The 72089-nt window shown below is 40.5% G+C and overlaps 2 protein-coding genes across 2 annotated transcripts; one reads left to right on the top strand and one right to left on the bottom strand.

The window, feature by feature from the left end:
- Positions 1–44384: 44384 nt before the first annotated feature.
- Positions 44385–45819, top strand: nrsn1 (neurensin 1). Its single transcript, XM_029503759.1, has 5 exons — positions 44385–44483; positions 44743–44835; positions 44994–45112; positions 45431–45618; positions 45701–45819. Exons 1-5 carry the CDS (start codon positions 44385–44387, stop codon positions 45817–45819), a joined length of 618 nt encoding a protein of 205 aa, XP_029359619.1.
- A 5900-nt stretch (positions 45820–51719) lies between these two features.
- On the bottom strand, positions 51720–70870 carry LOC115044625 (doublecortin domain-containing protein 2-like). Its single transcript, XM_029503757.1, has 9 exons — positions 70584–70870; positions 69934–69982; positions 67076–67152; positions 66792–66926; positions 66320–66469; positions 65845–65899; positions 64156–64333; positions 53236–53306; positions 51720–52691 (listed from the first exon to the last, which is right to left on the bottom strand). Exons 1-9 carry the CDS (start codon positions 70868–70870, stop codon positions 51720–51722), a joined length of 1974 nt encoding a protein of 657 aa, XP_029359617.1.
- Between the last annotated feature and the right edge of the window lie 1219 nt (positions 70871–72089).

Here is a 72089-nt window from a genome sequence, read left to right as displayed (position 1 = left end):
TAGATGTGCCTTATCAATGATCATGGTGGTTATTGTGTATCATTTTCACATGTTCAATAAATCAAGGGACTGAACGCAGCCCTATCTTGAATATCATGGATCAGATCAATGTCAGAAAGCATCGATGGAAATGAATGAGAGAGGATCGTTATTATTGTTGTTATTTTCTAATTGACTTTTTTGGTCAAAAACTAAAAGAGAGGTATAAATTACACTTCCTCTGCATCCACCATAGAAGTGCTGGAATGATCCTTTTCAATGCCGCCTGCTTCTGCAGGTCTTGTCTGCCCCCCTCAGGCGGCCAGAAAAATAACGGGCCTGTAAAGTTATGAAGTCAGTCCATTGTCTGGCCTCTTTGCCACCATGATATCATTGCAAATGAGTAGAGACAGAGGACATTATTAAATTAGTGTCAATAAAGATGCTATGATCATTCCTCCTGGGGCTATGTGGTAAATCAGAGAAGACAGAGAATTGCAGGAAAAATAACACCAGAGAAGAGACATCTCTCTCATTTCCTCTTCACAGATTAACTGCAGAATGGATTATTAGAGTTTAGGAAGGTCATGCTCTCACACATTCGTATTAATCAAGGGCCTCAAAATCTCTGTGCCCCATTCACTTCCCTGCAACTCACCATGACTTTGTGAATCGGGATATTCGGGGTAACACTCACATCTCACATTTTTAACATCCGTGTCAGTGGTCACCTCCTGGGAGACACATTCAAGTGTTTTTTCCTTTATTTTCTATCTAAGACTGAACTGTCCATGTGTTGACTTGACACATTTTAGAAGTGTCAAACAAAGGTATTTCAGCAGTTTCAGGTCTTTTCAGGTGAAGGATTCTTTGAAAATGCATAAGTATCACTACTTAAGCGTGTGAATATGAATTGCTCACAAAAATCACCCCTGTTCGATTCATCTGCATAGATGGAGGATATTTTTGTGAATTCTTTCTTTCATCTGTTCTTTGAGTCTGCTTAGATGAATTTTAGCAGCTAATAATTAGGAGACAAGGATAAACTGAAAGAAAAGCCTTATTTAGAAAAGCAATATTTACAGATTAGTTTGTTTTTTTTTTATTGTATGCTACATTGCATTTTTGACGAGGGCTTGAGTGCTATCAGTGGTACTGTGCAAAAATGCAGGGAGGGGGAAATGAGTGGAAACAGCAATCACATTAATCGTTTATACACGGTAATTTCCAAAGAGCCACTCTTCTCTCCGTTGGCCTTTTGGTATTTATAACCAAATCCATCATTGACCAAATAATGAGCTGCCTTTAAACACAATCTTACACCATAAACAAGCATAATAAGGTCAGATACACAACTCAAAAAACAGACATGAGCAGCACATTGTGAATAGAGACAACTGTTTCTGCTGCCAAGCTTAATGTCCTTCAGCTGAAAAGTACCTGCAAAGTGATGTCAAAGTTATCATAGATTTATATTCTGTGCCTCGACTAAAGCCCAGGAGTGTAACGAAAAAATAATGCTTGCTAAGGAAGAAGGGTGTGTTACATTATGCAAATCAGTCTCTGAGCCATTAATGGGCATAGTATTTTTTAATAAATTGGGGGGTATCTTTATTTTCCTTTTCCTGCTTATTAAGGCCATTTGGCAACAGGTCTTGAATCTATAGGGGAGGTGTATTTAAGTTAATTGCCCCTCTCGCTTTCTCATCGTGGCATGTTTTTGGCCTTTATGAGAGATACATTATTGCAAATCTCTTGGAATGATATTAGCATTTAATAGGGGGACAATAAAATACAACGGGGACACAAAATCTGACGTGACAAAGCAATTAGCACCATGTTTTATGAGTGTTTTGCTGTTTTGAAGTGTGGTCTACACTGTAGAGGTTTGCTAATTTGCTACAGGGCTCAAATGTCCAGGGCCATATCATGGGCTGTGGGGCTCTTGAGAACTGTACATGAAAGGCTACCCGTACTCTTGGGCTGCTTCACTTTGTGGGTAATAGATTTTTAACAGTCTAGGGGAAAAAAAAGAGAAAAGAATTTTAGGGCAAATGTTGTCGTGTCTTGTAAATAATGTTTCAAAGATTAAGCAACTCCAGCAGAACAATGTTTCACGTCCTGCTGCGCTCTGGCTTTCTTATTTTTGTACTCAGTGTATAATTAAGTTATTGGCTAATGCGATGTCATGTATATGTAAATAATGAACTAGAACATTTTCATTACTGCTTCAATGATCTTACTATAATATGCCGAACAGTTTTCAGCTTTTGGATGTTGCTTTGCTCATTTATATTTTTCTACATGTGAATCTGCAAATACACCAGACGGTGCAATGTATGCCTGTTTTATATGTGTGACTGTATGTGTGCATATCCTTAGAACTGTTGTCAATACACTTCTTCTTAAGCTGCTTATGGGCTTTGTGAATGTATGCGAGTGCATGTGCATCCACGCGTTTTCTTGAAAAGTGTCAATATGTGTGCTTTCAGTTTTGTGCAGTGTGTGAACATTCATGTGTGCGTGTCCTTACCCAGTCACATCTTCTGCTGAGGTGTCATGTGGGTGCTTTTAACACAGGGAAACTGGTGATACATGATACATGAGATTTAGCTCCATAATCTAGCCATGGCAGAACAAACCCAATCTGTATTCTTCCTCCCAATGGACTATCAATCCCTCCACTGGCCCCTGGATGACTCCATTGGGTGCCCAGACTCACCTCTATGTGAGACGGTTTCTTCAAATGTGCTTTGTGTTTCTGGATCATCTTTTTGACGAAGGGAGGGGCATTTTAAGGTATAAGGAATTAATCGCTTATTTTAAAAAGGTATTAAATGTATTTGCAAGTTATTAGACAGTGTAGTGCTGCTCAAACTAAATCTGCGACTTGCCAAATTCCAGGAAGCATTTGACAGCTGGGACATGAATGGAGGATGTAGGCTGTAAAGTATATAAATCATTAAAGTGTGAATGCAAAAGGCAGCCCAAGAAAAAGCCTGTCAAACCAAAATACCTCTAGTGCTGCCTCGCAAGAAGACTCAGTCAAAGAAGGGTTTTGATCTCAGGAGGAATTTCAGATTCAATAAAAAGGTTTAAAATTTCTTCCAAGGACTTGCAAGTTAATTTCAACGTGCCCTCGCTAGTCTGACCAGACCTTTGGATGCTGTCCTCTGCACACAGTATGGTTTGTGCGATCGAAATCTCCAGGTGTTTTTTTTGAATAACCAACAAATAACCTGTTTAATAACAGCACGGCATGTTCATATCGATGGGTCAAGTTATTTAGAGTATTTGTAATCTCTGATGTACACAACCCATGTGGTCCCTCCATTTTTCGTCTCATAATACAGCCCGCTTGGAAACCTTCATACAAGCTGCCAATTGAGGCTGTTGTCGAAAAACATCTGGTGAGGCTGTTGGTTGGCTGACTGATAGGAATACCAGGTAGGTGAACCAGGTATTAGGAGTATATAGCACTTAGCTATAACAACACACGAAGGGGAATCACATCCAGGGAAATATGAATTTTAATTTCAGCTATAAAACATCATCCTCAGTAACGGCACCAGAAATTCTTAATTGGGGGAGCTGGGCGGTTTGCGGCTGTCGGTCACACACAGACATGAACGCTAGCTCTCTCGTATGTGCGTAACTTTTTTGTCATGTGTGATTTGATTGGTTTGATACATGTTACAGCTTTGACAGCTCTCCCAGCAACGGCATAGCAATGCAGCAGTTGATTGTGGATGCTGCTTACAGTATTTTTATTTTTGCTTGGGGGGGGGCTTAGGAGGGTCCCCCCGACTGTCAGTGATCATCCTACATCTAATTGACAAAATATAAACCAATTGCTTGTATTTCAAATGAGCTACTATCAACAGAACAAAATAACTTGCCGACTCATTAGTTTAGCCCAGTTGCTAGAAAGACAATGCGTTCTAACAGTTTATTCAAAAAACAGGTTTGTACCATCAAATTGGCCTAAAAACTGTGTAGAAAAGCCCACAGCTCTACAGAGCAGCCAACAGTCGAGGGCTAAATAAAAGTGAAAGGTGCAACGGCCTTATCCATTCTGGGCTTTCCCACTTTTCTTCTTCCATTTCCTACTCTCTTGCTTTTCATCTACTTATCGGTTAATTGGTCAATAGCACAAATGAATGGGTGTGGTTAAATTTGCCAGCAAAAATATTTACTTCATAATCTTGTGAAAATTTCAAAGCTCTAAATACCAATGCATTCATTTGGATTGCTAACTTTTCCATTGCTCGATCCTTGTTCGTTTCGCATGTTGGCATAGTTGCATCCCATTTTCTTTCCTTGGGATCGGCAACACCGTCACTTACAGATGTTTTAAAACCATGTTTGGGGGAAAAAAAAAAATAAAGTCAAAGACGAGATGCAGAAGCTTGCTTTGCTTGCTCTCTCACTGGTATCTTCTTTTCTATTGATTTCTTCTACCCTGGGCAAAGTAAATTCCTTGGCTGTGAAATTAGTAATGCGCATCGTCACGCAACCCTCACAATCATCAGGAGATTGGGATATGTGCTGCCTGTACCTCCAAGCGTAGCGCATTTGCATGAGCCCTCATGAGTTTAATAAAAGGCAAAGTATAAGATGAACTGCACTGGAGAAGTACATTGTGCAATTTGGAGGAAGTGTGATGTACTGTGCAGAGCTTATGTGGTGGAGGTTTTGCTTTGAGATAAACATTTGGGATTATTCTTTCCGTCTCTGCTCTTAATTTTGTAGCATCACTTACTCTGAAACACCTCCCCCTCCAAAAAAAAAAAAAAAAAAAAAAAAAAAACGACCATTAAAACAACAAAGTGCCGACCTGGCAAGCTCCCAGAAATGAGCCTCTCAGTGATTTGATTATGTCTGTGCAATCTTCACTGGTCCTTAAACCAATACTAAATGATTCAACCTCATTAGGTGTGTGGATATGTTTGGGATCTTCATGATGAGGCTTTATAACAATGAGATAACAATTGGCATTTCAGTAACGATCAGGCTGGGGGCTTACAACCTCAACATGACTTACAGTCTGATTTCCACTTCAAGAAAAAAAGCACAGACAGAAGGGGGAAAAAAAAAAAAAAAAAAAAAAAGAAAGACACCATGACTCTGTCTTTGATCTGGCTCATTGACAAGACTCTGGGAGGGCAATTCCCACAGACAGACCAGACTTGCTCTATAGGTTTCCTCAAAACGAAGCCATGAAGCCAAAGCTAAATGAAAACTTCGAAATATGTTTTTTTCTCCACACCAAGCACACAAATATTTTGTGTCTGAGCCTAACTCAGTGTATTCTTTTAAAAATAAAGCTCAATGCAAAAGTGGTTTGGTTGGGATGCTATAGCAACAGTGTTGAAGTGAAGTTACCTGTTTCCCTCTGTCACTGCGGCATTAAGAAACTCAAACAGACACTGTTGTTATTCACAGGGCATCATTGGTAAATGATTTATTTGTCTTTTGATCAAATTAGGCCAAGAACTAATTGACTGTAATCGAAATGAGTTGACCACTATTGTCATAAGCTGCCATTGCTGCATGGCCCCAATCTTGCTGTCTTTACGCTGATGGCTAATTGTTGGTCTGATTGCTTGGCCTTCCAGTGCTGTGGTTTCCATGCTAATAAGTTAATTATTGAACAACAATGTAGGCTCAGATAATTCAATCACTGTAGACACTAATGAACACAGGGTCCAATAACGTTCGCTTGATATTTCAATTCTACTTGCTTCTGTTCTTGACAGTCAGGGTCTCTGTTCACTGCTCAGTGTGCTGTAGATGTGATTTCATTGCAAATGGTGAGGTTAGAGAAGCATGGCCTGTCGTCAAACATACATTCATTAATTTCAGAGGACAGTAGCTTGGAAAAAGAGCTTTGGCTTTTATCCATGCATTGTGTGCCATGCATGTTTTATTTATTTACAGCTTATCACGCTGGTCCGACTGGCTTAAGGTAAATGTGCAAATGTGTATTGAGCTGCAACATTTACACTGTAACGTTGAAAGATTGCCCACATTTTATTTAACCGAGACCGTAGCTTTTAAACATTCAATTCTCTTGTCACTTAGATTATTATCACTTTAAAAGGATTTCCTCCTTCCTGAGCAGAAGTCATAATTAACCAAAAAGAAATGTTTTTCAGATTATATCAGGGCATGAAAAGTGCTCGCATTTAATGTAATTTTGAGATTCTCAAAATGGAACCATACTATAGTCTTTGCATGAAAAATCGCATGGTTTTTGCACCCTACATTATTATATATTTCATTGGGACTGCCTCGGACAACAAAGAGCCTCAGATGCTGTCAAATAAGACAGATAATAGCCAAGCACCCAATCAGTATTTACCACTGATGTATTAGATGTAATTGAACTTATGCAAATATATTGTGAACTTGATCTTCACAGAACCTACACTAGAGAGCCTTCCTCGTCCGCCTCATAATGAGGCGGATGAGGCCGAAGGAGAGTTTAAATGGGATAAAGATTTTGTCCCTATCAAAAAAGAAACATCTTCTGATTTTACAAAGCTGAACACTCCAAAGTGAACAAAAAAAGGGGAAAGAAGATGTGGGGATGCAATATAAAAGCAGTTAATATTAAATAAACTTTGTTCCTATTTCCTGGCACAGAGAGATTTGGTGTCACAGAGGTTCATTTCATTGGCCTTTTGACATGACTAAATCAAATGCAGAGGGATTCATTTTACTATTATTTGATAGGAAGACAGGATTTTCAAGGCTGGGAGCTGCTGGCAATGGCCAGTCAAAGCTTTATCCCTTATTTACTGTCTGCCAGTTGATACTAGGCAGAGGGAAAAGACAGAAAGATAAATAAAAGAAAGTAAGAAAGTTTGAAACTAGAGAACGAGAAAGAACTGCAAGGATATAGGCCAAACCAACGAACAAGACCTATAGCATGACATATTAATAATGAAAGCAAAGAAAAGAGATTCTTCTGCATTAAATGATGCCCCACCTCGCTGCTGGAAACCAAATGAACGTTCAGGGTTTTTTTTCTTTTTTCTTCCAGCCATAAAACTGACGATTCTGAAGCTTTACTCTGACACAGGGAGAATTAAGCTGGTTTGACTGAGCTTAGGCTCAGTTATCACATCCCCCAGCCGGACACTACACACACTACACACACACACTACACACACACACTACACACACACACACACACACACACACACACACACACACACACACACACACACAGGCTGAGCCCAGCAGAGAGGACAGAGGGAGAGGACTTGAAAGCAGGTGTGTGATTCCTATGGCATAATGCTGACTTGAAAAAGACTAGCTGTCTGTACTTTAGGCTTTTTTGGTCTCCGTCATACAAAGCACAGCCAGGGGCCGTGTATCAGAGGTGGGCGTGGGGGCGGGGGTGGGTGGTAGCAGTACTTACTGTAAGGTAGTCTGGAAGTTCTAAGTTGGAATCCGTGATCCTCCATAAACTGCACACACTTTGTCCTTAATGCAGTTCGTTAGTCCATTTTAACCTTGTCATTATAACTGCAATGTCTAATTACACCTTTGGTGGACTTTATCTATTTAGACGTATACTGTAAATATTTTAAGCTGTTCACATGTGGGAGTGTTGTATTGGTCATTTTCTATACCACCACAACAAACATTAACTGAGGATGACAATCCCATTTTCCAACCATTAATTGCTCTCTCAGTGGCTCTTCTGGGTCTCACAGCTGAGGTCCCAGATTTTAGCCAGAGGCTAAACAATATCTCTGGGTAGGGCACACTTTTATTTCATTCATTTCTAAGTTCATTAATTTCTCTTTGGAATTGTGATGAACGGTGTCTCCAAGCAGGCGTCCATGTATGTGCACCATTCATTCACCAATTCACATGTTGCAATGTATGCATGAGCAAAACTAAAAAACACAAGCATACGCTCCAGCGAGGAGCAGGCTAGTATGAATGTGATGGGTGGTAAACACTTCTGCTAGTCTTGTTAGCGTCTCTTCCGGAGAGCTATTCAAGGTCAAAGATCTCAGGCCGCTGATTTGGGCTTCTTATATGAAAAGCTACAGTGAGACGTGCACACATGCACACACCCACACGCTGTGGTTTGTGAGGCAGAAGCCATAAGCATGATCCATTTACGTATGAAACCTGTGCTTTTCTTTGCTTTTATCTCCACAGTGCTGGGGCTGAGCCAAGATGAAATTTTCTATACCTACAACACCCACATCTCCATGCTCTGTGCTTCATAAATCAAGGCCTCTATCATTCTCACCGGCCCGACACATTTTTTTCCTTGGAAATGAAGACATAGTAGAATCATTTAGGTTTGATGGACCTGACGCTGCTGTGGTCTTTCATGTGAGCTGCAGTTTAAATTCTGTTATTGCTGCGAGAGCAAAAAGGAAAGTTTTATTATCACCGGAGTGTTCCATAATGTAATATTTGAGGACACCCTGTTCTCCTGTAAATGCCTGCTTCACTGCAAGTCAGTGTCTTCAACCATCAACTTTACACACATCAAAAATAGCTCAGTGAAATGTATGGGAGCAGAGTGCACCTTAAGTTCCTATTTGGACCAATTTACCTTTCCTCCTCTCATTCTCTCATGATTGTGTTTTTGTGTGTGGAGAAAGCTCCTTCATCCAACAAGAAGGATATTCATGTCCTGTGGGGGAGCTGCATCAGAGCGCCACTCTATATTTTGGCCAATGCCCGCTGATTCATGGTAATGGAAATATCACTTGACCATGGAAATGTACGAACCACAGCCATATTTAATGCTATCACTGTATGTCAGCTGAAAGCTGCGGAGGATGGGCCTGCAAATCAAAGTGTCATGGAGAATCAAAAACAGCCTTTACGATCTAAAAGTTCCTAATGCGTCCATTCACGTCATCTTCTCTGCTGATAGATGCATGGGCAATCACTGATGTGACATACAGTGTTCACTATGAGTCAATGATCCAGAAAAAGGACACGTTTCGATTCAATTTCAATTGATGGACTCAGAATTAAATCCAAAGTCTATTCCCTAATTCAAACATGAATTGTAGTTCAGTTTGTTAGCACTAGTACCAGACGGCATCTGTGACATGTGCTTGTGCATCTGGAAATGACAAGCTGCTAAACTGCTAAAGCTTCCTTTATTTTGCCAGAAGCTGTCACACCATAATGCCTGAAGATAACATGGGTCTAGTTAAAAAAAACTCAACGAACATGTGGAAAGTACATGTTTTCCTTTGCATTTTCAATTGCCCACACAACACTTCCTGTTTGCTCGGGCCAATGACAAGCATTTGGGCAGAAACTCTCATGGTGAGCAAAACACGTGTCAGAAATTGAATGAATTAAAGTAATTTCACCATGCATCAAATGTGTTGGGTTTTTTTTGTTTATATTGGTGCTTTAGTAATTAATTGCATTTATAACATTTTCACTTTTTACAGTTCGATTCTTTCAAATGTTTCACCAACCCCTTCTTCTGGAGGTTTGCAGAAAGTGAAACCAAGTTTACAGTCAGACCTAAACAGGTGATATTAGATCGTCAACAGGATACTGACATTAATCAGGATGCTGAATATTAATTTTGCATGAGGAGAAATTATGCTGTTTAAAGTTTACAGTAATACCATCAGCATGTTTGCTTAGAGATGAAGCCACCCTTTCACTATTCTTGCCTGGTCTCTCTTAAATTATCCAATAATCTACAGGCCAGCTTCAAAGCCACAGACACATTATTCATAGGCAAACCAGAAATTATGATTCCAAGTGTATGTCTCTTTAATATCATGCACTGGGGAAATTATGAATTTTTATTACAACCACAGTCATATATTTGATTAGGTCATAAACATTACTTCTTTGTCCTTCTAGATCTAAAAATGATTCACTTCCACTGGAGTGGCATTAATCATACAATTAAAACAGTAAAAATTTATCCTAAACAACAAGAAGAAAGGAATGGCAATTAATGGCATACAGTTTACAGTATCTGTTGTGAATCTCAAAGATCATTTGGTCACAATATACAACAAAGAAATATTTCCTAGTTGCGTCAGACAGAACAAAGGGCTGAGGAACTTTCGTGCAAAATAAAACCTGTATGCTAACTGAACATACTAAAGTTAAATTTGGCAAACGGTGATGAAATAACAATATCAACCTGGTAATGAAAACTCAAAATTTCTGTAGGTGGCCCATGCAAATTTCACTGTATGTATTTTCTCTATTCACTCCTCTTCATGCGCCGTCCAACCGCCAGAATATGCAACATATTCCTCCAACCGGAATGGTCCGGACTATACATTAAAGGTTTCCGCCAAATCACTCCACAGAGATCTATTCAATCACCCATTTCCTTTGATTCAAAAAAGCCTGATAATACTTGAATATGCCTTGGTGGCCTATAGTTAAGGATAGCCATCCATGTGAATCCTACCAATATTTAATAAGCTCCAGAGAGCAGGAGTTACACAGGCTAAGAAAAGGCGGTCTGAGAGAAAGGCAGAAATAGAAAAGAGAGATTGGGAGAGAGGAGGAAAAAAAGATAGCAAAAGCACAACAAAGCAGAAGGGGAGGGAGGAAAAAAGGAAAAGCAGCATATGAGGAGAGATCGACAGATAAACAGCAGACAGAGAGGGAGAGAGAGTGAGAGAGCGAGCACCACACACATGAATGATATTCTTGGGTGAAGAGCTTCTAGCCCAATCTATCATGATGAAATTCTCCTTTGCACCAGGAGCCCTCCACCTCTTTAAGGTCTTCAGGCTTTGATGGCTATCATTTTAAAAGGTCTAAACATCTTACTCTCAAAACATGTGTAAAAATGTGGCTGAGACCTTTCCCAGTTTTGATGTAGGGGATGATATATGGGAGAATCTGCTAAAAAGCCTGAAGCTGATGGAATTGTTTGGGCCTCGGACAGTGTCCGAACTTACTCAGTTTACAATGCTACACCTCCAGATTTTAATTTAATCTGTCTTTTTGGTTTCACGATTCTTATGATCGAATAACTTCTCAGCAGAAAAATCATTGTTTCATTAAACCCAAATCTCTTAGACTGTTTAGTAATGATGATGCTGTGCAAATATAGCCTGGCGGGACAGAACCAGCTGGTTAAACATGATCAAACAAGAGTCTTACAACTGCAAGTATTTGATTAACTTATTTGTCCTCTACATTTGTTTGTTTTTTTTTTTTGTGGCCACGACACAGTTTTTTCAAACAAAGTCAATTTCAACATTGTATCCTATTCCATTCTGCATCCGACCATGACCTCTGACCCCTGGTGGAGAAGGCCATGGATGAAACAAATGTATAACAAATGTCCGAAAAGAATCCAATAAAGTAACAGATGAATGCTTGAGTGTATCAGCAATCGTGTGTATGAGCGCAAGAGAGGGGTGACTGTATACAAGCCTGGAAATTGTTTTCTGTAGGGTTATTCTGAGCCATCACATCGTCCACACATACAGAATATTTTGTATTTTGCAATCAGCCCTCCTACATATGCTTACATGAACACACATACACACACACACACCTGTTATGTTACTGTTGAGGCCAAATGCTATTATTCTATTTTCAACTCAAGCAGTTTTGGACCACAAGAGGCAGTTATTGGATTGCCATACCCTTCATGTCAGTGATGTACAGTCTGCCTCTTGCAGATGTACACACACTTGCGGACACATGCATATACACCCCTTCTCATCCCATCTCCTCACCTTGCCCCCTAAACACCCTGAAACAAAATTTATTCATTCATTTATTCATTCATCCAATCATTTTGGCCTCTCCACTATTTGAGAGGAGGTGAATAGGCCCATTGTGCTGCAACCTGTGTACCTCAACCCCTCAAGCACTCTGGCCAATTTTTGCTCCCATGCTGTCCCCTTAAGAGGTGAGAGCTGAAATGAAAAGCCTTGTCCTTCTTTCTCCCTCCTACTCCCCCCCCCACAGCCCCCTCCTCCTCCCACTTGCCATCATCCTCCCATCCTCCTCTGCTCTCCAAAAACAACCCATAATGGGGGACTGGAGGCTGTCTATCTATTTTTCTGCCAAAAGAGGGGAGAGAGAAAGAGAGAGAGAGACCAGCAGTGAGCTCATCATCCTTGATTAGGCCTGTCACCACCAGGTAGGAGGCAGCAATTAGCCTTGGCCAGGCCTGTTCCACTGAGACACACACATGCACACATGCCCACATGTGTTCCCTCGCACACACATGCATAATTACAGAGACACAACAGACACTCATTCAGACACACACCCATACACTTGGGAGTCCAACTGAATGAGTGCGGCATCTGTTAGAGAGTGATTTGGCTGGTGAAGTGAAAGAAAGGATGGATGAATGTGCGGCAAGGAGGAAAGGAACAGGGGCACACTGGCATGGAGGGACAGAGAGCAGGAAGACAAGTCATAGTGAAGGACAGATGAGGGAAGAGAGATAGGGAGGAAAAGTAAAAAAAAAAAAAAAGAAAAGGTGTGAGTCAGGGTAGAGGAGAGGTGTGAAGGGACCATGCGTGGGAGAGAGAGGGGTGAAAAGACAATCAAGAAAAAGCTAAAAACAGACAGAGGAAACAAGAATTAAAGGAGACTTGTGTAATGGAAGCAATGAATAAAGGAAAGGAGAAGAGGAATCAAGAAACAGAAGGGCAATTAAAAATGATGAGCGTGGTATGGACTGATAGTTTGTGTTGGGACAAAAGAGGATAGGGTAAGGCATGGGGGGAGGTAAAGAAGGATGAGGATGTGGGGAATTGGTGAAAGCAGATGAAGAAAAGAAGGGTGGAGGGAGAGGAGGACAGATGGAGTTTGAGAAGGGAAAGTAAAGCAGGCACACGAGCAAAAGACAGGAGGAGGATGAGGAGGTGGGAGAGATTGGGGAAGAAAGAGTATGGTGCTGAGATGGACGGGAGAGGGGGGAGAGGAGATTGGCTGTTTGGTTTTGATAGCATGTGCCAAATCGATTGTGGCTGACTAATCCAGTTAGTTATGGCAGAGGCATGCAGAAGAGGCGCTTATGGGGGTGTTAGGTTATGGTGTAGGGGTGTTAGTGTGTGTGTGTGTTTTTGTGTGCACGTGTGTTGATCTGTCTGGAAACTGTGCATCTGGTGTACGTTTCCTGCCCTGTGTCTCTCTATGTGTGTGAAGCATGTCCAAAGCTGACATGAGGCAAAGCTACTGCCATCCTGTGAGACTTCACTCTTGGACAAAAAAAAAAACAAAAAACAAACAAACCAAAAACAACACAAAAAATAAATAAATAAATAAACACACAACACAACACAGCACACATTAGTCAATGTTCACTCACACAGACGCAGGATAAGCTAAATCTAATTTCTTATACCAGAAATTAAAGGACATTTATGGCAACAGCGAGACTAACTTTCATATGCTGTCAGGATTCTTCTCAGGAAATATAGTCTTAATTAGATAAGTTTCGAAGCCCACACAGATGAGGACAGATGGAGATTTCTGGCAAATAGAAGCAGTTGCGAAGGGTTCGCTTCATCTGAAAGTGGAGCTGTTTTCAGTCTCCATTTCCATGCCATCCAAGAAATATGGTACAGAATAAAAATTTCTTTTGTCACATTCCATTTAAGGACATTGTCAAAAATTATTGCAATGGCCACAGCCATAATAGCAGTGCTGCTGTAGGGTGCTTAGCATGCTTTGGCCCTTACCCTGCTCTTTACAATGAGCCACTTATGTAGAAAAGGAACGCTGGCATGTTAAATCACTTCATCTATAATTGCCTGCGTTTACTTCTCCTTAGAGGGCCAAACATGAGAAATTCTCCCAGGCCCAATAAATGCTGCTGCTGACCGTATTTCTGATTAGGGGCTGGGGGCGGAGGAAAGGATTTGACGCTCATTTTTCACAAACAATTTTTCCATTTTTCTTCACAGGCAGACAGTTGGCATTAGATTAGGGCAGGCCTAACAGAGGCAGGCCGCTAGCAAATTGTGCGGCTTGAAGGGCAAATGCCCCTCTGAATTTATCAACTTATGGCTCCAGTGAGCTGCGAGGGATGGTGATGACCTTAAGATACCCTCCTAAGGATGCCTTTTACCGTCACTCCATACTACACACAGGGGCTCTTTACAGGGCTATAGGCTACTAGTCAGAAGTTTCATTTTTAATAAATCTGTAAGTAAATTGGCTGTGGTTGTTTTATGTGTTTTTCTTTATGACCGTGTGACTAAATTGTAAACAGCAGTAGAAATATACAATGCCTTTACCATTACTCATATACAGATAAATCCAGGTTGTGATACAACTTTAGCTCACCTCGGTATGTGAGTTACATTTGTAATAAATATGTCTGCAGCTTAAACAACACCTCTTTACGCAAATCTTTTAATTTTAATTTGTATTCAAAAACTTTCCTATGTTAGAAAATAGTACGTGTTAGAATTTAGTACGTACATTACAGATATAAACGTGTGCCTGTTTGGCTCAGTTACTATCAGCACCATTAAAGTAAGTAATGATGATGCTCATGGGCCCACTTTTAAAATTGGATTAAGTTGGGGTGCAGAGCACGAGGGGGACTAAAGCATCTGAACGCACAACATGCACACAGTTGTGCAAGTGCGTGCTCTCGTGTGTAAAAGCAGGAGTGTGTTTTGCCCAAACACCATCACTCTCTTTCTGTGACAACTCCATACAAAGAACTGTTGTTCCATCAGGGTCGTAACTCAACAGGAGTAACAGATGTGGAAACGCACCCATTTCAACGCTGTTCCAAAATATACTCTACTGCAACGCTGCCGTCACTGTAAGAACTTTGTATATGGTTGAACGGAATCCAGTTAAATTAATAAATTGTGCCTTTCAAGCCTCCAGTAAATTAAACGGCGGACATGGGGCCATGAGAGTGGGCAGACGTAGAGAAACGCACACACGCACACTCAAACAACCAGACAGAGACTAAAAAAATTAAGCAGGAAACATGTTTCTTGCAATTCTGTACTTAAGGATCGACTTGAACTAAACACACCTGATTGCTTACTATATTCCAAGAGGCGCACTCTAATTCATTCTCATGTTGCAATTTCAATTCTTCAGGTCTGTATGTGTTCTAACGGCGTCACTAGTTTAACTTCTTGCTGATAAGTTTTACTAAACATTTTGCTCTGTTTTAGTGACTACACTTACTGGCTTGCTCTTGCCTCTGAAGCTAATTTTCCCTGCATGGCCATAACATCACGGCCAATACGTTTTACTTTTGACGATAAAAGACCATCATGACTGCTAATGGTGTTAGGAGCATAATACATATATTACTGTGGACATATTACATTGGTATGATTTAATGCTCTTACAGAGTCATCTATTTTTACTGTAATTATCATGCAATCTGGATAATCAAAACGCCCATTGGTAATTTAGAGTAAAAGGTCACCCTTGCTAATGCCTATTAAATGAAAAATGAAGTGTTTCAAATATATGCTAATCCCACAAATGGCGGCAGTCAGCTGCCAGTGTGAGGCACTGACCATGAACAACTTTGTCGTGATCTTTGTTGTTATCTCTCACCTGTCTAAAGATACACAGAACAGTGCTACCAACAATATAAAACGACAGAGAAGGGGAAAGTGAGTTAAAGCAGTAACAGATTTAAAGGGTTCACTTCAATAAAAAAATTCACCACTTATTTTTGATATGACAGTACAATGGCTTTGACCTGGTGGAGAAACATAATGATTCCTGAGGAAATTGGCTGAGTGTATGTGTTTTTCTCTGTGCACTTATTCTAGCTGTCCCCAGGCTCAATTTCTTGAGGGGAACCTGACTTAGAGCATGAAGGAGGGCCTCAATCAAGACAAGAAAATGACTGCAAAGACCTGCACTGCCAGCAGTGCACTGATACAGTATAACTGAGAATTTCATGTGCTCATAGTGATGACTCTTTTTTCTTACTCAACTTGTTTTTTCTCGAGCAGGGATTTGATTTTGACACCAAATTCTGGCAAAACTCTCCAAGGGCTTGTAAAAGTCAACTAACGTGATTATCCAATCACAATCTAATCTGGGAACAAATGCTGTACTCCAAGTAATAAATGTGCTAATGAAAAGATATTTGCTTGAATAACTGATTCCAGCAAATTAGTACTAACTTAAATTGAATGAAGCAACATGCATTATACACCAAACATATTTTAATTGATGTGTCTACACTTCCTTCCACAGTTTACACAATGGTAGTGATCTTCCAGGATCTGTATTTACAGATTATGAAAATTTTACTCCATATGTTAATGTTCACATGAATAATATCCCGAAGAATCAACTTAACCATTCATATATGCAGACCACCCATAAAGCATACCCTGAAGTCTCTCCTAAGAGGTGCGATCAGGTTGATCCTTGAGATCCTTTGTTGCCTATGGAAGTTTGAACTATTTTAACATTTGATGAATTAAAAACTGTCGCACATTTGAAAGTGCAAAATGCAGCCATGCATGGTAGGACTCACCATTTGGGACATGGAGACGAATGGAATTTGCCTCAAAGACTCTCCGTGTCAAATCAATGGAATTCCCTTTCAATAAAGCTTCTATAATGCCTCCAGAATCGAAATAGCTGTTTTTAAGTCTGTGCTATCCATCAAAAGCTTTAGATATTCAAGTCTAAAGATCTTTTGATGCAACTCTATAGCTCTGAAATGTATGTGTGTACTGGCAAGCATGTGTTTGTGTGTGTGTGTGTGTGTGTGTGTGTGTGCGCGCACATATTTGGATGCACATGTGAAAAAAGAAATCCCTTGAGAGTCCAATGTCACTGAACTCCAGCTCCGTTATTACTCGTTTCCCTTCATCTTAAAAGCAAAGTATCAGTCCTTCAGCCAAACTTCAGCTGTGTGAATATAACGGTGATGCAGATTCAGCCTAGATTTTCAATTTAACTTTTCCTCATGAATATCCATATGACGTGAAGATTTTTAGGCGTTTATCCCTGATTTGATCAATAAATGTAAATACTGAGAGATAAGGAAGCAACATGAGGGTGAAGCACTTAGTTAAAATTGAGTCGTCTGGATTTTGTGACCAGAGGTTTCTTGCGGGTTTATGAGTCCTTAACCTCCTGCTAAGAAATCCTGAGGGGTACTGCAGGCTACCTGTGCTTTCTGGTTCTCCCCCTGGGGTTTCCTTCAAGTTAGAACAGTTGGAGTTTGTCAGAGAATCATGCTGATCAAATGCCTGATCAGACGCTTCACCTTGTCTCTTGCAGTGAGAAATGGCTCTAGATTTTCGTTAAACTCTTTGAAAGGTCGCACCACTTTCCAGCATTTTCAACATTCATTTTCAACTAATGTGGTTAATTCTTTTCTGAATCAGTACCTTTAGTTCATGTTGTAAAAGACTGAGATTTACGATGCGAAATGGCAGTTAAATTTAGTAAGTAAACATTAGATTGTCCATTAAATTTGTGTTATTTCTCAGTCCAAGCTACTTTTGTATCTGTGCAGACATGGAAAAAAAAAGGACTAATTGGTCAATTTCAAGAACTGTCCTGCTGATCCAATATTAAATATTACTGTATTAATCTCACTAATGCCAATGAGGTACTTAAAAACTTTAGGAGCAACTCATCTTTATCCCAAATGGGCTATTATACAAATTCATTTGTACAAAGAAAAACTGAATAATTACCAACATCCCAATGAGGGCTCCATCATATTTACCCGAGGCTAGCTCCGAATCCTGTGCCCTAGAGATCAGACACGAAGAAAAGTAAAGGCTACAGAGCCGACATTTGAAAGAAGCCCTTTGGCCATCCCCAGAGCAGGAACCAGGGCAGATCAAAGTCTTGAGCCTGGTGCCCCGTTCACCAAGAGGACCACAACTACTGAAGATAATCAGCACCCACTGCTACACTGTGTGCTCATCAGCCATCTAATGAAACCATAGTCAATAATTACATTTTGGCAAGAGGTGATGGCACCTAAGTGGTCTGATTAAAAATTTCCTTATTTTCTGTCACAAAAGTACTCACATCAGAGTCTTGCCTTGATCCAAACACAGCTGATTCCCCAAAACAGTCAACTTCGGACGTATCATCAACATTAATGGACCACACTGGGTTTATTATAGCAGAATACCAATTCACTGGCAACATTAGTTTTTGTATTACCTGACAAGAAGACAGCGGATGTTTTCCACATCTGCAGTTTGGCTCATTTGCCACAAATATAACGATCAACAGTGGCATATTTTGAAAAATGTAAAGGGATTGTAGTTAAAAGAATAAATTCACCATGATCTCACATGCTAAGTAGGATATTAATCTACTTTAATGAAGACATCCTGCCAGGCCATCCTGCTGTTCTTGTGGTCCGCACTAATTTTCCAGATCAGATTTAGAATCGAACTCGTACAGATGGGTTTGAAAAGTTTCCATGTCCAATAAGTTGCACTCGTCTACTTAGTTTTAGCAACAAGATACTTGTGCTTTCAGAGTCTTTACACCGGAAAGACAAATGGTGCTCTCTAGCTGTAGTGCCTCTAACTACGTTTCTCCTGGGTCCATTAGTAAAAACCTGGCTTTTCAGTAAGCATATTTAAGATGTCTGGGTTAATACTGTCTGTTTTAGTGCAGTGGTTCAAAGTGGTTCAACTGAGGGGCTGTATAATCGGCAGTCTGAGATAAATAAGGACTGTGTTTTAACTGTGAGCCATGCAAAGGTGCGCTTGCGAAGTGAAGTATAAAACTACGGAGCAAAGAATGAGCATAATAGGCCCACTTTAACCATTCCAGGCTCACACATGATCATTACAGACAATTATGCCTCTGTCAGAAGGGCAATAAGAAAACATAATATGATTGGATATTCTTGTCCACCATTCAACTCCAGTTTTTTTCCTACTTCTTCACTTCCTCACTTCCTCATTGGCAATGTGAGCTCTGAAAGCTAACTGCAGAATTACTGTTGAGAATCCAGAGGTACTGTAGAGCATATCCTAAGACCCACCCCCCCCGACACACACACCACACATTAGCATTGAGGTGACCTTCTCACATTGGACGGGCTCCAATACTTGGAGCTCAGCTGGGGCCTTGTGAAGATCCACACCACCTGCTAGATGCCTCTCACCCTGAACAACTTCAGAAAGAGTCGACCTTTAACCAAGGTACCACCATGTGTAATTGGGCACATAGATGCCACTTACCACTTATTTAAACTGCTAGTTTTTAGGTCATTGAAGAGTTATGAAAGAGAGAAAGGGAACAAATTGGTTGGAGGTATACTGCATTCAACTGGATTGCATATCTGCCGCCTGTGCAGCCTATGCAGCCTGTTTCAAACCACAGCTCCTACATTAGCAGGTTTACATACAATCAATTATGAATACATGATCGTACGTGTTCTGTCTCGTTGAAAAGTTTTAATCATGTCATGAATACAAACAGCAGTCAACACAACACCCAGCCAAATTGTGTTGGCTCACGCCAAGAATATACATTGTTATGTTATACCTTAGAAAGATACCTCAAACTAATATCTTAATCTGTCCAAAAAGAGACATCCTGAACTGTTTTTAACACACAGTTTAAGACACACAAAGAGGTATATTGTGTATTTGCTAATATCTGCAAAAATTACATAGACATGAAATCAATGATATGAAGACAAACAGCATACATTGTCGTCAAGTTTAACCACTTCAAGAAAAAGTAATAGTTGTAAAAAAGTCTGTGTAGAGCTCAGATAGTTCTAAATGCAGATAGTTGTGTAATGTGCAATAATGACGCATGTGCAGTCCCGTCATTGTTCTTAAATGTACTAAATCCAATAAAAGCTACCTAAGTAGTAAAGAAAACAATGATCTGTTAGAAATCAGTGCAATTACTGTAATCAGCAAAATAAAGCTATTGCCATGGACCTCTGGGAACTGAGTGAGCTGAGCACAGAAGTTCAAACTACATGATTGCCTTTGCTTTTGCTGTCTGCGCCAATATAGCTCCATTAAATTATGAACTTGCTTTCATAACCACAGGTATTGCAAAGCTTAGCAAAGCTATGGCTGATTCAATTCGCCACGTAGAAAGACTTGGGCCAGGGGCCTGAAATCAATGGGTAATTTCCATGTTACATGTCCTGTGGACTTTCTGTGTGAAATGCAATCAAGTGTCAAAACGTGTAAAACTTCCCTTCACACTGAGCGTATGTGTGAGTGTGCATGCGCGCACTTCAACTTGCCACTCAATACCCACACTATCAATCACTGCTCTTTGAACAACTAATGGAACAAGCCAGGGTGGTGTGACTGAAATTTTCAACACCCAGTAGGTGTCATTGGGTGTCTTATGTCAATAAGATACTACTCTAATTAGCACATTTATTTCACTTGATTACATTCACTGGCAGAAATCATGCTTATTGATATCAGAAAACTGAGCATTTATCAGAGCATGTCAACTACGTTAATCCATTTTGAAATAATGTCAGAAATGAAAAGTTAATTTTGTATTTAAAAATTTTAATAAAAACATATCAATGTGAACCAGAGCAGTTTGCCTGCTTTATGCTCCCTTAACAAGGGAAATGCATTGAGAGTCATCATCATTATTATTAAAGCTAATTATAATTATTTTCTGTGCTCTAACATCTCTCAGAGCACCGATACAATATATATATACATACATATATATATATATATATATATATATATATATATACACACACACACACACACACCGTAATTAAATCACAAATGCTGAGATAGCCATGTATAAAGTCATTTTAAAGAACCTGCTTGTATTCGGCAACGTTGGTGTAAAAGTAGTAGTGTCAGAGTAGTGCTGTCACTTATTTTGACTCCTTTTTATATAATTTATCCAACTTTATAAGCTGTATAATGGTGCACCGACAAGGATGTCAACCTGTACGCAGATTTAATTACTGTCAACATAAACACAAGTTCTTTTCTTAACAGCGCCGTCTAATCTTTTAATATTGCCACAAATGTTATTCACAGCTACAGAACACTTATTTATGCATGTCACCACTAAAATTGATATTTTCTGTTGTTTATTATATTCAAATTTCTGAATAAAGTAGTAAGTCTGTGATTTATAGCAGTTTCAGTGTGCTTAGCAATTATTTACAACATCACTTTTAATACATATAATATATAAAAATAAAAATTATTCACAGCAATGCCAATTTTTAATGCTAGACATAAGGAAATATCACAGCCAGTTACAAAGTATATCTTAACCACAGTACTCTCTTAAGACATGACAATAAGAGAAATGATTAAATGTCTCTCCTTTTTTCGTGCTTGCTAATGGCATTACATCTCTTTGTTATGCCTCGCTGGTGCAGACAGCAGTCCCTCAGTAATTAAGTACAAATGCTAGAGAGAGAAAGAGATCGAGAGAAGGAGAGAAAGAGAAAGACGCAGGCTCAGCTGGTTCCCTGAACATAAAAACAGGTCTAATTAACAGCGTTGACTTCACACATGAGATTGACTCAAAGGGGAGTGAATTGCAGGCAATTACTCATACAGCAGAATATCATTTATAGACTATTCATTTTGAAACTTCTGCCAATTTATTCCATTTAGTGGCAAGCATTCTGCACAACGTAAAGTTGAGATGCATTAGTTTTTTTTTTTGTTTTATTTATTTATTTATTTATTTATTTTTTAACTTTGACAGCCGAGGTATAATCGTATTTAAATTTATATTAGTGTTGCGATATTTCCTCTGAACACATGCCAAGATTAGAACAAATGGTGACATGATTTGCTTACTGAACAGAATTGTTGTCAAATTATGTGTGATTTAGAGTGTAGGTTTTGTAAAATGAAGGGTCATTTAAATGGTAAATACTCCATCCATATTCTACATGCACATCTCTCCCTCATGCAATGAAATGTACTTGCTGCTATGAAGGCAAAGGAACCTCTATTCTGCTTAAAATGTAGGCCACCCCCCCAACCCCCCCGCTTATTTTGGCTTTGTATAAAGTTCTTCCAATTTCACAATGGGGAAGTTACCTGGTGTGTGTATAGTGCTTTGTCATCAGGTTTGTCTGACAAGAGATGGAAAAAATCCTCTGCTATCCTTCTCCCTACTCCTTTTCTTTTCACAGAGACGCGTGATAAATGGCGAGTCAGCGTCCCACCAGAAAATAATACAACTCCAGCCATAGCTGTCTGTCCGTGCCTTCTGTCTGTACCTCTGCGAGGATTTTCCATTTTTCTACCCCCCCGAACTTGCTGTCTCCATCAGGCCCTCCCCATCGAAACACACACACACACACACACACCTCCCACAAACACACACACACATGCCTCCCACCCTTCCCACCCATCTTAGCCCTATCTCTCTTTTGGTCTGGAACACTCTTCCCCCTCACATATACCTCCCCTTTTTCCTCTCTCTCCATCATCTCCCCTCCACCCCCGTCTCCCCCCAATAGAATAGAGAGAGAAGCCAACATTATTCTAGCAGAGGAGCAGGTGAGGGTTAAAAGGCGACCACGGCCTAGTCTTCCAGGAATTAAAGGGAAAGAGCTCAGGGAAGCAGGGGATAAAGCAGGGGCCTGTTTAAAATTCTGACACTTCTTCGCTATAAAGTAGGATTTCTGAGCCACTTGGGGCACAGGGAGGAGGAAAAGAGACTTAAGCAGATGCAGAGGGTAAATGCAGGGCTTTGTTATTTCTGACAAGCCCACAGAATGGAAATGTCATTAACTGACTGTAAATATTCAAACTCCATCTCTGTCGCCCTCACTCTCTGATGGAGGTTTTTACAATGTTGTTTTGTCTTTAGGCACATGCATAGATAATCCACACGGTGCCTGGGGAAGAAATTGTCTGTGACTTATATCAATAATTCAGGCGTATAGGTGAGAAGAAAGGAAGGGGTACGCAAGTCTTCCCACGTAGAATTATTCATTTTACATGCATTTTGTAAGTGAGAGTCTTTTAGAATGATAAAACTTTGAAATGGGAATAATGTCTCACATAGCATAGAAGGTGACGTTTATGAAAATGGTAGATTTTATGCGTGGAGGCAGCTGTATTACATTATGCTGAAAGTGTTTTAAAAAGGATTACATTTCTGGAGCACACTTTGACTTGAAGACTTCTCAAAAGTTTACAGCAGGCCTCTATATTCCACGGTGTATTCGCTGATTCTATTCAATAACTGCAGCACACATAAGTAAGTTCGGGTTATTAGTGGCAATGATTTGTTGATATTTGGGGACCTTATTTTACAACCTTGTACAGAAATGCATCTTTGCCTGTTAATCTTTGCATACTTATAGGCTAGAAGGGCCCACAGCAGAGAAGAAAATATCAGGACAATGAGGCGTAAAGATATTAGAGAAGATAGACATAGTCTCACGGACAGTTTAAGAAGTGAGAGTGACTTCCAAGAGAAGAGAGCTTCAGAGTAGGTGACTGTACGCACACAAACTAGGCACAAAAGACAACCCGAGCAGATGACAACATTCTCAGCCAGCATCTTCAAGGACAAATGGAATAGTGCTGGCAGCCACAGAGCACCTTAGGGCAGCCAGCAGAATCACTTTCTACCACCAACAACATATATTTGTCATTTAGCCCTTGGCGATTCAGTCCCCCTGAGACATTTGGAATGCCTCATCAAATGATGCCGATGTTCCCTTTCGCTGGTTTTGTGTTGTGTGCCCAAAAGCTGTAAGGCACATTCATCTTTGGAATAACCCAATCCCTTTCTTTCTTTCGCCCCTTGTGGCTGTGTTGAGAGGCTTGCTGATGTGGGTTATTTGTCCCCTCATGCTGAACACATGGAGTAAGTATATCTGAGCAGTTGTTGCAGTATATCCTACACCACTGCAGCAGATTGGAAGATGTCCGGCCAAAGAGAAATGCAAGATTGTTTTTGAGCTCCCTCCTGATATTTTTATACATGGTAACTAGTTAGATTCAGTCAGTCCAGCTCTCTGGTCAACACTAAAATATGTCAAAAAGCACAGAATGGACGGACGACACATTTTGCTGACACTCACAGTCAGATGAACACACTCATCTTCAACTAAAAGCACTGAGCAACTAAAATGCCTTTAATCTCTTAGTCTTGTTAGGATTTCACAGAACTTAGCAACAACTGACATGGTGTTTTTTTACTGTGTCAGGTAGATACTGGGTGGCTAATAACATGCTGAAAAGCCAAAATATTCTGTGTTTATTAAGACACAAAGGAACATGCTACAAGATATATATATATATATATATATATATATATATATATATATATATATATATATATATATATATATATATGTATGTATGACACGCACAACAAACAAATCAATAAACATAGAAAAATATAGAGGCTGACTATGATGATAGTTGCAACATCACAAACATAAATTGGTGCAATACTTTACTCAGACATGAGACACACAAGGCTTAAAATAATTCTCTATCTATAGCGGACAGATACACAATTGTAATGGAATAGTCATGCTCATTATCTGTCCATTTAAAGCCAGAGATATCCATTCTACACACTGCATTTCTGCGCAGGCAGCTCGTTATTAAGAATGGAAAGGTACTGAACATCAATAGCATGCATGACTTCTTTTATGAGCCTTGCACACAGTTAAATTGGTGACATTTGGCCTTTAATGGGCTGGCTGAAAACTCATATCCCTTCTAACTACTGAATGAGGACTTCTAATGAACACCCAACCAGCGAAGAGAGTTAGTGGCCAGTACTCACTGAACTGAAAACCAGAAAAGGCAATTACTAAGGTTCTAAAAACAGTGCTGAACGAGGGCTGCTGCCCAGAGCAATGTTTTTAACCTTGGTTTTAAAATCCTGGTTTTACTGCAGCAGCCCTGTAGCAGTTTTCATTATTACACAAATGCTATTACAGTATGTTTTTGGGACATACTTCTCCAAAGCTGATCCTCCAAAGCAGCTGTAAATCACAAATAAAAAAAAATTATTTCCAATATAGGCTTATCTAAAGTTCGCATGCAAGCACTCTTAAGGCCTTAATCACAGCCTAAGCAACCAAACCTCTCGATCAGCTTCTTCATGGTGATCCGAGAGGCCACACTGCACCAACTCACTGACCCTGCCAGTTGTAAAACTTGGTGAGGGGGGGAACATATACCACATGTTTTATACTTCGGCATCACTTTTCATGCCCTCATTTTTAGCACGGGACCGTGCTATTGATCTACGAGTGACGTGATTGGACGTTGCGATTAATGACCTCAGATGAAAGAAGTATTCCTCTGAGGTCCATTCCCTGAAATGCCACTAGATTACCTTCCACCGTCCACCTTCCACCAGAGCTTTATCATCGGTGTGAGTGATACAGGGGCAGTTGAACCGAACAAATGACGGCCCCTAAGTCACAAGAGAGCTGTGTAAGCGTAGAGGTAAGGTAATTTTTGTAAAGAGCAGAGTCTCCATCTCACACTTTCTGTCATTTATTTATTTTCTCATTCTCCCCCTTCCTTTTTGCCCTGTCCTGCATCCTCACTCCCTCGCTTTACTCACCCCTCCCTTTGCTAAAGCTCAAGTCCTCAATTATTTTCAGACTGCCAGGCAAGGCACTGGGGGGGGCACAGGGGACCATTTGGACTTAGTACATTAAAGAATTCATGATTTGAAACCACCACAGCCCACCCTGACGACTCTATGATATGACTTTTCAGTGCCTGAAGCTGCTTCCTTCTTTCCTTCTTTTTCCAGGAGACTAGCTTTCATTCCCCCTGACGACTGACATTGATCTATCCTTGAGTGTTTTAGCTCCAGGACTGCCATACCTTAAACTTCTGACTCCTGACCATTAAAAGAAACAGAGCAGCCGATATTTATGAATCTGTCTGTAATGATTTCCTTGTCCGTGTCTTGTGTCGCCATCTGTAAATTGGCCTGTTGGTATCAGGCACATATAGCGACAGACATGACAGCAGACAGCTGAAAAAGAGATGAAATGTCTCAGTGTTACACATGAAATCAATCTGTAAAGAAAGTGGGAGCGTTGTTAAGGAGAAAAAGCTACAAGGGCACAATAACGTACAATGTGTTTGGCTTTAAAAGGGAGGATACCACGGAAGATGTGAAAATTTGGGTTACGGATCAGAATGAAAAAGGGTTAGGATTAGTTAACCAATAATTTATAATTATTTTTAGTAAACAATACAATATGATTGCTAAGTTACTAAAGGCTGTGCTACCATAAATGTCGTTGGGTTTTGCTGTTCTGTCAATTTTAATTACCCCTAATCATTAATGTTGTATGTTCTTTGTGAGCAAAGAGAAACGAAAAGCAAGTTGCAGTTCCCAATAAGTCTATTATTGATGAAACTACTACAGCCTAATTCAACACATCTAGGGAGCTCTAAGGTCAGTCACAAAATACTGAATGAACAAAAAGTTATCATCAACAAAATTGCTTGTTAAGAGATGTAGTTCTTCCTGGCTACTGACTCACATTCATCAGCAAAATTTGAAAAAAGACACATCGGGTGGAGGCGTTGTCGATAAAGTGTAAATGGAACATGATATGCCGAGACATCACACTCGAGCCAGTGAGCACCTGTTTGCTCTTCACAGGAGAGGATGACATCACCGAGCTTCTACATAACAACAACAGAGGCCCCTTTCAGTGAGAGAAAGAAGACAGGGCAGACATCTACTGTAACTCCACTACTCGCAGTCTGTTCATTCACAAATTTTACATCAGCCACATGAGCAAGAGTGAAAACGGGAACAAAAGAAATGACCAGCAATTTTATTGTATGCTTGTCAATAGTGCGGCAAAGCAAGCAAACATGACATTACAGAAGCATCCTGCTTTGTGTTTTCCGCTCTTAAAATGATATTTTCAAATGTTGACGTTCACTAAGTGATTAAGTTCTACCCAAAAAAATAAATAAATAATAAAAAATCCCTCTGAAATGCAGCATCACCATCTGGAATTAGGTTCATTAGTCTCTTTAATTTGTTAATTGTTTTGACCTTTTAAAAACACAAACTTCACTAAAAAAAAATGCCTGAACACTTTAATAAATAAATAAATAAAAAGCCTGTTGTAAAGAGCCATTCAACTGCTACCTTTTCATTCAAGCCCCACAGTACATCTAATCCTGAATGTTATAGTGAAGCAGCGCCTTTATGACTACAGTACAAGGCATGGCATTTGTACTATTATGGGAACATACTGCCATCTTCTGGCCAGAGTGGGTGCTGTTCTTTTCTCTGCTAAAAATTGGCTTGCTGTGTGAGACATCTGGTTGCAGACACATAATGTTGCTCGGTCCCTGGGGCCCCAGTCTTTCCTTTGCTCTTCTCCTGTCCAACCTGGTGTTCCTATTTGCCTGTGTGTTTGTCGAGAAAGAAGCAGTTTGAGAGAGAGGCTAAGAGTGATTGAGACCATCTCCGATGCACCCACCTAGTGAAAACACTGATTGTGTTAACACGTGTTTCCAGAACGTAAGGACATTCTTCTTCACCTTACCCATAACACCCCACTTCAACAAGCCAACCTCACTGTGGGTGGCGTGCTACTCTCGGTGTGAGTTCCCTAATGGCCATAATGGAGGACAAGGCCATTTATTATTACGGGTGTGGGGGGGGGGTATGTATACGGCTACAATTAAGGAGAAAAACATCCTGGTGCTTGTAAAGGGCAGTAATGTGACTCTGGGAGTGATGAATGCAAGGGAAATGAGTCTCGCAGGCCAGTGGGAGTATCTTATTATCTGAGGCAGGTGGGGGATCTGTCATTGAGGTAAATTAGAGAAGAGAGAGAGGGAGAAGGAGTGAGACGAAAAGGATGAAATGGAGGAGAGAGGGGCAAGACAGATGGGTATTTTGAAACCGGAGAGAGGAGTGGAAGAGGGCGCGAGAAAGGATGGAAGATAAGAGAAGAGGAGACACAGGTTTGCATAGTGGAACTATGTCTGACAGGTAGAGCTACAGTCAGTTTAAGCATATTTATTGAAGATAGCTGAAAATTAAAGAATGGGTTCCACTGCATTGTGCCGCTAATGTTAATCTTTCCATTTTGCATTTACTATGCTCCATCGGGAATTAAATCATTGGTGAAATTGGCGTGGATCATTTCAGTTTGCTAACAAAAACTTCCCCTTGTTGCCATGGAAGCTGCTATGTTTACAATATATAAGTGCATTAGACAGTGGATTACAGTTTTCTTATGTATTTGCATAACAAATGCCAATGCGTATTTATGTCGGGTGCAGCTGCCCAATGGAATTATTAAATTACTAGTCATTATTGTCTCTCTGCGTGTGCACACTAGTGCGTATGTGTAACCGTGTACATTTTTGTTGATGTAATCATGTGTGCACGCATGCATATTTTACTCTGTAGCCATCCAGTGAAATCGTTGCATCATTGCAGGGGCCAGACTCATATGCATGTACTGGACAAGCTGGTGCACCCTTCTTAATAAGTAACTATCTATTCGAATTACTGTATGTAGTAACATCCACGAGCTCTATCTTGCCCTTGGGACTCAGAGCAAGACAGACGGCACGGGTGGTCAGTAGCAAGCAAATCTCAATTACTCTGACAGGTGACAGTGAACTGAATGAATTAGCTTCATGCCTGCACAGCACAGCCAAATGTATTAGAGAGTGTAAGACTGTCTGTGTGTGTGTGTGTATGTTTGTGTGTGTGTGTCTCTCCCCACCTTTCGGGATGAATAGTCATGTATATGAATTCATTCTGCAGGGCAGCAAATGCCAATGAGCTGCCTAATAGTGCCATTAGTTTCTGACAAATGAAAACTCTAACTTACTCCAAAATAGAGATTCATCGGTTCCAACGTAGTTGCTTTCTTAAGCATCCTTCCTGTGTCAGCCTTATGATTATGTATGCCTGTGACATTTTGAACTGCAATTGATTCAAATGGAGCATTCATGTCCACGGATCACTGTTATTCAGGATGTACAAGAGGTGAAATTGTAGAATGTAATATGGGTTGATTTCATTTTCGTTGGTGATTGGAAATGTCCAGCTGTAATACAGACCAAAGTCTGCTCTATCAGTGAAGGTTAATTCTACTCTGACTCAGACTTTCAAATACCAATATTTTGTGAAGAAATGACCATAGATGACATAATCCAATCTGATCTTAACTAGACTCAAAAAACGCACGAAAACTAGCCATTATAGGGACGGGCAGATAGATTGACAGCAGCAGTGGAAGACAGTGACCTCTGGACCCAAACAAACATGACTAACTGCTCCACAGGAGACTAAAGAAGTGCCAGTAACAACCAGTGAACACAGCTACACTACTCCATTTCTATCAAAGTCTACTAAATTCACAAAACAACAAACTTTGAAAAGACTCCAAAATGTAAACTCTTCATACTTTTAAGGAATATTAGGTTGAAGTACAGGAGGGGGGGTATTTGTGCTTTCAATTCATCGCAACTTTCCTATTTCTTTAAACGATCCACTTGTACACAATCGAAATCAGGGCCGTGCAGAGACCTTTGGAGAGGCAGGTGCTCCACGTTAGAAGGGGGGCACATGGAAGAGTTTGACAGAGGAAGAGGAATCACAGAAACCAAGGAAAAACACTGCAGCTGACTTGAAAATGAAACGGTGTATTCGCTAAATTCCCTCCATGCAGCTCGCAGTGTGCGGTCAGCTGGCGGGGGGGTCGCAGAGTCGCACAGGAATGCCCACTGCGCTCCGTCAGTCATCTCGCATTACACTAAACTGTGTGCACAAATATCACCACAAAAACCTACTCACCGGGCCGCAGGTTGGGCAGGTACAGCCAAATGAAATGCTAAATTGCGTGAACGTCTCTTCCGGCTGCGGCGTCTGGCTGCAAGGCACGTCTAAGTGGATCATGTGACCGAAGACAGCCAGGTCATTTCATTTAGCTAAATAATAATCATAATAGTTACATTTATTTCCGAGGGGCCGCAGGCAGGCCTACACACATACACACACACACAGGAAAAAAAAAAAAAAGGCATTGACAAAAGGGCACTTTGGCCTTCATGGGGCAGAGAGACAGGTGCTCCAGCACCCACTGACTCCACCCCCCCACCACCACCATCTGCAGGTGCCAGATTGAAAATCAAGTTCTATAAAGAATAAACCACACTGTAGGGCTGCATGTCAGGGAAAAAAAATCTAGAGCATAAACTCAGTTTCTATTTTGCACATGCTTGGAAGCTAGGGGAGGAAGGAATATCCCATTTAAAGCATGCTGATAGGCTGGGTAGACACCATGCAACGTTTTTCCATCTCATCCTTATCTGGGTAATCCAAAATTCCAAAAATGGGAATAAAATGTCATGGCCATCTATCTCATGTACATACCCGTGACATTTCTTCAGCATGGTGTGTAAACTTTGTTTATCACCGGATCTGTCTTGTGCGTGTGTCTATGCATTTTGTATGTGTGGCTTTCAGTGCACTCAATATTGTGGTGTTTATTGCTTATATGTTCTTTGATGTGATGATGTTTTTGTGAATGTTTGTAGGTGGGCTTTGGAAATTTACTTTTTGCTAGATGTCCTTTATGTACTGTTTCAGTTGTGTGTACTGAGAGACAGATGAGTTTAATGCACTGACAGATAATCCCCTACCTCATGATGGATGCAATATGATAAGAAATTTATTGTCATACAAAGGTGCTTTTATTGATATCGTCAGCTGCCAAAAGCAGGGACGGAGACAGAGATGAATAAACAACAGAGAAATAGAAGAGCACACATGGAGGAAGACAGAAAGATAGATACCATAAATTCTGACTGAATAAGTAGTGGAGAGAGAGAAAAAAAAAAAAGAGATTCAGATATACAGAAAAAAAAGGAATTGCAATGACAGCGAGACAGCAGGAGTGAGAGAAAGAATGAGGCAGATGGGGGACATTAAGTCAAAGTTAAGTAACCATCGTCTGCTTCTTTATCTCACCCAGATATGCTAATCCAGTGGGCCTCTGCTGATATGAACAGCCTGGCTGGTTTGTTTGTGTGCACGTGTGTTTTGTGTGTGAGTGACTGAGTGAGCGAGTGTAAGTGAGAAAAGACGAAGTTGTCCTTTTTCATCATGCTTCCCGTTGCACCAGTTCTGCTTAGTCTGTACGGAACCTCTCAGTTATATTCTTATATTCTTATCTATATACAGCTTATGCGGTTAAGTAACGTGTTTGAAAAGACGTAAATGAGAGTCGAGGTAGAGGCTCTTCCGGTTATTGGGGGAAAGGAGTGTGTGGTTTGGTGTGTGTGCAGCATTTTAATGTACAGACATTAAAATGCAGCACCATTCCCAAGTATTTAGATGGCTGGCATTAAAAAGGATCGATTTTACTAATACATGCCAGGAAGCAGTGATGCAGGAAATGCAGATATAGCTTAATGCGCTGAACGTTATGTCCTTATGACTCATTTTCCCCAAGACAGACATAATGTGAATGCATTGTTTTCATCTAATTTGAATAAAATGTCAATAGCAAAATAACAGCGGCATTGATCATTCGCTGCTATGGTACATTTGTGTTGTGGATTTCTGCAAAACAAACCTCTGTTTCTCTCTTTTCGTATGCACACAAAAGTCCACAGAGTTGCTTGAAGTACTCCACAAAAAGCACATAAAAAGATGACACTGTGTTCGGCCTCTAGCTCTTAGACAGCTGTACTCTTTATGACCCATTTTAAGAAAGTTTCCAATGAGAATAACATACTTTGTCTAATGAATCTTTAAAAAGTTTGTCGGCAATACAGTTTGATGGCTTTACGTACGCTGCCTGTTAGTGTCCATAATATACGTGATTCATCATCTGGGGCACATGAAAATGCTTAGTAACAGAGCTTCTACTGCATATGTACAAACCATCGAGGTCCGCTTCTCATCATACAGAAGATGCTGAGCATTATGTTCTCATTTGCTTTGGTTTTTGATCCAGAGTTTGTTGTACAGGAGGTTCTCAATCAGCTTTTTTAATCCGGTTTTGCCGCAGTCACTGCCTAACCTCTGACCTCACTCATCGTCATCATGGTGAGACAGACACAGACAGAAATATGATCATAATATTTTTCCTTCATGTATTAATTCGTTTGTATTTCAAGATGCCCTGACTCTCAATTGATTTATCTGATTAAAAAACAGAAATAAGGTCACGGTTGATGGATGTTTGCAGGCCCCCCTAGAGGTTCTGTCAACTGTTGGGCATAATCCTCAGCAATTTTGGATGAAAAGTTTCCATTAATTTCAGAGCTTTAAGATCTGGCATCCCATAGACAATGTGATTTCCTATCACATGGCTATGAGTTTATCTTCCACTCTTGTGGCCAATCAATTGGACGCGCATCTCGCTATCGCTGAGACTTGACCTAGTAACACATTTAGATTGCAATCTAAACTAGCACTTTTCATGTAAGGACATGGCGAGGCAAAGCCAGCGCTGCTTCCACGTGTGTGTGGCGTGACAATCAGCGGCAGCCACGACGGCACGTCTAATTCAAGTAAACCTTGTTTCATTCTCAGTGACACACATTCACGTGACTTTAGCGTTTCCACAGTGATGTGTATCCAATCACTGCTCTCCTCTAACGACTTCAGGAATCAAGCACAGACAGGCACGAATCCCATACAGGGTCTCTTACACGCACAGCAAACACACACGCATTCATCAGAGATTTCAGAACCCTTTTCTAATAAAATTACTACTTCAGGCCCAAATGGTTAAAGTGAATAAAACTCCATTAACTCTCTCTTTGTCTCTCTACCTCCTCTCATTTTTTTTCACACTTTCTCTGTTTCTTCCCTTCCTTGGCTCTTTCTTTATACCGTTCCCTCTTTTCCTCCTTGCCCCCGCCTTCTATCCATCTAACTCTCCTTCTCAGCACCTCTCTCTAATATCTCCCCTGCAGCCATTTTCGGGACTCTACAGGGAGGGAAGCAATCTTAGATTTATTTTACCTCCAATTTCCAATTTGAGAGACCCCTGCTGCTGGAGGCGAATCTTCAGTGGGCCTGATGTGAGTCATCCTGTTAAATTAAAGTCTGTAAAAAATGGCAAAATATTTCAATGGCTCCCCATGTTTCTAAAAAGAGCAACAAGAACAGAACACCGTCCGTGCTCTGTACACAGAGCAGTGCACATCACGGTCCACCATGATTTCTAGGGCTCTACAACTCAGAGCCCATTACTGTTGAGTTCCTAGAAATAGGCCCAGAGCGAAGAAGTCATGAAAAACAGCGAAGTGAATGTTAACTCAGCGGTGCTCATGTGACAAGTCAATCCTTTAAATTGGGATGTAAGATCTGCTCTCCAGTGGTAACTGCATTTTCTCCAACATTATTTGTTGCATTGTGTGCCTGAGACACACACTGTATATCTACAGGCAAATCTACAGCCAACAAACAGACATCCAACAGTTACAGTGAATATTGCTCCCAAACAAAGGGAGAGCTCTCTTGATCTTTGCGTTAAAACTAAACTGAACACCTGCAAAATAATTACCAAAATGTCTTTTGATACTCTTCTACCACTGATTAGAATACAGTCTGTGTTGCAGTCTCCATATATCCATTCCCAAATCTTCATACAAAAGAGGCACACACGCACCATTTCTTTATTTTTCCTCTTGATATCAGAAGAACACACAAATGGCCTCTGCTGAAAAACACACTACCTCCTTTCTATTCTCTCCCATACACACGCTGTACTTCTGTGTTCACACTCAGAACACAGAACACAGTCCTCTATTCCCAGTATAAAGCCCGGAGACAGGTGTTGGATTAGCTTTCTGGAAGAAAAGAGCTCAGTGCCTTTGATAGGAGTTGAGCTGGCCTGGAGAGCAGGGAGGCAGGTGCAGTGCAAGGGAGAAAGGGAAAGAGGAGCATGTGTGAGAGTGTGTGTGTGTGTGTGTGTGTGTGTGTCAGAGGATGCAGCCCCGTCATCCCATCTATTGAAAGCAAAAGAGGGGGCTTTTGGCAGAGCTGGCTTCTGTAATTGGAGAGCTTGGCATGGCCAGAAGTGAAGCGTGGTTGGCTGTTGCCACGTGGTGACAGTTGCTCACCAGCCGGCCTGTCCATACACGCATACACACACACACACACACACACACACACACACAAAAATACACTATCAGACAGGCAGACATTTCAACTTTTGAACGCCTTCCACAGACCAACGTTAATTTGAATGCATTGCTGATTCATCACATAATATGACCTCAAGTCTGAGTCTCAACCTCATCTTCTTTTCAAAAGATCCTTCTTTTTGTCATGAAATTTAAAATGTGGTGATTTTCTGAATCAGGATATTCCAAATGCCCAAAACAGTATTGCAAGGATTACAGATTAACATACTCTGCAAACATATAAGATGCAGGTCTGTAACCACAGTAACAGAGAGTGCAAAGGAGGCCTCTTCCAGTTGCTTTTGTTCTTAAGGACATCCCCCGGAGATTGTCTGCCATGTCACCATGGGGCTGTGTCTCTCTCTCTCCATTTCTGTCTCTCTGTATTTCACACACACACATAGTGAGATAGAGAGAGAGACAGGCACTGTTAATCCTCCAATTTGAGTGTTTTTCTTTTTCTTTTCATTTAAATGCCCAATTACAGAGACACAGGGAGGGAGAGAAAGGAAGAGAAGCAGAAGGGGCCAAGTAGGAGAGTAAACTGAACTGCAGATGGAGCCACCAAATACAAAAAAAAAAAAAAAAAAAAGAACATTACTATCCACGGAGAGGTGCTGCAGTGTGTCTGTGTGTCATGTTAAAATCCAGCTGGACCTAAGTTCACGCTTCGAGGGGCAGGTGCGTAGTGACAAGTAGCTGCTCAGGTTCAGGTATTATTTCAAATTCTTACTCAAAAACTTGATACTATTACATCTATTACAAAGCAGATGGGTTTATGATATCTCAAAGTGTTTTCAGGGTCCATGATGAAGGCAAAACTAAGATGCTAATGCCATATACAGTATCCATACACACACACCGAAAGTCTTACATCTGGAGAAAATTGTGATGGCAAAGATGAGCAGATCGCCAGATTTGAACCTTGTTAATACTTCAGGCTTCCAAATCCCAAACAAATCTAATCTAACATAAACATAACCAGCTTTTTTTCCCCCTTAGGACAAGTCTTCTTTGGCTCACTTCAAGCTCACCTAAATGGTTTGAAAAACACAGTGGGAGTGGTGGGCGTGTGCGTGTGTGTGTGACAGAGAGAAAGTCTGTGGGGTGTGATCCAGCATGATTAATTGCTGTTAAGTGTATCTCTCATAAGTGATGTTGTGCCTGGAGAGCAAAGCAGAGACTATTACAGCTCAGACCCATTCATCAACCCCCATAGACCTGTGACTGATGACCACTCAGCCCAAATGTTTGAAATGGTACAATTAAAAAATGGGTGTAGCAGAGGATCACCGAGCAACAGCAGGCAATAGCCCCAGAAACACTGTATGTGTGTCTTAGGAGGGCCTGTAGGTAACGAGTTGTCACAAAACAAATCACTTACCTTTATATATGTATTCTTGATTTATGGCAGTACTCTTGTACCACCACCCCTTTTTTTCACACAGAAACATTTACTTTCTTCCAGGCCTCCTCATATTAAAGGAAAATGTGATACTTAACATAACACAAGAAGTCTTTGCATTACTTTGATTTATGCTAGCACTTGATGGGATAAAAGGGATTCATATTTTTAGATTCCATATATTTTCTTAGCCTAATCATAACGTCCACTTCCACTCCTTTTTTCTTTAACAAAAAAAAAAAAAAAATCTATATAATATGTATGTAAAAAAATCCATGCTAGAAAGAGCTCTGTTATTATTGGAAGACCATGTGTCTAATACTGTTATACTTGCAAACCATATATTCTTTCATAATAACAGAAAATATTGTAAAATTACATTTTGTCCATACAGTCCTACCCCTACCTACGAATATTTACATGACAGATCTGTTTAGAAATCTGACTTTACCATCCTAAACTGATTCTCAGCTTCTCCCCTCAAGCTTCTTAGTCGGTTAATAAATGACTAAAGGAAATATAAGCCATGTAACCACATTTGCTGGAGACCAAGTGAAGCAGATAGCCTTTGACCACAGTCTTATTACACGGATTATTGTAGATATTAATAACGGAGAAGCGTGTGTTATGGTTAGAATACAATATGCCTAACACTTATCGCCTGCTCATGTAAAATAAAAGAACGCTTGTGGTCCCACAAGCCTGAAGTACTCTGAATTATTGAGAAATCTCGCTCCAGAGTTTCCCCAATATCGCTGAAAAGAGCCTTGCATTTGTTCTTCAGAAGGGTGTCTCCATTATACAGAGGGAAAGGATGAATTTAAGACAATTTGTTTCACTGGAAATGAACCCTAATAGAGGTCCTATTTCCTGGTGAACCACCTTTCTTTGAGACTGTGTAAATGTTGGTACAGTTTAATGTCTGTACAGCAATAACTGTGACAGCTTTGTCCAGAAAGAAGGATCACTTCCATTGGAGCAACACTTTTTTACCCCCTCTGGTCAGTGGTTTATGAAATACAGCATGGCCCAAGTGGAAAGTCCGTGCTTCCAGCTCTGGTGTGGCAGAATGACAGAGTAATCAATAAGATGAAGAATTGACAGAAACACTAAGGCAAAGGTTTGTCAGATGGATAGATCTGCTGTCCCTCCTGCTCATCTATCATACAGTGTAACAGCTCGGGGAGTGGGACTAAAGAAATACAGGAGAAACCACATCTAGAGGTTTAGAAGTTTGATAAACTTTCAGTTTCATTTAAGTTCAAACAGTTAAGTGTTCTGCCATCATGTCTTTCATTTCCACAACAAAGCTAAAGACAATAAATGCTGTCAGATACATAAAAAAAACAACATAATAAACAACCCTTGAGCTCTGAATATTGTTTGAATTGATTTTGTTAACACTTTTGCTAATTAACATGTTACTCTTACTAAAAGATCCAATTTTGAATAGGTCAATATTCTCAAAGTACACGGTTATAATACATTTGAGGCAAATTCCATATCTACACATGTATTTACTGTTGATGCAGGATCCTTTATGTCCAGTAGATGTCAGCCTGTCAGCAGAAAGTCGTTATTGACTCCAGTGCTGCTGTTCACAGTGGTGCACAAATAGCAAATAATGTGCTGTGTTGAGTTGCTTGCATGATTTATGAGCTAATCAAATTTACAGAAACAGCGCTACCAGTGAAATGCTCCTGCCTGTTTGGTCCATTATTAAACAGACAATCACAACAAGATACTTTTCAGTATTGGGCTAAAATCTGAGTAATTTTACAAATAGATGTGAATATTTTAGTCTTTACAGAGACAGATTTGCATACTGACAATACGTACTGTGAGTACTGTAAGAATGCTATGTACATGGTATGCTATCCCGCATTAAACACAATAAACTGTAAATTGTATTGTAAATATATATTTAAAAAAATACAGCCTTAATTGCTGATTGTGTTGTCCCATTTTGAGATTGCTCCCTTTGAATTAAAGCAAGATGGAGGTTTAAAATTTAGTAATGAATTTTGCGTGGAGTTTGGTCAGTCAGTAATTTAGCGTGTAAGAGTTGTAGTCATGGGTGAATTTAAGCGTGACAGGAAACATGCTCATACTTAATCCGAACAGTCGCCTGCGGCAAACAATAAAAGAAAATTAATGAAGACCAAGCTTGAATCATCTTATTCCTGAACATTATTGAAAAAAAAAAAATGTTGCAGATGAGGGTACACCCAAAGATGAGGTTACATTTTAAGTCATTATTCAATAGAATAAAACATGATATATATTGAAGGGGGGGTTGGATGATGCATGTTAGACATCAGTTTTTTTTTTTTTGTTGTTGTTGTTTGTATGTTTTATCTTGTCATGAGCTAACAGGTTGGATACATGCCAACAGTGTCACCATGCACCTCAGTCAGAGGGAGCAGCGAGCACCTTGTCGTTTAGCTCAAACTTATAGGCTGATCATGCCTGCTTGGCTGCTCTGCAATGTAGATCTGAAAACTCAGTCCATGAAGAAAGTGTGAGCCCTGCATGACATTTATATTAATTGTGTTGCCTGGAAGAAACAGCCTGTGAACCAAAGACATTCACACAACACACGTACGTGCAGCGTGTCAGTGTGGCATACCATTAGTATAAAAGCTCTATTGTTTCTTTGCTACACACCCAATAATCTCTCAGTCCCCTAAAGCTCCCCCCCCCCTTCACCCCATCTCTGCCTTTTTCTCCTAATGAGCTGTGGTCTGTTATCAGTCATTACAGGAAGCCTGATTATCCAACTGGATTTCTGCACACGCTCACAGAGTACTTCCTGAAGGTGACCTTTACACGTTGCCATAGAAACCACCCCTCTCTCTGCATGTACACAGAGAGAGCGAGAGAGAGAGAGAGAGAGAGAGAGAGAGAGAGAGAGAGAGAGAGAGAGAGAAAGAGAGGGAGAGGGCGGGAGGGATAACAGAACATCTTCTTCCAAACAGTGTGTGTCAGTATTGCTATACTGTGATAGCACCAGCGATGTTGTGATGTGCAATTTCAGATTATTTTGTGAACCAATACCACATAGACATGAACTCACCCATTATTACACCTAGAGCATTTGCAAGCCTCCATTTTTTTATACTTAATTGCGTGTAATTTATCTTTTGTAAAATAGGACTGTGAGGTTCATTAGTTCCTCTGGCCTGAAGTCAATTCTCACAAACACATTTGCAACAGTCTATCGCATGCCCTCAATCTATACCAGGATTTGTACTTCCAAGGCTTTTTAGCTTATATTTACGAGTGTGATAATCATCCAGAGCTATTAAGAAACATATTTACGCTAAATAGAGCCGTGTAAACCATTTTACTGTGAACTAGTGTTTGCCTATGTTTTTATTTTTGCTTTCCTCTAAATATGTGAATGTAGCACCACCCCCAAAAAAGAAAATAATAGAAAAGGACGCACACACAAAAAAAAAAACAACAGAAAAAAAAACAAAAAAACACAAACAGTTGTGAATAGAAGCTGTGAAGGCATCCTTTCTGTAGCTACTCACTACTCACATTATCGCTTTGTGTTAAAAGCCAAACAATGTATTTTCCATTTGTTTAGTAATATATTTCCCTATTTTTAGTCAAGATTGTGTGGGCCTGCGAAAACAGACACTGGGCAGAAGGTACCCTGTTGCTCCACAATCCTAGACAAGTAATAATCTGTACATGATTCATAGGCAGCACAACTAATTTGTGTGTACTTTCAAATCATTGGCAGTATGGAGCAGTCATCGTAGTTGTTATGTGGTATAAATAATGTACTAAACAATTTTCCATGAACCTTATACCTCAAAAAAACTGACATTGAGATTCATTATTTTGAATTAATCTCAACTGTAGAATAATCAACATTGTGGAGCAATGTTCTCAGGCAGGTAAATGCTCACTTGAGGCACAATCCAAAACAACTTTGAGAGCAAACACCATCCCCTCTCATATATCCCAAAGGTCAAGGCGACAGCTACATTAACCTTGCCCCCCCAACCCCCTCCTTTTTTCTGCATCCTGCTCAGCTAATGTTTTGTGAACATTAACCTCTGCTGATTTGCCTGCCAACACAGACCTGCCGTTTCATACCGGCCCACCAACTGTTAGTCAAATTTCTTGCTTGAGTGCCTTGAGTCATCTGACGCAGGCATTCCTGCCTCTTTCTGGCCTTTTCATATGAAGAGCACTGATATAAGTAGGGGGCAGCACGGCGACATGGTGGTTAGTGTTGTTGCTCCACATTAAGAAGGTCATGGGTTTGGTTCCCGGGCCTGAGGCCTTTCTGTGTGGAGTTTGCAGGTTCTCCCCGTGCTTGTGTGTGTTTCCTCCCATCATCCAAACATATTATTCATTCAACCACTCATCCGTTTCTGGGCCGCGGGGGTTGCTGGAGCCAATCGCAGCTCACACAGGGCGAGGGTGGGGTCCACCTCGGACAGGTCACCAGTCCACTCACACTCACACTTCAGATCCATCATGTTTAGGTTAACTGGTGACTCTTAATTGTCTGAGTGTGAGTGGCTGTTTTTCTCTGTCTGTCTCTGTGTGTTGGCCCTGCGATAGATTTCAGACCTGTCCAGGGTGTACTCCGCCCTCGCCCAAGATGTATAAATTAATGATTTAAGTAGGTTTCTGCCAAACTGCACTAGTCATTTTATTGATTCAACTATCTTGCCTCAGTCCCCCAAATATTGTTTGTCTGGCCTGAAACGCCTGCCCAGAGCAACCAAGTAAAGATTGACTGCCGGTGGGTTTTGCCTCTTGAATCTATTTTGGGTTCTGGATCTTTCATCCAGGAATATTCCCACTCGCTTAACAGCCATTGAACATGAGTAAATGTTGATTGATGCTGCCTATGGTGCCAGTGGGAGTCAGTCATTGAAGCTGTCACACACTGTCAAAACCTAAGAGAGGGAATAAATATTGGAGCACTAGTTAATCATGTCCTTATTTTAGCAACTTACACACACACAAAAAACACAAAAGACACAAAAGAGGCCAAGATCCTCAGAAAGATATTATCAAACTAAAACTCAAACTAATGCATCACACATGAGTTTGAGGACCGTAAATCTTAATGAATAAAACATTAAAATAATTCTCACAGAGCTGTGGACTTGTCCTCATCTTTTATTGAACGGAAATTTTATATCCGAGTCGTGATGTGCGTTTTTCTCCGGGGTCATACCTTCCTCAAGAGGAGCACTGAAACGGTGACGAACACTTCCTTTAGCTCTGTACGTCACTGACAGCCCTAAAAATAGACTGTTGTGGAATGTGACGAATTCAGGAAAATGTTGTGTGTGTGTGTATGATTTGCACTATTGTGTACCTGATGTAGATTTGGAGGCATGACTCAGACACCATTTCCCCCTCTGACTTTGTTAACTCTTCATTTGTGAATCCATAAGTGGAACCTGGCTGAAAGTGGCTTCATATCCATTCAACAGAGCTACTGACAGTGTCCATTTTGTATTCAGCACGTGTTTGTGGGTCAAACTGAATGCATTTCTGTATGCACTTGGCTCTACAATTTTATCCACTCAGCTATTAATCTCTGAGTGTTGAATCTTGAATGAATGTCCTCCTCTTCAGGCCGGTGCCTCCATCCTCCTCATGCCTGGTAATTTATATTGGCCATTGAATCATAATATATTGTCATGGATTGTGACGCCTGCGCAGTAGACGGCGTGAAAATCTGAATCATCGATGGCAAGATAGGGAGAGAGAGAGAGCGAGAGAGGTGACCGTAGAGTGATGGGACCCGGCTGAGGGAACAGCAGCGAGTGATCACTCTCCGAGCTGGGAATGACAGGTAAATAACGATTTGAATCATTTTTAATAATATCTCAGCGCCACGGCAGTCGCCAGTGATTGCTGCTTTTATAAATAACTTCGCAGGAATTCATGTTTCCTGCAGAGAATCTAACAGCGGTGTCATCCGTCCAGCGCTGATCTCAGCCTGCACATCTGAAAGTAGCTCCGCTGTTGGATACTGACGTTGAGCAAAATGTTTATTTATAACTTTGGACCACCGTTTCTTTTTTTTTTTTTTTTATCGACTCGTTGATTTTTGGATTCATTTATGATCGTTTCGTTTCACCCCTCACCCCCCGTCCTAAGGACCTGTAGATTAGATGCCCCCCCCCAGAGTATGAATATTTCTCAGGTGTTTTAACGCAGAAGTCCACATCTCCAAGTTCGAGACAGCAGCGCGTGTTGCGTGTTTATTTGCGTCTCCTTGTGCGTGTGTGTGGTTGTTGGTGGGGGGGGGGGGCGTCCTCAGACTGGCGTCACATGTTACGTCTGTGTGTTTTCCTGCTGATGGGGGGCTGGACGGCAACAATGGCGCTCAGCACCACGGCCAGTTCCCGGCACCGTGTAGGTTAGACGGCGTCACCGTTTCTCAGCTGCGTTTATCAAACATCCTCTGGCAAGATTACACTCAAGTACATGGCTTTCTTTGATCAAAACTATTATTTAATCTCGGTCCAGACGGGTCGAGGTTTATAGAAGGTGCAGTTTTGTTTTAGTTCCAGCGAAGGATGCACCTGAGCAAGAGACAAGATGACCTTTCAGGAATCAAAATGTGCAACTGTGAGCTTTTAGGTCGTCTGAAATGCGTATTAGAGCATTTTCACATTCGTTTAGTTAGGACTGATTGCTGTCTATTTCAGACAGTCAAATGTCTCTATGAGGTTTACCAATGTACAATGGATGAATGACCCCTGCCTCCTCAGGTCAAGGTTAGCTATTCTTCCCCGTAATTCTAACTCAATTATGATTAAACATGTCCAGTTTTAAGAAATCAAGCCTAAAACATGGAGAGTGATTGCAAATTAATCCACCATGATTCCATTTTTGAATTTTACATCATGATCATGATATAATGATCATGATAGAAAGGTTAAACATTCTTGGAAATGATAAAGGGTAGAGAGACAGTTCACAACATGTGGGCTGGACCACAATTTCATGAGAGTTCTCAGCAGTTACAAATTAAGCAGTAATGTGATTAACATGGCATACTGGGACACAGTGTTCCTCATCTTAATGCAGCATTGCACCCGTAACATTCATATTATGATTTTTCAAAAAAATTATGCCACTTTCCATAGGTCACTCTGTGAATTCAGGTTCAGTAATTAAAGACACGAGACACCCACCATCTCATCGTCTCAGTGAAGGGGACATCTACAAGGACATTCAGACAGAAAAATACAGGGGATGCAAAGTGCATTAGCAACACATTACCTTTGTCTTGCAAACACTGAAATTACTCACCATTTCTTGATTTTCAAAATAAAGATTTCATCTTTGTGCTGATTGATATCAATCCAATAGAACAAATGAAACCCATATCAAGTATCTAAGGAATGATTGTGCTTGTTGAACAGATTGCAAAGCCTTTTGGGGGTAAATTGTGGTTTGGGGCTCCATAATCAAAACTAACTTGACTGGGTATGACTCAAATATCAAATCACAAGGTACTGTGCAATGTCCTCTACAGATCAGTTGATAATAACATCTACACAGTGCTGCCACACAGACTAGAAGTGTGTATTGACATCAATCGCAATACAAAGAGGCTCTTTTGCCACTCCCCTTCACATTTTCCATGATGTCACAATAAACATTATTACTGTCCAGTTTGCATCAGCATATTGTAATACATCTATTTTGCCCAAGAAGTTCTCAGAATAGTTCACTATACATTTGTGTTTCCAGATAGAAGAGGTTGGAAATTGGAAATTGGAAAAGTCATCTGCTTCAGTAAATAGAGCTGATTTACATACCTGCCCCCATGAAGCAGAAATTAGACTAAGCCACTTTCTTTTGTCTCAAAGATATTTTTGTCTGCCGTTTTGTCACATGTCAGGAGGTGACAGAATTATTGATGTGGAACCATAATATGTTGTAAAATAATACTTTACTGGGCTTCTTCTTCTTTTTGCCAACACAATGATCAATGTTCTATTCCCTCTACTGCTCCTCAATCTATTTCTGTTGTGGTGCAACAGAAACTGTGGTTGAAATTTAGTGCCTGCTGCCATAAACTTGAAACAGAGCAAAGTGTGTTTGTGTAGAGTTACTGAGCCGTGTAATGGTGTGTGATATTGAGATGGATACTGAGGGAATTGCACGCATGAACATAACATAACTTTTCCTCAAGCAAATGTTTTTGTTTTTTTTTAAAGATGGATATAATGGTTACCTAAAAGAAAATGAGTACAGATATAGTACATGACCTGATGCATATACAGTTGCAGTAGAAAATCTGGACAATCCTTTAATGAGCTTCATCTAAAAGCATTTAAGCGCTGTAAAAGTCCCTCACGTGACAGCATTCAATCAACATTCTCTTAATTTGCATCTTGCAATGTGAAACAGTCTAAATGATGTATTAGTATTATAAAAAGTGTGTTTAGATGTGAGTATTTCTGCATCAAATACAATATGAAAAGTAAAGGAAGTTAATTCTGTGCATGTCAGCGTGGTCCGTACTCCACCATGACAATATTCAATCTGAAGGGAACTGCTATAATGTTTCACGGCTTATTTCATAATAGCAGACAAGGAGAATGCATCATTAATCTCAATGTACTGAACCACCCTTGCCTTTCGGTACAGCATTACATAACTTTCTGGCACTGTGTGTGCGGGTTCAAGCTTGTGTCTACAAAATGTTAAATGTAAAGTGGAGCTGCGTGGACATGTTTAGTGGCGTTTGTCCACAAAACTGCGTGGGCGGTTTCTCCAGGCAAGTGTGCAGTCATGCACTCATGCATTCTTGCATGTGTGTTTGTGTCTGTGTGTGCACGTGACCTCAAGCAGGTAGACCGATGTGAAGGATGACGTCTTGCTCAGAGATCTGTGGGTCGGACTATGGCGAGCAAGTTCAAGCCAGTGGAAACTGCCAGCAGTATGGAGTCCGATCCTACCTACACCAGGTGCAACACGAATACACACACACAGTTGTATACTCACACAGAGAAATGTTAGTGCAGATGATCCTAACACAAAAATATCAGCCATTTCTCACAGAAGCCCTTTGTCTTCACCGCTTCATGTCATGATCACTACCCCTCTCTTTTTTTAACCTTTCAGATCTTGATCTCTTGCAGCTCTCAGTGTCTGTGTTTGAAATGTGATTAAAAACAAAACAAAACAAAAACAAAACCAAAAACATCTCTTTCATCCCTTATCCAGTTCTATGAGGAGTGCACGGCTTCTATCTGGGAACGTGATGAAGATTTTCAGATTCAGAGATCGCCTAGCAGGTGGAGCTCTTTACTCTGGAAGGTGAGGTCAACCTTCAGATGCTCAATGTGAACAAAAACCAAATCTTACCTGCTGCAAGAAGCTGCAAGCACAGACCTGGAATCAGAACAACATTTTGATTTTATGATACAGAACATGACAGTCAATTTTTTTTTTTTTTTCCTTGTTTTTCCTACCAGGTCTGTCTCGCGTTCGGCACCCTGATCTTGTTCACAGGCCTCATTGTTGTGTTGGTGGGTTATGCCACTCCAGCCAGGATCGAGGCATTCGGCGAGGATGATCTCCTTTTTGTTGACAGGTATAGGAACAATACAGAAATATTACCTCCAAGCTATAATCATAATGACATCAAAAAATACAATGGTTTAGCAAGACATCCAGTTGACAACAGATTGGATTTTTGGTTGAGTAGTTTACAGGAGTTTGAACAGAGCAGGAGGAACTATGAAAACATTGTACACCACCACTCCAAACTTCAATCCTAAATGATTCATCTGATACGCAAACCTTACTTTGTGACTTTTTGGCCTCAGAGTTTCTCAGATTTTTTTGTTTTTTTGTTGATATTACTCTCCTAATCAAAGCTCTGAGTCAACCACTCCTTTTTCTTTCACAGCCATGCGGTCAGTTTTAACCATGCCCTGGATGTGTGCAAGCTAACTGGTACTGTGCTGTTCTGTGTGGGTGGCACCTCCATGGCTGTGGGCCTCCTGCTCTCCGCCTTTGCCAAAAGTTACTCCAAAGAAGAACTGTACCTGCAGCAAAAGTTTAAGGAGAAGTTGGCTGATCTGCACGCAACAGTTGGTAAGACTTCTTTTGCTGAATTGCTGTCACACTGAGAGTGTACTTACTGTTTTACGTTAATATGGCACTGCTTTTCTCCCAGGTACCCCCATAATGAGAGCGCCCACCCCTGGAGACGGAAAAGTGCCAGTCACACTTTCCAAAATCCAGAACATCCAGCCGACGACCACAAAATCAGAAACCGGACACAAGTCCAGATGAAGGCATCAAGTGAAGAAGTGTGTGTGTGTGTGTGTGTGTGTGTGTGAGGATCAACTGGAGAGCTGACTGTGTGCGAGCGTGCAGGCGTGTGCGTATGACGAGCTACATGTGCACTGTTTTCTTTTGAGACGTCAGCTACACCCATGTTCTTTATCTGTATTTGCTGTGTTTGGCAGTTAAGTTTGATTTTAAGGTTAGACAACTGCAGTCAACATAGATGAACAAAGTTGAAGTCTTTTATTGTGTTTGTCTCTCCTTTTTTTTTTTTTTTTTAAATAGGAATCTAACAGAGCACATAAAACAGTCTTACACAAAACAACAAACCACAGGAACAAATCAATAAAACACAGCTGCTAAACAATGCCATCATAGTTTCCATAGAGCGGTTTTCTGTTGAGAAGTTTCACATTTTGTAACCAACAAAGAGGATGTTGTTGCTGCAGGAGGGCGCCAAGCAGCAGACGCAGTGCTGTTTGAAGTTAGCGGTGATTGGGCCGCATTCACAGAAATGATCAAAAGAAGCACAAAACAGAGCAATCATTATCTCTGCCCAGTGTCAAAAGGGACACCAGAGGATGAGTGTTTGTATGTACAGAATACTTCATGTGTAATGTGTCTACATGTGCTTTGGCTTGTGGATAATTGTCAGCTATTGCTTACCCACAGCAACAAGCCAGGAGTGGTCTTTGCTCGAGGTTCACACATCATCAAAATAAATTAAACACAAGCAGAGACGGACAGACCTTGATGGTCGATTTCCCACTGACATTTTCATGTGTCTTGTTAGGACTCTGACCTCGTGTCCGTCAGTAAATCCGCAGACAGGATCAATAGATTAGTCCAGACAGACTGATGAAGCATCACCTATTCTCACTCTTTATGCGCACACTCGCCACGTGACAAAAACAAACAGGCAGCCATCCACCTCTCCAATGAAACATGCACATTTCTGCAAGTATTTGAACCAAGATATTGTGAGTTTCCTGCCATGAGTCAATAACCCAGAAATGTGCAGGCTCTGCATGTTTAATAGGGAGCTGGTGTGAGGATGCATGAAAAGAAACAAACAACGCAGGTGCGTTAGATAACACAGAGGATGAGAGAGAGCTCGGTCAGCTCTCCTGTGAGATCCCATCAGCAACATCAAGCTTTACAGTGTTCATTGTTTTCAGACATTGATGAATCATGGCTACTGAACAGGAAGTAAATCTGTAAAATTGGTGAAGTGTGGGATTATTCGAATATATGTTTTTGTTTACAACTTGCACATTAAAGCAGAAATCACCATCAGGAAGGTTTTCATTTTATAAAAGCTTGGCACAAGGTCAAGCTCACATACAAGCACAAAAAGCTGTTAATGGTCAAGCTATTGAAAATTCTTTGTCTCTGTCTTTGTCTTTTTACCTTGTGTTAATCATTTTGATTGATTGAACACAGATACAACACTCTGTTCCAAAGTCCAAGTGCCATCAAGCTACTTGTCTCCTGCTGCATGTATCCTCTGCAAATCAAAGCAGCAACCACGTTGGATACTTACTACATAACATAAACTGCTGTGGTGTTTGCGTCACTACACACCACACGTAGCTAGAACTATGAAGAACAACATACTAATAATTAAAACAAGTACAAGGAACAAACTCAACCACTGTTGAGCTGCAAACATACATTTTAAGAGGAAAAAACCACGCTTCTATAAACAAACCTTGAGGTCAAAACTTCAGTAAATAGTCAACAAATGTGTTACCTGCTGTGAATTGTGATTCTATTTGTTTTTTTTAATCCTTTATTAGACAAAAGGTTAATTCTTTGGTACTTTCCAAAATCCAAAAGGAAAATATTTAAGCTCAGAATTTGAAAAATATTCTGACCTCATGTTCCTCTGGTTATATCTTGAATTGTCTCCTGTAACATTAACCCCCACCCACACACACACACACACACACACACCCTAACTGTAATTGTACTTACCTAAGTCTGAATTGGATAAAGAATAAATATATATCAATGTCTATATACAGTATGTCTATTTTTTTTAAAGAACCCTATAAAACTGAATTATCTGGAGCTCAAAATGTGTGAAGGAATTATGAATTTATCCTCATAACTAAACGCACACTGAACTATTCACAACAAACAAACAGAAACAAAAAGATCGTCCTATATGCAGTCAGGTTGTGATTGATGATATTTTATAGATAGTAACACTTACAGCACCACATGAACCACTGAGCTAACCAACCCTCCATTAGTGTTTTACTGGAGAACATTTCCTCAGGCATCTATGTGGTTTTATTGTTTTACTTCCCCACTTTTTCCTTAAAAAGTCACTGCTTTGCTGTTCTGAATTACAACAAAGAACTGACAACTTTGACATATCCACCCTTGAGTGTTAATGTCAACGTTGAAGCAGCATCTCCTTCGTGCTTGAAGATAGTGTTTTTGTTCATGAGGAGACAGAGGAAGCAGAAAACAGAGAATGAGTAATGACAGGATTGGTTGTTAATGATAAAAGATTCCAAACTCTTTATGATGTGTCCCAAAACGCTAAACCGTCATTTCATTGCGTAGGAGCTTGTAATCAATCTGAAGAGTTATATAGGTAAAGGAAGTGTAGACAAGTGTCTGTGCTATTTGGGGCCCTATTAACACGCACACACACACACACACACACACACTGAGAACGGCCATTGTAGGAGAGAAGACAGAATTGATGATAACTCCAGAAATAGCATCTTGAGGATCATCACCCCAGCTAGTCAGACTGCATGACTCACACACACACACCAGCCGCCGCCGCCTCCTCCTGACTTTCTCTGCATCGCTTGCTCTTTGCTCTCTCCCTCTACCTCATCCTTTCTCCTCAGCCATGTTCTCCCTCTCTCATGGGAGGGTGACTCACAAACACACTGAGTGCATGAATCCCAATTTGAACAGCTGCAGGGATGAAAGTGGCTCCATAGACGCTGAAATAGATCACAGTTCACACTACAGTTTCCTGCTTGTGGATGGCATTTTGTACAAGTTTTCGTCATGGCGAAACAGGAATGACTGAATGAACGTGAGAGGTCTAAGAACATATGGTTAGTGTTATTTATATACATTTAATTGATGGATTAAGTGGTGCATTTTTTTGTGTGTAAATTTTTGATGAAAATCTCCCTTGTAAAAATAAAAATATCCTGGGCTGAAATTTCAACCCATGTAGGCACTTGGATCTTGTTCAACATTAATATCTCACACACACGTTATGTTTTTGTGCAGTCTAACAAATTGCTGATAAACATGGAGACACCGAGTTGAATACAAGAGATGGGCTCTTTTGGCATTCATATGAACGATAGAAACACCATTTGCTCTCTTCCTAACATGTACTTGCCTTTAGCTCTAAGGATCCCTTATCCCAGCCACATGATACACATCGCTGTAGCTGCCTGCATTCAGAGCTAATGCCTGACAAATCGTTACATTATCTCACACTATGTTCTCCTGTTGAGTCGTATGAACTCGATGGGGGTTAGTTGCATGTAACATTAAGTAAAACCAATAGTGAAAATAAGACTTCAAACTGAAATCACACTGAGAGAAGACAGTGTGCTGTAGAGTTTCACTTTAATCATATAACCAGCCAGCACCTGAGTGCTGATATTGGCTGTGGAGGGAGAGTTTTTCCTCATAGCTATTTCCACTTACCAGGGGTGGATGACTGAGATACTGAGTATAACTAAATCTATGTTATCCAATACTCATGTTGTTGTAAATACAGAGTAATATAACAACAGGCAAACCGTTTTACTGCATAAATGTACTGGGCCATCGCAGTTACTAGTTTTTGTGTTAAAACAGGAAAAATCTACAAGCATTCAAAACATATGCAAACTTAAATTAACACAGCAGAAGAAGTTACATTTGGTTTGACACATTTTACTTCTTTAGATTTTACATGTAAATTATTCATGCAGCTTTTTAACTTAAAGAAGCTGTAAAATTACCAGTCTAGAAGAAAGGGTTACTTTGGAGTTCATCAAACTTCATTTTGTTACTTGCCGAGAGCCGTCTCCATTGATGAATAACCTTTGTCTCTGCAGTCCCTTTTCCACTGATCCAAAAAGCCACGACTGTAACACTCTAACGCTAACGCTAACATTTGACTTTTGCCAGAAGATGGAAAAGGCTATAATTGGCATTCAGTCCTGGGTGAAATGAGTCTACAATGGATCTGGGTATTTCTCAGATCCAGCTCCTATCAGCAAAGATGGCAACCCAACACTTGGATGAACTTACCAATTTTCACCTCTTTCCTTTCCTGCTGCAATGTCTTTCACAGTCACCTGCCCTTTGCAGGGCTACTGAGTCAGCTGAAGCCTTAATACAAATTTGAAAAAGGCACACTCACCGATCTTACTGTCTCACGCAGAGGCTCTGACACTTTTACAGGAGGGTTAGGGTTGGGATGATACAACAGATCTGTTTTATTAGTTTACACAGCAGCTAGCAGCTCATTCTTTCTCCACTGTGTATGCGTTCCTCACTTGACCTGTCAGAGGAAAATTGGTGAAAGTGGATTTATCTAAATGAAAAAAAATTTCATTTGGTGGAAAATAAGTATATCGTATATTTTCTTCTACTGAAGTTAGCTGCTGGTAGGGAATAGGCAAACCTGTTGTCATGCATACGCAACGATGAACGCCTGAAGCTCTGCACTCCAGTCTGAGCATGAAATCACACAGCACACAGCACACAGCACAGAAAGCACACAGGTAGCTGTAGCTGTTTTTCTTTTTTTTTTTTTGTGTGTGTGTGTGTGTGTGTGTGTGGGGGGGGGTTGTACATCGCCCTTATCCAGACATTTTTAAAGATAAAAGAAACTAATTTTTCCAGCACCGTATAGAGCTGACACTGTTTATTAAGTTTCAATTTAAATTCAAAACAAAATTTATCTATGCTGTTGTCTAACAACTCTAACATAAGAGCAACAGCACATAGTGAGTGGAGCTGGAGCCAAAATAAATTTTCCCTTTGAACATTTTGGAAACGATCAATTAAAAATAAACTCCTATTACTCATGCATGTCACATAATGTGCCCAATTGTCCAGTTTGAATATTAACATTATTATTATTATTTGAATTTCATTATCATTTAACAGCGAATTTTAAAGAGAAAAGGAGGGGTAGAAGTCTGCTAACAAGAAAGCATCTTTTTAAGGCCCCTAGCTGTCATTTTTTTACTTATTTATTTGTAGAAGGTAGATCAAAAATAAAAAAAATCAAGAGAAATGTAATGACTAAGTGACAAAGGATTATGTGTTTGGAACAGTTTTATCAAGAAGCCATTCATGCTAAATCCAGTACCATATAATTTAGCTTAACATTCAGACGTAAGTGGTATGACATACAGTTTTTGTATGTTATTGTTGCTTAGCTCAAAAAGCTCATTTATACCACTTGCTGACTCAGAAGAAGACAAGAATACCATAAATACAAATATATATTTAAAACAAACAGCTATTAGCCTCATTCCTGTGACCTGTGAATTGATATTTTTGGATTTAATGGTCTAATATATAGTACTCACAATGTACACTGAAAAAATAAAGCAGCCCGGAGGATAACAGTGTGAATGATAAGTAATTTGTTTTGACTCTTTTTAAACATGTATGATGTTTTGATGAATAGCTTTTGAATAAATACCTGAAGTCTTGTGTACCTTGACATCATTTCGCAGCCAGCCATTGAAATGATCATTTAGTCTCTCAGCATTGTAGAACCCTCTTCCTTTCAGTGCAACTTCACCAAGGACATCATCTCTGACTGCTCTCTACTCTTTTCTCTGCCATCTTCCTTCATTTCTACATTGTATTGTGAAGTTGTGTTTAGTGTTTTCGGCAGATGTTTGCTCTCAATCCTTCTCTTTCCTGTTATCTTGATTTTCTTTATCAGGGTTTTCTGCTTTCTCTCCACTTTCTGTGGCATCTTTGTGACTGGCTGAATTTTTCTCCTCCTTGTCCAACTCTGCTTCACTTTGCACCTCATCGTCTTCCCCACCGACCTCTCCATTTACCTTTCTCTCCTCATCCCCTGACTCTTTAGTAGTTTCCTCTCTTGTTTGGCTCCCATCTTGCTCCTGGTTACTGTTTCTACTGTTGCTTCTGCCATTATCGGTGTCTTTTGTCTCGTTATCTGCCTGAGTCTTCCCTGGGTCATTGCTGCTTTCTGTCTCTTTCTGTTCTTCCTCTGTGTCTACATCATTATGTTGGTCCTCATTTTCTTCACCCTTTCTGCTGTCTTTATCTTGCACCTCTTCTTCTGTATATTTGCTCTGCTCATCCTTTTCACCCTCAGAAGATGTATGGCTTCCATCCTCTTTCTCTTTACCTTCCTGGCTCTTATCAGTGTTGCTACTGCTGGCCTCCTGCTCCTCAGTCTTAAACCCCTCCTCACTCTCAACCGTGACCTCCTCCTTCCCTTCATCTTGTACTTCCTCCTCTTCCTCTGTTGCCTCACCCTCTTTTTCATTACTCGACTCTTCCATTTCCTTCTTCTCCTCTCCTCCCTCTTTTTCACTGGTCGTTTCCTGGCTTTCCTTCTCCTTTCCTCCCTCTTTTTCACTGGTTGTTTCCTGGCTTTCTTTCTCCTCTCCTCCCTCTTTTTCACTGGTTGTTTCCTGGCTTTCTTTCTCCTCTCCTCCCTCTTTTTCACTGGTTGTTTCCTGGCTTTCCTTCTCCTCTCCTCCCTCTTTTTCACTGGTTGTCTCCTGGCTTTTCTCCTTCTCTTTTTTGCTAGTCATCATGTCTTCCTCTGTGGTGTTTTCGGCACCAGTCACCACTTGTTCCTTCCACTGTGCGGGTTTTGTGTCCTCAACTGCAGGTTTCTGTAATGAAATAATAACCATGGAAACTACTTATACCTCGAAATGTTTTAACACATTAACTTACAGTATAACTGCAGTGTTTCAATGATTGTCCTGTAACCTGCATTTTACTAAAGAGCCATAAACCCTTACAAACCAGGAGGAGCAATAAATTTGAGTTTCCCGCTGTCCCATGGTATATCAGCGAATTAAACTGAATCAAAGTAGAATTCGTGGGAAATTAAATAACAGGCATTATCTATCGATGCACAGTCACATAACACATTCCAATAAATCTTCCAACCCAATCTCATTAGCTCACATTATTATTTTCTAATATTGTATGCATCAGTCTGAGCCAACTACTGTTTGATATAAATGTAGGAGCATGACAAAAATATTTACAGAAAATCCAGAGGAAGGAAAAATAACACCACCACCTCATGGCAGGAAGCGTCTACTGAGAGGTCACATCAAACACAATGCCTCCCTGCGTCTTCTTTTAAAGATGTCATTGTTAGGCTCTTACAACAGCCTGCCATGTAGTGCTCTTGTGTGTTTATACCTCTTCAGCTGGCGGGTCGTCAGGAGTTTTGTTGTCAGAGTTTCCATCGCCAGCCTTTGATTCTGGGTCATCTGGGAAAATAAGTAAAGGGTCTTATCTAGGCACACTGAGCACATTACAGAATCCAGGCTGACTGCACAGATAGTTTATTGTGTCTTTAAAGTAAAAAAATAAAAATAAATAATAACAATAATAATAATATAAGAAACAGACGTTTATTGTCTATGATGTGTTTCATCCTAATGTGTGATATTGTGTCTTGAATGGGCTTGTGAGGGTCAGCGTAGCCTGAGGGTGGGTGGTAAATCAATTTATTTTATCTCACACAGGCAGGGACCAACTTGTCTGTGCCAAATCAGCCAAAATTGATATTGTGTTGTAAAGAGGCTCAACAACATTGAATGAATCAGAACACAACATAAGCTACAGCTCTGTCTGAGCAATCACACAGTGGCTATGTGGTGGCAATTTGTGAATAGTTCAATGTGTAAATTGTTATGTTTGCTTTTCATTCTCTGATGTACACACTTTAAATATTGCTTGATGTGCTGACTACTTTTTAAGACACTAAAATTTCAATTTCTCATTTAGAGTTTATTACGTCACCTCAGATATCTGCAAAAGCTCTCCTATAAAGAAGGAAGATTTTGCTCATCCCCCAGTAAGTGATTTGTTGAAATTTTACAGCTTTAATTCAGCAGTTGTGTTTTTCAGTTTCGAACAGGGACAGCACAAGAGTGACACCTTGTGGAGAAACCTTCTTTTTTTTTTTTCCCCCCCTTCAGGCAAGTAAACAACTTCCCCAGACAATGGAAGTATGGGAGGTAGAGACAGTAAACATTTGACAAGCTGAAGGGAGGAAAGAGCACTGCAGGGAAGTTCAGGATCACAAGAAGATTTAGAATAAAAAAAAACGTCAGCTCTCCATCAAATTAATCGTCATCATTACTTTCTATCACCGCCATCATGCACTCACCCCAGGTGGTCTATATGTTATTAGGCAGAGGTTGTTCTACCTAAACCCCAGCTTTCACTGCACACACCTGCAAACAAGCCACATTTATTTAACAGCCTCCTGTGATGATGTACATCCATAAAAGTGGTTGTCACAATGTATGCATTCTTTTCTTTTTTTTAAATGCGCTTTTTTTACTTTTAAAATTTGCAGCCAACTTTCAAACAACCTTATTTGGTCCAGCACACAATACATTAAAATGAAGTAAATAGAGCACTTGAAGTTGCATGGCCGTGCAAAAAGACAAGGAGGGGGGGAAAAAAGTGGGGGGAGAAAAGAGAAATATGATGAGCCTTAATAATAGTCCACAAGATTAGTTTTCGTTACAGAAAATATCTTCCGCCGGCCCCCCTGAGGAAACACCTGTCATCATTTATGGCCTAAACAACTGCAAAGTGATACTGTGGATCCTGGTGTTTAAATGAACACATCACACTGCAACTCAATAGAAGCTCCGCATTCATGTCTATTGAAGCAATCAGCTCAGCAAGGCAGGTTTGTTGGAGTGCAAAATTAATATGGGGATTTTCAGTTGTCGTGTGAGCATGTGCATCAAAGGCTTTAGAGTAATTAACCCTAAACATCATAGGAGGAATACAGCGACACGCTCTGATAAACAACATTAGTACACACTTGTTTTGAAACACAGGATGAGACTGAAATTTCCAATCAGAAAATAAGGAGGCAAAGGAGTAGGAGGAAAAAAAGAAAAAAAAAAAAGAAAAAGAAAGAAAGAACGGTGTAATTAATGATTTTAATATTAGTTTCTCTTTCTACACATACACAGTTAAAGAAGAAAAATGACTCGGCTGGAGATTAGAAGAGTTTATGGAGACATTTAATGCATTTCAAATGCAAAACTGATTGAAGTTTAGCTATGGTATGAGATGAAACGTTATGGTAATAATAATGGATTTCTTTAAGAATATTTTATGGAAATCGGCCGCATTCATTAAACAGCGAGGGCCGAAACAGTAAGCAGTGAGCAGTAGATGAGCTGCTACATCTCTAAACATCTTAAGGTGATTTGAGGCTGAATGAAAATCTAATTAAATACAATATTTAGAACCCCCACTCTTCGTTAAATCCAGCAGATTTAGGTTGTGGCATTACACTTGCTTGGACAGTGTTGTGTATGTGTATATATCTGTTTGTTGTTTTTTTTCCCCCTGCCACAATCAGGCAAAAATCACACAAGCACACACATACATGTACCGATGGCACACAAACAGCAATACAGCGCACCCACATTTCGGAGGTAATGGCACTTCTCATCCATCACTGTGAGGTAAAACAAGGATGCAACTGTAAGCGGGTATAATTACTCACGCAAATGGCTCTGGTTGCCATTCTTATGAGAGGTAAAGTTACAAACGACTGGTGTTCCAGAGAAATGTAATAAAACACAACTGAAGATGAAGTGATAGCAGGTAGTAAACTGCAATAACCTCCCACTCCTCAGCAAGCAAACTCGATATCTCCTTTTACACACACAGAGACACACACGCACACACACAAACAAAGATGTTATACCACTGTGCAGGGCTTTAGCTTCAGGGGACTGTCTTATAGCACGCTGGAAATGCAGCATGCAACAAACACTAGGTATCATGATGTAAATAAGACTCAGTGAAATATGTTAAGACTGTAGATGATCCCCGAGCCTGAACTTCAGTGTGGATAAACACCAAAGGTTGGTGCATCTTCCGGCTCCTTCTAAGGGGTTGCTACCAATCAACTCTTTAAGCTCACCAGGGCGTTGGACAACAAACATACAGTTCTAGGGAAATGAGCAGACCATGCGCATTACATCACTATTCAACTCTCCACTGCAGAGTGGGAGCGGGCAGCCGAGCCTTGCAGAGAATTATGGGGTCTAATATCATGTTAAAAAGCTTTTCCATTCTTCCAGGAAGCATTTCTGTGTAAAGGCCATACAGTGCAATCAGGTTAGGTCGTGACTCCACAGAAAATCTGGAGCAGGCGAGTTCAATGATAACTTTTTATTTTTTTCGTTGCAGATTGACTTGTGAATTGGTTCATTGAGGATATAAGATGCTTTTAACGACTATGAGGTCTCAGTGCTGGAGGAACCTGCTGGGCGTTTTTTTATGTTGCACAAATCATTTACTCTGCATTCCGCGCAAGCCGTCATGTCATTTCTCATGGATTAGACGATGTCTTGAGTGCCGTGACACTTGGGAAAACCTATTGAACACAATACAGCTTTGCTAAGTCTTTAGATACAACATCATATTACTGAGAGGGTTTAGCTCAGAGTTGACTAGACAGCTCAAAAAGAAAATGTTGAATAATGGAAAACATTTGGTCGTTCCCTGTTTTTTTCACCCGTCCCCTTTGTTAATAAAAGATTATTTTGAAAAACATATTCATTTACTGGGCAGAGTCATGGTCACAGTTGGTTAATTTACCAATAGAATCCTTGAGAAGAAAGGAATGCTGAGAAAAATAAAGCCAACACTGTTCTTGCATCTTTTTTTGTAGTCCATTTGCTCCATGAAAAACTCAGGCATAATAACGTCTGACAGGCTGACATCTGCCTTAGAAGCAGAGTAGAAAGACATCTTTCTGGATATGCTTCGGGCTTCATGGTCAATGGTGCTTTTCTCTCCGGCTGCACAGGAGCAGATTTCTTTATTCTTTGGAAACCACTCCTGAAGAATTCATTCCTAAATGGCGGGGGTTATGGTGTAAATAAATCTGAACCATAGTTTTAATAAATAGTGTGTTTATGTTTATAAACCAAAGCACAGGAAAAATCTTTGACATGGCCCACACAAGCCAATTCTACTTCCAGCAGATACGCTTTTTTTTGTGTGTGTGTGTGTGTGTGAGTGTGTGTGTGGGTGTGTTAGCCCCGACACACCACTTAATGTACTTAAATCACTCTCCACAGTGTATTACATTACACTACAGTGTATTGCTTATATACAGCGAGCTGATTTACCCCAGTCAGCACATGCCTGAGTTATGGTGGGGTGTAAAACAACATGGGCAGTAACTCTGAACAGTAATTATGAAATGTTGCCACTTTGAAAGTCACTGACCAGAGTCCTGTTAAAACATTTAATGACTGTATGGCCAGTTACAATAAAAGGAGGCCCAGTTACTACTGAGTTTATTGTGATATGACACTAAGAAGCTCATCCAGCTGTAAAGTATAAAATGATGAGCGGACAATCTTTCTAATGCATACGCAGAATATTTTCGCACAATACGTAGGTTCATAAAGAAGCAAAGCGTTGAAGAGAATCATCAAGGTGACTGATGTTCTAAATAAAAAAATAAATAAAATAAAATAAAAATACCACACTTGCTTCATTCTCTCACGCCATACAAACACATGTGCAGAAATTCAGTGGTGATCATGATTATGATGTTTTCCAAATTCGTGACTTTCAAAAAAATAGCATTTTAAGAAATTAAGGATCCAGTTTGATCCATACTGCGCTAAAAGTCTGCATATTTTAGCTCCTGATGCAGATTCTGAATCCCCCAATCTTCATGGAAGTTTACTCTCCCTTTAGACTACTGCAACACAATGCACTGAAAGCAGATATACAGCTCTTGTACTGTGTGTGGGCAATATTTCCGGCGTATAACATTCTTACATTAAGATTTGTTTCTGAGGCAGATCGTTATAAAAAAAGAACACCAAACATCCGTTATCTTCAGAGTGAACCCTTTCAGTAGAGTAGGAAATGGCTCTTATATGCAGCCCATGCTTAAATAGCTTTGACATTAAATCAAAAGAAGGCTCTGCTTGACAATGTTGCAGTTAGACAGGCAGAGTAATATTTTTAAAGGTCATGGCTTCAGTTAAATATTTTAATAATTCATGGAGTTTGTTCTCTTTTGCTTTTCTCACAATTGCATGGTACGTTTACCATCCAGCCTCTCCATTAGATGAAGGTTTCTCTCCAAATGGCTTCTCTCTAATCAGTGTAATGAAGAGATAGTAAAATTGGATTTTTCTTTCTTATCAACACACACATACGCACGCACGCACACACGCACACACGCACACACACACACACACACACACACACACACACACACAGAAAGCATGATACTATTGGGCATCCGATTTATAAACCATGATCACTGAAGGCAATGAGTTTATCGTATAACTCAAGTTCCATAAGTCCTTTGTCGGATAGTAGGCATTGATTTTATTCCGCTGCTCTAAAGTACTTTTTGTACTGAAACTGGCAAACGAAATGATATACAGAACATTAGAAACGGTATATAAAGCTCTCCCACTTCTGTCGGGGTTTGACTGTGTTTTTTCTATTATGTTGTTGTCGTGTCATTGTCTAATGTCATATGGAGGATGTCAGTGTTTTGTTGTTTTGTCCTGTCACATACGTTCATCAAAATTTGAAAAGAGAAAGAAAGAAAAAAGGAAAGGTAAGAACGTATGTATTAGAGCGGCATATGATTCAGGCGTGACTCCAACACACAATGTAAACTTCATGTCTGTACAAATGGCAGATATTTACTCTTAACATTTAGGCTGCATGCCAAAGTGGCATCGCCGTCTCTGGCTTCAACATGTACTAGATGCAGCAGACTCTGATGCTCCTATCTCTGCTGCTTCAGATGCACCTTTACCAGCTCGAACCTCAAAAAAGGCCCTGCAAAGTGCAAAGCGGGCAAGATTAGAAATGACAGACATTAAGTAAATTTGTGTCATTCAAAGTGTCATGTGTTCTGCTAGCCTCGTACTTTGTACGGCGTAGCTGGCGCTGTTGTATGTCACAGCTGAAACTCTTGTTAACAGATTAATGTGACAGATTAGTAGAGCTACCCTGCTCTTTAATCCAGTAATCCTGCATCAAAGGGTCATGGAGAACCTTTCTCTGCTGTCGTGAAAAGGGTGAGATGAAAGAGGACGAAAAATGAACGAAGGATGGCGGCAAGGATGGTCACAGAAACGCAGGAATGCATGTGACACGCTTTAAAAACTGCGCCAACAAACTGTCTAAGAGCCGGCGGAAAAAAAAAACCAAACCAAAACTTCCTTTAAATGTTGCCATTTCTCATCCTTTCACTGCTGAGCCTCTTTTTTTGACACAGGCACACGATTTCAGACACACAGCCTCTTTGTGTACATGTCTCCTGCCTCCTAAGGCTGTTTTGAGCCCTATTTCAAGCTGACAGGCATTATAGAAACATATGCTAACAGGGCTAATTCCCGAAGGCAGCCTCACATTTTATGACGCCAGAGGCAGACGGTTGATCTGGCTGGCTGGCGGGTGCACACATCCACGCACACACACACACACACACACACACACACACAGAAATCCACATTTCTTTTGCATTGAACTAGCAAATAAAAGCACAAATGTTTCTAGTCGAAACTTTCCAAATTAGTCTTGACTTTCTTGACTTCAAGGAAAATAATGGAAACAGACATAATGCGGATCTGTCACTTATCATAAATTGAATTGGCTCCTGCTAAGTCAATTCAAAAATGGGTCCTGGTGCATGAAAAGGACTATTCCGCAGACGAAGTTTGGCAAATGAAGTGGATGCCCTTGAGGATTCAAAGGTAAAATCTACAATCAGCACGTATTGCCTTAGAGCGGCTGAGGTCGTCGTTCTGAGCGTGCCCCTGGATTCTGGGCTGACGAGAGTGCAAGGAAGAGAGAAATCTCACAGCATCAGTGAGCATCAACCGATTGAACCACTCGTGTTCAAGTTAGGTCTGAAAGGCGGAATTGCGCAATTGTGAAAAAAGCTTACAACAGTGTGCTCCCTCATTAATAAACGCAGAGAGGCACGTAGAAACCCAACCCAAGAGTCCAGATAATCAGCTTCTCTCCTTTTCCTCGGTGCCTTTGCTTCCTCTCACCCATAGCTTTCTGTCTGTCCACCCTTGGCTCTTTTGTTGATTTTCAGATGAGAAATTTGGCCCAAGTGAGGGGGTAGAGACGAGTAAAATGCTGCTTTGATGACTCTAATAGAGAGATTATCCAAATGAAAGGCAATTATCCAAACCCCGCCCTTCCCTCTACCCTTCAATATCTCTCTGTGCCTTTCTTTACACCCAGTGCTTGTGCCTCGCCACATCTCAGCCTATTCATCGTATTCACTATTTGATTCCACCTGTGCTGTTTTTTTCCTCTCTTCTGCTTCCTCTCACTGCTGTCCTCCCTTCATCATCTCAACCTTTTATTCCCTCCTCTTTCATCATCCCTTCCTTTCTCTTTTTCTCCTCTCATTTATTCTTCTCCATTTTCCCACTCCTGCTGCTCCCTTCGCTTCTTCTCTCCTCTGAATCATTAAACTGAACAAAAGGACCTCTAATAAAACAAAATTTATTTTAAGGTTGGCACCAGCTGCTAATTGGTTACAATCTGAGCGTGAATGTTTTGGTTTTAAAAGTTGAAGCTGACAGTGGAGCGCAAATTTTTCCCAGTTTACAAGAGCTAAAAGAGTTACTATAAAATAGAACTGGAGTGAAGCATGAGACAGGCAATGTGTCATGTTGGTTAACTCTTTCAAACCAAATGTCTTTGTTATAGCGGGTTCAAATGCATTTCATGACCTTTGCTGCATGACTTGCCTCGCTGCCCCCCCCACCCCCGACCACCATCTTCATTGCTGCCTCTCACTGCTGTGTTCAGTCTAATGAAGCAGAAAAGTCAGAAGCTTTACAATACAACACGCAGAAACCGCCATAGTCATCTTCAGTCTGGCTCCCGGTAGTTGATAGACAGTGAATAATGGGGACTGGCGTCCTGAGACACACGTGTGTGTATATATCCGCACACTCGCATGCACAGAACATCAGGAGAATCTCTCACTCTGTCTCATTTGTTTTTTGTCTTTTTGCACTCACTACTTTCTACTTTCTATTTCGCTCATCCCTTTCTGGGCATCTCTCGAGCCCTTTTCTCCTCAGAAGTACATTTACAAAGGCGTGACACCTTAATAACAATCCTTTCTTTCCCCTCCAATGTTCCAACGCACCAGAGACCTAAAGTGTGGGTTTCATACTGTCTTCTTTCCACAGCCTCTGCCAGTCTGCCAACTTTTTTGGACACGTTCCCTTTGGCAGCAGATCTAGATGTGTTTACCTCATACCCAACCAGGGCAGGATTTCCCCACAGGGGAACATAACACCAAAAACACCTCTGCTCTGCTGTGAATCACTTAGCAGAGGTGATATGAACACTGAGTTCCTACTGAGACGCTAAACTGGACAAACAAGACCGCAGCGCTGAACTTATCAACTCATTTGTTTGTGTTAAACCAATGAGTAGCTGTGATTTCAGCTTTTGAGAAAAGCTTGAACAAAAGCAGTGCTGACGTCTTTGCGGAACATCACCTGTTGTGTCGTCAGCACCGTGGACGGACACAGAGGGACTGCATCCTCTACATAAGCAAATACAAGCACAACCCCACTTCCCAAAAAGTTGGGACGCTGTGTAAAATGTAAATAAAAACAGGATACGTTGATTTGCAAATCCTCAAAACCCAGATTTCATTCCCAATAAAAAACAGACATTTAACGATTTCGTGGAGAATATTCGCTCATTTTGAATTTGATGGCGGCACCTCATTTCAAATGTTCACCATTGTGTTGCATCCCCTCTTCTTTTCACAACTGTTTGTAAACATCTAAGATGTGAGGAGACCAGTTGCTGGAGTTTTAGGAGAAAAACGTTGTCCCATTCTAGCTGCTCAACAGTCCTGGGCCTTCACTGCCGGGTTTTTTTGTTTCATGATGATGAATGTTTTCAGTTGGTGAAAGGTTCTGGACTGCAGGCAGACTGTTCTCCAGCGAAGCCGTGCTGTTGTGATGGATGCAGTATGTAACGCAACCCCATACCATCAGATATGCAGGCTTTTGAACTGTCCACTGATAACAAGCTGGATGATCACACTCCTTTTTAGTCGGCAGGACACGGCAGTCCATGGTTTCCAAAAAGAATTTCAAATTTTGATTCATCTGACCACAGAGCAGTTTTCCATTTTGCCTCAGACCATTTTAAATGAACTTAAATGAAGCATTTCTGGACTGTGTTCACACATACGGCTTCTTTTTTGCATGATACAGCATTAACCTGGTATTTGTGGACTGCACGGCGAACGGTGTACACAGACAGTGATTTCTGGAAGTGTTCCTGAGCCCATGCAGTGATGTCCAGTAGAGAATCACTCCTGTTTTTAATGCAGTGTGGCCTCAGGGCCTGAAGACAACTAGCATCCAGTTTTGGCCCTTAGCCTCGTCCCTTGCGCACAGAGATTCCTCCTGATTCTCTGAATCTTTTGATGATATTATGCACTGTCGATGGTGGGATCTTCAAAGTCTTCACAATTTTATGTTGAGGGGCATTTTTTCTGAAATTGTTTCACAATTTTTAACAGTTTGTGGCAGATAGGTGAACCTCTGCCCATCTTTCCATCTTTCCGCTGCCTCTCTGAAATGTTACTGACCTGCTACCAGTTAACCTAATTAGCCATCCAGTTGTTTTTTTGACGTGTGCCAGTTACTTTTCCAGCCTTTTGTTGCCTCCGTTCCAACTTTTTTGAGATGTGTTGCCGCCATCAAATTCAAAATGAGCTATTATTATCTACGAAATGTTAAAATATCTCAGTTTCAGCATCTGATATGTTGTTTATTTTCTATTTGGAGTAAAATGTTAGTTTATGAAATTAGCAAATCATTGCATTTTGTTTTAATTTATATTTTAAACAGTGTCCCAACTCTTATTTGAATTGGGGTTGAATTTTAGAAATAAAATATCACTGTCATTTTAAAAAATGAATTATAGGTCAAAGAGTGTGGGGTGCCTGATAATATGATTGAATCTCTAAGACATTCGAACAATCTTGTCTGATGCCTGATCTTGTTTTTCGAGCTGTCTGTCTGTTAATTTAATCTTCGGTCAATGTCACCCAAGGGGACCAATAACGCAACATGGTTTTCTCTGTCTATAATATGACATGCTGCACAATCCCACGTACAGAGGGGGTTTGGAGAGTAACATTACTGATTTCACATGCACACTTGGAGGCAAAACACACACACACACACGCACACATTCCTTATAACTGTCTTTTGATGGAAAATGCCAGCTCCCTTGAACCACAGACACAATTCTCCACGCTCCTTTGGGCTTCTGCTGTCAACTCTCCTGCCAGAAGAGAAAACAGGCCACATCTATCACGAGCCACAAGATGACGTAATGTAGTTCATACTGCAGTATGAGTTACAATAAGGTCAGCAGCCGTGTGTAGGAAATCTAACTATCCTTCTCCTGTAAAGGATTTCATTCCGAAATGAGGAAAATGCTGTGATTTCCTTCTCCTTTTCTTATTGTAAGCACTACATTACATTTGCCATTTATGGAAGTAATAATAATAATAAAAAGAAAAGGTCCCAGAAGGGGGAAAAAAACAAACAAAAACGCATCATGACATGAATAGAATGAGCTGCCAAAAAACATAAAAGTGTAGTTGGTGGAGTTTGCAGGATGTTGTAACAAAATGATCAGGACACCAGAAGATGACATAATCTGTTTCTTGCAATTGTGGTTAATGTCATCATACGAGACCTACTTTCTATATCGCTTGTATTTTTCTTTCAGAGCAACAGTGCCACTATGTGGCCATTTATGAATGCAGCAGGTTAAATAACCTTTCAAAGTAAGGATTACATCATCTGTCTGGAAGTTTTACATGAATCTGTTGGTGGTAATTATTTCTGAAGATGATTCAGACATTCTGGTTAGCAGGTACTATATGCCATCTTCACGTTGTTTTGTTAGAGGGAATGTGTGTGTTTGTATACACTTACCACCTACACACGAATATTCAATTTATCATGGATAAACACATACACATACACACATTCCCTCCTATTTTACCCGTGTCAGAGATGCTGAGGGTCATCCTTTGTCCGCTCCTCCTCTTCCTGAAGGACATGAGTCTGGCTTGAGAGATTTCCCTGACGATGGATGAGAGTTGGTCCTTGTTGTGCCCACCGTGGTGTGGAGGGGAGGTCTTAGAGTCTCCATCTCCACTGGAATGAACCGTCGACTTATTCTGAAGGAAGTGGAAGTCTGGTCAGTGGATGAGAGACTAAAATCACAAGCAATCGTTAAGGCAAATAAGGTATGTAAAAAAAAAAAAAAAAAAAAAAAAGCAATATTTTTCTTACTATGCTGAATGTGTTGAATGAGTGCTGAGTGACTGCATTAACTAGGACTGTGGAAATGACTGTGATAAAAACCAAGCCTAAAACGATAGTTCCCTTGGAACAGTATTTACAAGATACAGACCTATAAAAGCATAAGGTCCTTCTAGTATTTCAGGTATTTTGAATATTTTTGGAGTTTTTTTTTTTTTTTTTTTTTTTTACAGTTTTCCTGTGCAGGGTGTTGTGCACATTTCAGCACACAGAGTGCAGGTCACACTAATGTGATATACCGGTATCAAGTGGAAGTAAAACAATATGCTTCTTTATCCTCCTAAATATTAAGCAGCACGCTGATAAATTATGAAATCTTGAAGTGTTTACTAACTCACCGACGTGTGTATTTTCAAAGTGGAACAGAAGTCTCGACATGACTAGCAGGAGACAGTATGCACATTTAAATCAAAATGCAAAACAATTATAAAGACTTGCATGCACTAAAAGTTGTGTTCCCCAAAATTGTGCTTTGCAGGTGAAGGCAGCCAGCGTGTATGAGACCTGCCACTGGCAGCAGCTGAGTCAAATCATGCTTGTGCAGTTTGTAGTACTGAATGGTCTCAGCTGTGGGTTTGAGGGGAAAACACGGCAGTAAGTCACCACCTGTACTGTTCAGGCTTGTGATGCTTTCAGTGCCACGACTGACAGCTCGTTTGAGCACACCGAGGTGGTTGAAGGTAGAAGGTGTATCGGCAGGAGAGGGCGAGTTCTCACAAATCTTACAGTTACACTAAGCTGTAAGTACAGGAAAATGGCTGACTGGTTATTCATTCTGGGCGATCACCTCTCTTACTGTAAAGCGAAGGTAGAAGACATATCATAGTTGAATTAGAGTGAACATTAGTAAATGTCAGTTGTTCAGGGATGGATAAATATATATATATTTTTTTGCTTATACAAAAATGGACGAAATGTGTGTGAACGAATGGGGTGCTGTAGTCTTAACACCTTAATGATAAAAGTAATGGCTTAATCTATTAATGTGGGATACCAAAATGAAAGCCCTCCCCCCAAACTTATGCAAACTATTATCTGAAATGAAAACCAACTGAGAAGACTAATTAACTTTAAAATCTCTATTTCTATTTCGCAGCATTAACATACAAGTTTTGAAGCATTGAGTCATTCTTTAATATTTAAAGAGCTATCACAGCCTTTCAAAGGTCCTGGTAAACTGATAGATACATAACAAGGTAAAAATGATTCACCTCTCTGTAAGGATTCTATAGGTTTGTTTCAAGCTGTTCCTCGACATGTAACTGGACTCTTAGAGATGTGAACACAACAGCCCGATTGATGGGGACAAAAACTCAGAGGAGAACATTGGTATTTGAAAAATCATGAAAAGGTTTGCTGTACTTACATTTCCACTTTGCTTGGAGAATCTGTAGATTGGTGGAAGCGAGTAAGCTTTCATTCTGTGCACAAAACAAACAAAAAGATTTACATGAATGATGTGTCTGCCTCCCAATGCTAAAATCAGGCCAGACTACAGTTTATCTGAGATCGGTTTGCCACGTACTGTGTTGGAACAGTTGATTAATCAAAAAAGCTCTTATTGACCAAATAACACTCAAATGAAGAGTAATGCTTTAGATATTTTTTCATCTTAAAAAAAAAAAAAAAGATAAAAAAATCAGATACAGTTGTATTTAGGCACATTAAAATTAGTAAACAATATGCATGTTTGTCTTTGATAAATGGGATGAAGCTTTCAGACGGGATTAGCTCTGTTATAGCTCCATGCTAAACTTCAAACTTTGAATATGACTTCATGCCTTAAGTCGTTTAAGGGACAGTATATTTATAAGAGATATTTTCTGTAATGCAGCGCTTACCCATCGACTCTCCTCAACCCTCTTGGTTTGGTGAAGAGTAAATCACTGTAGGACAGCTTCTTAAACTTTTCCCTCCCAACAGCCACATAAAGCTGACCGCTCTCCAGCTGATTCCCATCAGTCAGCTGGTGGCCTTCATCGGTGTAGAGACTAGAGCACAAAAAGAAGTCGGTTTCAATCGTGGGGTTGCACCAGAGCCAATAGCAGATGTATGACAGTTGCTGAAAACCTCTCCCACTAATACAGCAAATACAACATTATTCAACGCAACATATGACTTTAATCAGTTTACAGAAAACTGCCTTTCTCATTTGGATGCAGCTGTGGGCAGCAAATCTAACGGGATCATCTGCTTTAATGGAAGTACGTGTGATATCAATCTGAAACTCCTGTCATGTGATTTTCTTGACTGCTTTTATTAGCACATACAAACACTCCATACGTTCAGTGTGTGCACGGCTTCACGCGGTACCTTCGAACACCGCCCAGCACTCTCAACCCCATCTTCTCTGTGATCATCTCCAGTATTTTGTCAAACTGGCTCAACATCCTCTGGTGGATCAGCAGCCTCGTTGCAGGGTTTAAGACATCGCCATTTGCCACCACGCTAAGAGAACAAAATTCATGTTAAAAAGACAAAGGACAGTGACAGTGAGTATTTCCTTATGTAGTCCCTCCCTGTGTTGAACGGGCAAAATGAATAGGTTAGGATTGAAACCTTGATGGTTAGTAAGGAAAATGGGAAATGAAACTTACAATATCCTGCATGGCTCTTTGATGGGTTTCAGAAATCGAGCGGACACAATGATTCGATTCTGTGGCAGTGGTTTGGCCTGAAAAAGAAGGATAAGAAAGAACTAAATATGCCATGAAACAACTTATGGGCAGATTGGTTTGCACAGCTGAAGGAGGCTCAGAAAAACAGACCTGTAAAAATGTTTAGGGACTGTTTCCTTTGGGACAAATGCAAACACCCAAGTCAGTATTGATATTCCAGTTGGGACAAACAATAGTGACTCTCACTTCGGATCCTAAATATAGCTTACCATGTCAGGGCAGGCAACAGCATTGCTACTATACAACCAACAGAGTCTGACATGCTGGATGAAAGGGTGGCAACAGTTTGATCCAGTATTTTGTGTTTACTGTGGACAATATAATGTATATTCTTGTGCCTTTTCCTTTGTTTTTTATCCAAATTGTTTTCTACTTTTGCTGAGAGAAGTTTTAAGTATCAATACAAAAAATACTCTTGTGTAACATCAAAAGCTCCCATCCCTAAAACCAAAGAGAAAGAGCTGTTATAATTACTGAAAGAATCTGTCTCTCATCTCTGTGTCTGTGAAAACATGATCTCCTGTGATCCTTTGAGGTTGGGAGGTTGCACAGTGTGAGCTCTGCAGGTCCTCTCCCATAACACCTGGTAACCCACTGTGACTCCGAGACTGAGATTTAGACCCACAGATAGGGAGGAGATGTATTAAAAGTCCTGTGGGCTGTGTAAGAGCACCCTGGTAACAGAGGAGGGAAGGTCAGAGGTAGAATAAAGAAAAATATTTTTAAAAAGTAAAGCAAGGTGGCAGACTCTTATATGCTATAGATTTTAAGTCGTAGTCTCGGGCTAAAAATGGTAGATATAACATTATAAAACATGAAAATACATTTCTATTTACATAATTGCTGAAATAACCAAACTGGCAAATGCTGCACATAAAAAAAACAAACAAACACAAAAACAAAACACACAACTGCACTCCCATTTTAACCTTTTACCTTTTGTGGATGCTGCAAAGCAGGGCGAGTTGTGTAAAGCACCAACCTGGTAACCAGTATAACCCAGGAACAAACAGAAACAAGCAAGGCAAGGCAGGAGCCGCTCTCTAGGGGGCTATTAAAAGTACTGGCTTTGTTTTGCTATTGGCAGAGATTTATTTTTTATTTTTTAATCAACACATGATCCTTTATTGTAAAGTGGAAAAAAGCCCACTCAGCTCCCATTTAGCAAACAACATCACTAAGTGCTGGTAATGCTAAGCTTACACAGCTTATATAAGTCAAATGACCAAATCCACAGCATCACACTGGGCTCCATCTACGCTCTTTATGTCTGACCTAAGGCTGACAAAGTACTGCACTTTGACAGCTTGTGGACATGGACATGACCAATTTTCATCTCACTTAAATACACAATTGGTGCACTTACTCAGCTGTTTGTGAAAAACTAGCAGGTTAAAATAAGTCCTTGGAACACATTCACTCCAAGATAAAGCAGCAAAAATGGAGGAAGCCGAACGCAACAAGAGCTACAATGAGCCCAAAAAAAAAAAAAAAAAAAAAAAAAAGTATTTCTTTGTTTTAAGCACAATGCATGTCAGTTCATCCCTGCTGAGCTTAGTCCCATATAGAATGGTTCATCAAAGTACTGACCTTAAAACAAACAAACCCCCCCCCCCCTGCCAAAAAAAACCCCAAATTATCACTCCAAACTCAATAAGGACAAAATAAATTGCCAAGTATTCAGCCAGCTAAGAGTTCTCATCATTACCGACACAATCAGCAAGGTTAAGTGAGGTAGGCCAGGAGGAAGAAGGGCCCTTGGAAAGTAAAGGAGTTCTTTTTATATTCGCCAATCACAGTAGCGTCACCAGGTCCTGAAGAAAAAGATTCCTTGATGATGAGAAGGCTGGTTGCACGTTTGGCAAAACATTTGTGGGGCTCTGAGCAAAAGGAGCGACACAGCACATATACAAAAACAAAGAATAAGAAGCGCTGCACCCTTTCACTACTTCGCTTTTTGCCATACCGTCCTGATAAACCTGCCAGTAGAGTTATGTCAGTGAAGTACACCGAACAGTCCCTTCCACCGAATAAACTTTATTTGAACAAACAAACAAAAAAATGCATTTAGAAAGACGACCTGCAGTTGACTTTGAAAATAGATCAACTTGACTTTAAGCCTCTCTTGTGTTGGCTGTGGCTTCATAGGTGGTGATTAAAGATGCATTGATAGGAGGGATGATTATGAACCATAAGTTAATAATTCATGGCCACTGAGACAACAAAGTGATTCTTCGCAGAGAACAATGAGGAGATATGCTGAACATAACACCTTGCTTAAATGATCTTTCTAAAACCTTTACAATGTGGGTGGAGGCGAGAGTGCGGAGGTGAGCTTCCCAAATCCTCATGTATCTTGCATAAGGAACTAAAACAATCACAATTGAAACAATGCATCTAAAATGAGGGTGTTCATTCTTATGTGGTTTCTGAACTTCCACAGAGGTTACACAACTGAAATGAAAGAGTAAAAAAAAATAAAAGATATGTTACAATGGGATTTTGTTTGTTTGTTTGTTCGTTTTTTTAGCCTGAGGATCTGAGAATCCACCATGCTCCAAGACTTTCTGGATGACTGACAGGACGGTGTAAATTATGTAAACAGGTTCCATCTCTGCAGATTGTGTTCATATGATGCCAAAGATCAGTATGATTGGGAATTACACAGAGTACAGGGAACTACACAGAGAACAAATAGGAGGAGGATGAGCCAGGAACTTATCTTTATTGATGAATTGTCTGAAAAAACTGTAAAGAAAGTGGAACTTTCTCTTTACCTGCAATGTCTGCAGCATCCTCCTTTTTCTGGAGCCAATCTGGAGGTAACTGCAGAGACAACAATATGAAGTGAAGAAATGTAGTCATTGAAAGCATGCTGGTGGAAAAAAAAAACAGTGAAGAGACACACCTACCCCTTATTGAAACACTAATCAGCTACAGCATAACGTTTCTTTTTTTTTTTTTTTATAGCCTAATAGGTATAGACACAGTTTTTGGATTTTTCACAGACTCACACTCTTTATATAATCAGTTCTGCAGGAGATATTATACATGGTACCTTTCCCTGGCTTTTTAAAAGCACATATCCAAGAAGATGGTCAAAAATATAATTACTTCAGTATATCAAAATCTTCTCTGCATCATTAACCCTGAATAAGCCCACTCATTGACACTGTTGCAAATTCTGGATTGTTGAGTCCCATAAAGTTGAGAAGGACTCAGTCAAAAGATAAGACATCAAGTTTTTAAATATCAGGTGTTTTTTCTAAGCTCATGAAGGGGCTGGCTGACTACTCTCCAGCGAACAGTAAATACATCTGACCTTTAAACCGAACCAGCGGTGTTTTACGCACGGACGCATTCCTCTCAACGGCGTGAGACAAAAGGTGCATTTGAAAGCAGATACAGAAGACCAAACACGTCTTACTCCAGCTTTTTGAATCTCTCCCCCCCTGCAGCGACGTACTGCTCCCCGCTCTGCAGGCTCTCCAGGCAGTCCACCTTGTGGCCCCCCCTCGGCGTGTAGATGTTCCTCACCGCTCCGAAGGGGGCTTTGATCCCTCCGGTCACCTCCATCAGCAGGGTCTCGAAGGTGGACACCCTCTTCTGGTTGATCACGATGCGCCGAGCCTCGTAGTACGGGTCGCCGTTTCGGAACATGAAGATGTTCTTCACGACCGGCTGCGCCAGAAAGTTTGGCTTCTCCGAGCTCATCCTTGCGCGTAACGGCGGGCAGGAGAGAGGTCTGCCTTATAATAACAGCAAAGTTACACCAGGTTGATCCAAACTGAGAGATAAACGCTTATGAGCCATTGTAATAAACATCAGAGCCGGTCCATCCTGGCAAAAATATTGCCGTGAGAAATGAATGTAAAGAAAAAAAAAAATGGGACCACGTGCATGCGGCTGCCTCAGAGGAAACGACGCGCCAATACGCAGCTGCTGCGCCAATGAGCGAAAAGCGAGCGGCTCTCCGCGGTTCGCCCACGACGTACAAGCTGAGCATCACGAGAGCTCATCTGTTGGGATGTATCTATGGGAACACGCCGCACGTTGGCTCAGCCACTGCCAGGGATATGAGTCAGTCAGAACCAGCAGGTAGCCAATCATCAACCCAGGGGACAAAGTCGACTCCTTCGATGAAATGCACTTTGTGACTTTTGGTGGGAAACTCAGCCAAAAGTTGACCACAAACTCTGCGAGAGGAGGAAAACAAAGCAAACCCCGATCTGCAACACGTGCAAAGCGTAACGCGCTGCAGAAGCCATAGGAGGGAGTTAATTGGGCATCAAGAGACCAATTGGGAACCCGGTGAACTCGAAAGTAGGACAAAAAACATGTTTGTTTTGTGTGCTATAATTGTGTTGCAGTACAACAACAGGGAGATCTGGACCCCTTGTCCTTTTGCGCGTTATTGTCAAGTGGCACCTTTCCTGCTGTGCCAAATAAAAGTCAGAGGAATTCACAAAATAGACGCCTGAATTAGCCAAGACAATATATTAACAGCCGTTTCCCCCCAATCTAAATTCTTGTAGAAGCAAAAATGACATATAATGAAGCATCACCGGTTTGATCTCTGTGCTCAGTCAGCAAAACCAGAAGTGAAATCATCACAACAACCTCTCCTGACCCCCCCCCCCCCCCCCACACCTAAATGTCCACGACCTTTCATCAGTCAGCAGCAGCAATCAGAATTACAGACAATTACTGCTCCACAGAGGCAGCTCAGCCTGGATCACCCCAAAGTGGGCACACAGCTCTCAGATGTTTTTTACTGATTTACTGATTTAGTTATTCTGACTTTATATCCTTCATGTATTTTTTATTTTTTTTATTTTTAAGTTTTCCGCAGTTTGTGCTTCTCCTTTTCTCTCTGTTTCCTTCTATAATAAAACAAGGGACAGACCATATCCTGTTAAATGCCTGGAAATAA

Source organism: Echeneis naucrates, chromosome 6 (assembly GCF_900963305.1).
Source record: "Echeneis naucrates chromosome 6, fEcheNa1.1, whole genome shotgun sequence".
NCBI lineage: Eukaryota > Metazoa > Chordata > Actinopteri > Carangiformes > Echeneidae > Echeneis > Echeneis naucrates.
This window is presented reverse-complemented; position numbering and strand designations above follow the sequence as displayed.

What these genes read in the sequence shown, in the direction of transcription:
- nrsn1 (XM_029503759.1), top strand. Translation starts at nt 44,385, where the DNA reads ATGACGTCTTGCTCAGAGATCTGTGGGTCGGACTATGGCGAGCAAGTT. An exon ending in TCCGATCCTACCTACACCAG is followed by an intron (nt 44,484 to 44,742) that starts GTGCAACACGAA and finishes TCCCTTATCCAG; the next exon opens with TTCTATGAGGAGTGCACGGC. An exon ending in TGATCTGCACGCAACAGTTG is followed by an intron (nt 45,619 to 45,700) that starts GTAAGACTTCTT and finishes CTTTTCTCCCAG; the next exon opens with GTACCCCCATAATGAGAGCG.
- LOC115044625 (XM_029503757.1), bottom strand. Translation starts at nt 70,870, where the DNA reads ATGAGCTCGGAGAAGCCAAACTTTCTGGCGCAGCCGGTCGTGAAGAAC. An exon ending in GGGTTGAGGAGAGTCGATGG is followed by an intron (nt 65,900 to 66,319) that starts GTAAGCGCTGCA and finishes TTTTGTGCACAG; the next exon opens with AATGAAAGCTTACTCGCTTC. An exon ending in TCTCCAAGCAAAGTGGAAAT is followed by an intron (nt 64,334 to 65,844) that starts GTAAGTACAGCA and finishes CACTTCCTTCAG; the next exon opens with AATAAGTCGACGGTTCATTC.